Below are 72,089 nucleotides of genomic sequence, written 5' to 3'. Positions count from 1 at the left end.
GTAGACTGTGTGATGAATGTATATTTTAATGATAATTTTAAAATACGTTCTTTGCAGAGGTGAGGGAGGATATCTGGGGGGCAGATTACCCAGTGCAGGCAGAATAGATGTAACCTGAAAGATGCTGCAGCATCTTTCAGTGGGTGGGGGACCCACATTGGAGCAGCTCTGGAAGAGTTGCACCGCATGGAAGACCCTTGTTGAGGAAGTTCATGGAGTATTGCATCCCATGGGAGGGACCCCACAATGGAGCAGGGAAAGGGCATGAGGAGGAAACAGGAGCAGACCTGAAGCATTATGAACTGACCACAACCCCATTCCCTATCCCCATGTCCCACTCAAGAGTTCGGGGGGCAGAGGTGCAGGAGTCAGGAGAATCTGAGCCTGGAAAGAAGTAGCAGTGGTGAGAAGGTGTGTTTAGTTTTGCCTTTTCTTCTCACTATCCTACTCTGTTTCCAATTGGAAATAAACTAAATTGTTCTTCCTCAATTTTAATCTCTTTTGCCTGTGACAGTAATTGGTGAGAGGTCTCCCTCATTCAACCCATCGGTTTTTAATCTTACATTGTTCCCTTGTCCTGCTGAGGAGCAGAAGCAGCAAAGTGGCTGGGTGGGCACCTGACAGCCAGCCAAGGTCAACACACTGCAGTACTGAACAATGAAAGGGTAGTTTCTTACCAGTATCCCTGTTCTCTGCAAAGTCTGTGCAGTTAAAAATAAAGTCAATAAGCTACACAAAACTGGAGGGCAACTTTTAAAAGCTGTGACTAAGAAAAAGGTACTGAGAAAACCAGATGAAAGATAATTGATTGAAATTGCTTTCTGCTAAGTGCAATTTTTGGGAATATAATGGTGAATTTATTATGTGTAAGCAGAGCATAAGGATTGGAAGATGCAAGTGTAGGTACTGTGATTTCCTACTGCTTTTCTCTGTGTGGCATTTGTGAAATAATTTTCTGATGATGCCCACTTCTATTTATTCAAGAGAATATCTTGTTATCTTGTTTATTCAAGATAAGAATAAGGTGATTGCATTCCTTTCTGTAGATATGTGTGGAATAAATTTCTTAAAGTACAGACATCTGTAACAGGCAGAAATTTCACAGTGTACAGTGGCTGGAGGCTTATATAAGACTAATCCAGACTAATATTGAGGAATTTCTTTTTAACACAGAGCAGCTAGCCATTGAAATAGCTTTCCTATGAAGCACTGAACATTATATCATATGTATATGTCATCTGAAGTCTTTAAATAAAGGCTAGATCATTTTTCTAAAATGTCTCTAGCTCAGAAGTTGCAGAGTGGATGTATCACCAGTTCAAAGCCTACAGCTTCTGCAAGCAGGTCAAGCTATGATGATTCCTTATAGACTTGGAATCTGTTAATTCTTAAGAAGTACATTAAATGTGAGTGGTAGGTTGGAAAAGTAATTGCCAAGAACAAGGAAACTTGGACACAAATTTAGTGAAGTGCATGTAGAGGTGAAAAAGCCAAACACAGACTTGTTTTAAAAACACAAAGGTCTGCATCCAAAAAAATATGTGGATTCAGTGCGTGACAAGTGATTTCATTTTAATACATCTTAATATGGATTTCGTCTTGTAAGATGAACTGGAGAGATTTTTAAGAAAATCAACAATTCTGTTGGAGAGAATTTCTTTTTTATTGTGGTATTTGCATTTAATTATGTACATTTTTTGTCTGAATTGTAACATTTTAGTCAATAGTTGCAAATGGCAAAGAGAATGTGGTGCAGGACACTCATCTTTCTGAAATTCAGCTCTAGAATAGGGTGAAGCCAGGTGCTTATCACAAACTATATTGTATATATAGTTGCAGATCATTTGTTATGACTTCAGCCATGTGCCTCCATTCAGGCTGAAACTTTCACTCTTTTTTGGAGGTGTTTAGAGAATGCTTAAAGATGAAGAAATTTCCTCATAAATTTATTCAGATTGGAACAACTACCATAGCATTTCTCCCTGGACTTTTCAACAACAAGAAGCTGACTTTATGCAGCTGCTGACAGCAGAAGGAGAAATCAGCAAGGATAAGGTGTCTACCATTAAACCTGGAGCAAGCTTACAATTAAGCAAATAGTGAAAAAACTCTTATGGCTGAAACCATACAAATATTTTGGTTTTGGTTTTTCTTTTTTTTTGGTTTCCAGCCTGTGGATTCTATCAGAGTAACCATATTTTTTTATTATATTAACAATAGTGCATTGCTTCAGAAAATAAAAGTGATTAATGATTGTTTTGCCATTGCTCTGTACTTTACCATGTGGTTTTTGCTATGCTTCAATTTAAATGCAAGCTTTATTGCGAACAGCTTTGTTCTACATCCCTCCAAGATTGCTTTTACACAGTAGGAATAGCAAGGAAAACTGCCAGAGGAAGGCCAAACTTTTCACATAGCACCTGTGCACACAAGAGCTGCACATCCTTAGTTTGTCAGAGGGCAGACCAAGTTGATCAGTATGGTTCCCTTTTCTTTTAAGGACAGTGTGTCTTTTGGGGAAACAATGTCTAAAGTTTGACATCCTGTTATGAACTTCCTCATCTGAAAAATAGAAATTAGGGTTTTTCCGGTTCAAATGAGGGCTATTCAGATTTGGGAGTCAGGTACAGACAAAGTTACTTATTAATAAGTCCATTTTCCTTTCTGATTTGATTCTTCCCCCTGGCTTTAGCAGCCTACCTGGTCTAGCCAACTGTGTTCTCTCCTTTTCTGGATGGCATTCACAGGCAGATCATTTTTTACCTCCACACTGGAACAGAGTTTTCCTGGAGTAGTTCTTCTTTCTCCGAGTGGAGGATGACAGTTCAAATGTTCTTAGAGCCTTTGCTAAATGGATTTTGGATGGTCTCTTAAGAAGAGGCAGAGCTGGATACTGATCAGGATGTCTTGCTGTACTAAACCAAGATGCATGGGTGCAGCAGCCTTAACCTTTTTTTCATTTTCTCCTTGACTGCAGGGAAAAGCATTGTATTAAACCACAGCAGTGTAGATTCAAATACAGTTTGGAATTTCAAAGGCAGAGTTTGGAATAATTTTATGATAAGTATCCTTTGATTCTTTCTCTTCTTGTGGGGCCCACTAGTTCACTACCTACCTGCATGCCTAACTAACTAATTAACTAACTGGCCAACTCTTAACTAAACTGGCACTAAACCCCCATCCCTGCATCTCTTAGAATCTAGGAATTTCAACAAGTGGAGCTGATGCTTTCCTTGTGCAGTAGGTGAAGTGGCAGCCACTGACACATTCCAATATTATATCCTGCTTCTAAACAATGTTTTTCCTGTAAAGCACATTTACAGTAATCCTACATCATTGAATCTTTTAGTATTCATATTATTCATATCAGCTGATTTCTACTATCTTTTACCCTTCAAAAAAAGTTAGAAATCTCTTCCACATGTGATTACCCAGAAAGCTGGTTGTTGACTATGTGTGAGTCACTGGGGGAAAGTATATCACTACTTGTGAAATTTTAGAAGATACACCACAGTTCTCATTGTGTGGTTTTATGAAGTTATGATGCATTCAGTTGGTTTGCTTCAAGCTATCTATTATCTGGTTCTGTTTTACATGAGGATAGAGTACTTTCCAAGTACAAACCCAGACCATTTATTATATCAAATAATTGACTCTTATCCACAAAAAAAAAAAAAAAAAAAAAAAAAAAAAAGCAAAGCTAATTCCATAGAAAAGTTGTAAAACAGATCATGCAGTTGATTTAGGAAAATAGCTTTGCTTATAGTAAAATACAACTAGAAGGTAAGTGGGTATTTCTTTTCAGTAGCAGAGGTAGTGAAATTTCTTCCTGGCTCATATTTGTGGATTGAAACAAATAGGTGCAAAGTTCTCAAGCAAGGGGTTTTTCACCTTTGGAAATATTCTCCCTTCATATTTTAAAACTAAATTTATTTTCTGTATGTAGAGAAAAGAAACTGAAGATCTAGTGATAAACTTTTTCTGAATTTTGGGGGGGTTTCTGTAGTCCCTTGTTACTAGCCAGAATGAGACACTACAGCACCTCATGTAATTTTTTTCTGTTTATTTGGCTGGCAGTACTGTAAACCTTCAGCAGCTACATGGCTATGCTGCACTGTGTCTTTTTGTGTCCATGAGTATGTTTCCAAGGCTCAGAAGTCTGATTCAAAGAAACCATGAAAATGCACAGGCAGCAGAAATGACAACCTACAATATCTTCTGTGGTTCACGATGGATGGGAGCCATGACTCCTGACTCCCCTTATTTTGTGTGGGTGGTCACTTGACAAGCTATCTGCAGGAATATTACTAACACACTGATACTTTTATTTGAAGTCCAAGCCTATCAGTTAGAATGAAATCATGCTGAAGAACAAACACATTTTATGAGGACAGTGAAAACTTTCTTTGAAATTAAACTTCGCCTCATGAAATCCACAGCTCTGGCAAATGTCTCCAAGTGGATGACCTATTCATCACCAGCAGTCTCTGTAGCTGGTTGAGGAAAACTATCAGCAAAACACCTCATTCCCATGAGCATCAGAACATCCCTGCTGCCAAAAATAGTCTCATTTTTATGACTGCATAACCTGCCAGCTTCTAAATATGACTATTATCCACAACACTGTGGAGAAAAACTGCTTTGATTTTGTGAGCTGAGTACTCGCAGATCCCCGTTACGCAACAGTCCTAATAAGAAATCCAGGTCTCATACGGCCGCATTTCTAGGAAGAGCTGCATGTACATTAGTCACAGAGGTGTTTTAGTTCATGTAAAAGCCACCAAAACTTCTTGTACCAGTCTACACATGGTAGAGTTTTTCTGAAAAAGCTAAATATATTCTCCCATTACAAATAAAATCGGGCATTAATAAAAGGTTTCAACATCTGCTGTTCTCACCCTGTTTCTTTGATTTTTTTTGATTTTTTTTTTTACTGGAAATAACTGGGGAAAATGTGGTATTTTCAAGAAAATGTCAGTACCAAATAAGCATCTTTCTACCTCAAAGAATTTCTAAGCAGCTATCAACTACAGCTTGTCAACTTCACAAAATGATAACAAAATCCCAAACCTTCCTTGAAACCTGCACATAAACCATGATTTCTGTCCTGCAGTTCTCTGAGTGGAAACAGCCTTGCCTGCATTCCCCTGTATGTGGTGTGACTGAATTAACAGTGCCAAATTATGATACTGAACTTCTTGAGAAGAGCTCCAGCTGATGTCCCTGCTGGATGCTTTTTTGAGTTCCATTCTGCGTGGGGGCAGCCTTATGTATCACGCTGTCTAACCCATTCATAATTGATTACCTCAAGCCTCTGTCCATAAAGCTGAAATATTATGCACAACACTGTATTGAATGGGCTGGATGCACACTTATGACTACACTTGAAAATGAAATGGGTAGACACTCTGCCCTGAATATAGTGCTCTATACTGCCATAATGGAGGAAACATAATAGAGTGTCACAGAAAACTCTCAGGCATTTCTGTCATTGAGAATAATGGTTTTCATGAGGATTGACCAATCTATCTATCTCTGTACCAATCCATATTTCTGTCTTCATTAATCTATTTCACAAGAGATATGCAATGTTTCTCCAAATATGTTGCACAGATTGAAATCTGTGTTCTTATCAGCAAATCTTTTGACCCAAAGCACTTCTGCAGTGTAAATTGAAGGACTCACAAGAAATTAAAATCTTCATTTGCCTACCAATCTGTTAATCTGAGATGTTATTTTACTATTTGGTTTGAATTTGTGGGCAAACTTCTGACTGAAAGGCTAAAAATCAACTTGAATCTCATTCTGCCTTGGGAGTGGCAGAGTTTTATTATTTCGCAGATCAGGTAATTGTTATTGTTGTTACAATGATCAGATTCACAGTTTTACTACTTCACTCCCAGTGTAGTCATATACTGGTAGAAAATTGTATCAGTAGATCAATGACTCTTGCATTTACAAAGATAATTTCTGACCTGACCAGCCACAGCCTAACTAAAAAGAAAAGTGAAGTTACTTATGAACCTAACTATGAAAGTGCTAAGCCAGCTTCCTTCAGAGGAAGTGGGAGCAGATATTTATGTCTCAAAGTGGCACAGTATATCTGGCTTAAAATACAAGCAACCTCACCTGAGATCCCAGGCTATGAAAAATATATGCTTTAGCTAAGTTAGATGGTGGCGATTGTTTTTGGCAGAAAGGAAAAGTGAAGGGATTCTCCACTGCCAGTGGAGCTGGCTGAGTCTAATACTGACTGCAAGAGACCTAGAACTTTATCACTGCTAATCTGATATACCTTTCCTTCACTTGAGTGTACCTAGAATTTCTTATACCTTCTTGAAATGAAACTCAATATAAAAACAGAATATTGATTATTAACTGAAAAAGAATACTCACTCTGCTATTTTGACTGTCTTTAACCTAACAGTGAAAAATTCATTATTATTGTTATTGTTATTATTATTATGGGAATATTAAGATATGGGTGGCAATATATTCAGAATTTATGCAGAAAATGACAGGTAGTAGAGAGATGAATTAAACAAAATCACACAAGAAATCTCTGTCGAAGTTAGGTTTAGAACTAGTATTCCCTGATGTATAACTCTGTTCTTGGACCTTAAATTCTCTCCTGTCAGATACTTGTTGCATATGCAAAACATGTTTCAAGCTTACATTTTATACCTGTCCTGACATTCTTGGTGCTCAGCTGTTTGGCCATTTGTGCACCCTGTGTCACAGCTCCACATGTGCTGTCCAGAGCTCCACAGCACCTGCTGCCAGGCAGTCTCATTGTCCCAAGGCACAGTCATGTGCTATATATGACTGCACATCATCAGGAAATGTCAACATCCATTTGAATTTTCTACTTTTAAAGCAAAAATACCCAATTAATTTTTTTTCCACCTTAAAAAAAAATGTAATAGGAGAAAAAGATAGCTAAACCCCTCAATTAAACTAGGGAACTGCCTGTTCCCTCTCTTAGATGAAGAAAAGCTATATAAAGCCCCCTACGGTAAACACGTTTCCAAAGGGTTATAGGGCTAGTCAGCTCTGCACTAGGTATGTGAAATTGTATCAGTATCCAGTGTCTCCTAATCCCACAAAATACATTTCAAAGTAAGGACACATTTCTTTCTTTGTCTTCATAAGGAAAGTGTCAGCTTCTTTCTCTGCTTTCCAGTGACCATGATGTGATCTTTGTTTCAAGCACATCTGTCCCAAACTTCATTTGTTTCCTTTCTAGTTTTTTTTCTTCCCTGCACAATGGAGATCAAACATCCTATTTCCTGGGATATTTGTGTAAATACAGATTTAAAGTAAAAAAAAAAAAAAAAAAAAATTAAAAAATAGAAAGCATTCATCATGGATCTCACAGTGATGGGAAGGGGCTAAAATGATCCAAATTATTTTTGCTTTCTCATAGGCTTAGAACTGTTGGAGAATTAGTGTTATTGAAACATCAGCAAAGAGGGAAATCCTGTGTATGTTGTGCACACCCCGTGCACTGCCTGCTGTTTTGAGCAGCAATGACAACCCAACCCATTCCCAATTGCTGACAGCATCCTGCCTGCTGTAGATTGGTACCTGCCCCTCTCCAGGCATAGTGCAGTGCCTGGGAAGGGGGAGTATCCCATGGAAATTGCACACAGTTCTACCTGCACAAGAAGAATCCTCCCACTTGATGATTTGGAGGTTTTTACAAGGTTACCAAACATTATTCATGACAAAGATGACAATCTCTCAGGTTTTGTAACAAACCTATCTCACTGGAATCAATTCCCAAATCTGTAATCTGTTTTTATTCTTATCTTCTTCTTCTAAGTCTCTTTTTTCTTTTTTTTTTTTTTTAATTTATTTTATTTCATTTCTATTTTTTATGAAAAGAGATGAAAAGTTAGAGATGGGGAAACACCAAGTTACACAACCACCTACAAGCATACTCTTCCCTCCCATGAACAATACTGTCTTGGGAAAGGATTTTTTTACAACTCAAATAATTATTTTTAATGGCACCTATCAATGAGTAGAACAGTCTCCTTCATGTAGAAAGGAACTAGCATTTGCCAGCAGAGATGGATCTTTCTAATGCTGGTGATGATGCAGCTATATTAGTTCAAGGCTAGACTGTCAACATAAATTAGAAGCCAGAGCACTGTAAATCAAAAAGATACTGGCACACACTACACAGTTTGGCACAATTTTGTGACATGTGAGTCAGGATGTGTAGCACATGAAATATTCAAAAACCAAAATCTTCATTCCTGATGGTTGCACAGGGATGTCTTCAAAGAGTTAAGCGGTGTGACACCCATTAAAGCAAACAGAGGTTTAAAGCTTAAATCTTCTGTCCCACTTTCAAGACTTTCCACATTGTAGTGTGACTTTCTTCATACAGAACATGAAATATCATATTTTCCTTTTAAAACCTGAAGTCAACAAAATGAGGGGTTAATCCCTTCAGTTTATGATGCACTACCTCACCTCCTAAATATCGTATACACAAAAAATAATAAAAAATATGAAGAGAGGCATTATTTTCTCAGTTTTGGAGTGGTTTACTTGTTATTTTTTTCTTTTAAGAAGGGCAAGTGAAGAGGAATATGTGAGCATCACAGTTATGGTCTCATTTTGTTGCTGCTGCATTTTTCTCCCCATTTTAACAATTGCAATAAATCTGGGTTTAGGGAGATGCAGACTGGGGAAACAATGATGCTACCCCACAGGTTGCTTCTGTCCAAAAGGGAAACTGTAAGACTGTTAAAGATCTCTGAACTTGGCTCTTGTTCTGTTTGCATTAAAGAATTATATCCACATCTTGCTAAAAATCAGAATTCATTTGTCCTTTCTCAGTAAAACACTCTCTTGAGGGAACAGTAAGTATCTCTCACTGGGTATGTTTATCTATACTAGTGTCTGTCAGTACCTTGCCTGAACCAAACCCCAGTTTTCTTCATTTCTAGGCACAGTCTTAAAATCTGTTACACCACATGCTGAATTTCTGAAATATTTTGCCTGGGCAGCACTCAAAACTTCATATGTCTGTAAATGTCCTAGGAGTCAAACCTCAGATCTGACTTTGGACAAATTTGAAGTCTTTAAATAAATGGTTTGCCATACATTGTTAAATAAAATTAGATGTTCAGTATTGTGACTTATGATGATGAAAGATCAACAGCACACTCAATCCCACTTCAAGACAGGGAAACTTCCTGAGTTAGTTCAGCAGTAGTAGCAAGCAAGCAGGGTTAAAAACTAAAGGAGTGGCAAATTATTATATTCACTTTGAAGACAGGATATGGCTCTAATATTCCCCTCACAGTTTTTTCCAGACATTACTAACGTGCTTGAATAAGAATGTGCTTTATGAATTTAACACATATTGTGAAAGTTCATGTACACATAAGATAGGCTTTCTATTGATACAGGGGATTTGAGAACTGCTCCTTCTAGGGCAAAATTTAGATTATCATCATTGTCATACATCTCTGTCTTGGTGTAATGCTGCGTGATTGAGCAGATATAATAATTTCATTACTAATAAATGAGAGCTGTCCATTCCCTATCCCACTCCAGCAGTCTATTCCTTTCCTGACTGTACAGCGCCTCCTCCCTCCTGCACCTGTGCTTGCACTCATTTCTTCCTGTGATTAATCAGTTTGATTCACAACTTAAGAAAAAAAAAATAATTGGAATAACAGGAAAAACAGTTTTCTGAGCTAATGTAATGGATCTGTCCATGAAGGTGTGATGAATATGAAAGTGGGCAGGAGTGAGAGTAGGAAAATTAAAAGAATCTCTTCCTCCTCCCCTTCACCAAATTGCTAGATTTGTTCAGTTGCTTGTTCAGCACATCCCATAACAGGTGCTTCAGCTAAGAGTGGTTTGAAGTGTTGCAGAGAATGAGAATTAGATGTCTGTGTCCTTCACACAGACAATACAAAGAGATGCAGGATGTGTACGCAGCCAGGGTGTGCTCTGGACCAGACTCCTTCTGACATGTGCAATACTGGCACAAATGTTTTCTGTCCAGCACAGCAGCACAGGCTCGGCTTCTCTGCGTTCAAACTGCAAAGGCGATTAAGAAAACAAATGTAGATGATTCAACAATGATTTTTCTTGTGTGTGTGAAGCTGCTTCTGTGATCTCCAAATACTTCAACAAACTGTTGAGTCCTGAAGATTGCCAGTTCTGTAAGGGGTATGGAAGGGTATGGATGTGGAAGGAATATAAAATAAAATATATTGACATGGAAGGATACAAAATGTAATCCTGAAAACAGAAGAAAAAGGCCGTGTAACAAAGCTTAAGATTTCTGATTCAGTTTTGGTTTTAATGATTGCTATAAAGTCATTATTTAGTGCCACCAGCATTTCTTACATGGGTGTATGGCCATATATTTGTACTCCATGTGTTGTCTAATTTTCAGCTACCTGATAAATGTAAATTATATAAGACTCTTATGAGGCTGGATACTTTTGCAATTGTTTATTTGTTCATAAGATAGTTTTCATAGAGAGTACTGAATATTTCTAAAGCTGAAAGCAAAATTCTATGTTTCTTTCCTTGGTGGCAGTGCAGGTTTGAGCAATTTCTGCTCTCAGCTCTTCCTTCCTGTCTCCACACCACCACATCCATTGTGCCAGCACAGCTGTTTGTGCAGATTGTGGTGAAAATGGGAACCATCTGAGAAATCCCAGGGCAGCAGAGAGGAATCAAAATCAAAAGGAAGCTTATAACAATGTGTGAATTAAGATGTATGAGAGGCTAACCTTGCATTGTGACATCTATGGGGTCTATGGAGGCCTTGTTAAGTTGACCCTAAAGGATCTGAGGTCTAGGGAAACTTTTAGAGTCTCTTATGAAATTTCAAAATATGTCTAAAGAACCCTCTTATTTATCTGATTCAAAACCTTTTTCTCTATCTAGGGACCTTACTTTTTAGCTGTTTGCTGCTTTGAAGATTCTTTATGGAGCAATATTAAACTTACTCAAAAATAAACCTTCCTGAAGAGTTAAGACAGACCCTTAAGTGCCAAGTGTTCCATCTCCTTTTTGCTCTTTCAGAAAGTAAGACAAATTGTAGCTAGATATATGTTAATGTAAACATTAGGTAAAGGGACTGTGTTCCTATAATCTTTGCAACATATTTGAAAGCCACTCTTTTTTTGTGTCAGGTAAGCAGTTTGTCTGGTTTTGCTGCCTGTGGGAGAGAAGAATATTCATGACAGCTTTCTTAAATGCAATATCCATATAATTAAACACAGTTTTATTCAAAATATTTTACACTTGGACAAAGCCAAACATTTAATTTCTGCAGTGACCCACAGACATTGATGTCTCACCGGTCTGTTGGGCAGTTTTTCCAGAGTGCCTCAGTTCCTTCTTTTGTTGATAACAAGGGGTTCTGTCACACTTAAGTCTCACACCAAATGCTGCCCATTTATAGGCATATAATTTTGGAGCACTTCACTGTCCAGATGCTTTGCATATGGGAGGCTGGGTATCTGGTTTTCATTCCAGGGACCAGGCAGTAAAATGCATATCTTTTAGGTGCTTTGAGATTTTGGTTAATTTCAAGTCTATGAATAATGGTTGGAACTATTCATACTCATTTTGCTAGGCAAATGCCCAAGAGATTTACTGAAATGTTAAATCACAGTAACACAGTGATCTCCAACTCAGAGCTTTTAGTCACAAACTCATTTTTGTTCACCTCATATTCTCATACATTGAGTTTTCTGTGTTTTTAAGTAATTATTTTTCTCCATAAACCTTAAATACATAGCAAAATTTCACTGCTATTTTACCCTGATAATTTTGTCTTCAGATCAGACAGCTAAAATGAAGTCATTTTGGAAAGCTGCATTTCCTTAACATCTTTCCCTAGAACATCTCAAAATGCATTATGAAAGATAATCAAGCTCTTTGGTATGTCAGAAATGCTTGAAGGGAACTTAATTCTGCTCAAGACTTTCTTCCCAGCCCAGTGTTCTCCTGTCCTGATTCATTCCTCCTCTCTCCTTCTCCTCCTATGCTAACAAAACTTCACCTACCCTTGATTCATACCTGTTAAACAGCTATATCTTACTGCAGACTATTTCTTCTAAAGGTTTGATTACACCACACTTCACCAGCCATCAAAACCTGTTTTCCTTCTGAAGTCCTTTTTTTCCCTCCCCATACCCGTTTATTTATCTTTCTTGATCAACTAGTACCTGTCAATTTACACTTTGTCATTTATTGAATGAGTCTTATTTCCTCAGTATCTTTTTCCTTCCTCTTTTAGTGTAGTCCATTTCAGTTTCACCCCCTTTCATCAATCTTTTGACATGTTTCTTAATTCTTTCTTAATTCTTTATTTGCAGGACTGCAAGCATGACTCTTTCTTTGTATGTGTTTCCTTTTTGCTTGAATCAAAAATCTGAAAATCAACTAGACTTGCTTTGAAGGAAATTTGTTTTGCCTTTTCACAGCATTCTTCTCTTCACTAATCAGTTCAACTCCTTTCAGTTAAGAGAGTATGTCATATCTTTGAACTTCTAGTGTTTGAAAACATATTTTTCTTTTTTCACCTGTTGAATTTGGTTTGGACATGAAAGATTCAGAGAGCATCATAAAACCAGAAAATTACATGGGACTGAATAAAAAAGGGATAATGTCTATATCTGTTTTTTCACTGAATGTTTTCTTTATCTTAACACCCTATTTTAAAGACTATGTCATGGGAGCTCTCATTGCAGTTCCGTGTACTTTGCTGGATAAAAATCACTAAAGACATGTACTGACGCTGATTTCAGACAAGGTTGTCTTGGTTAGTCTTCCTCACTCATTTAGTTGTCAGTAATGATGAATACAGTATAAATGGAAGGTACAGTGGTTTTGTCAGAGCTAGTGAGAAACACTTTATACCTTCCTTACCAAAAGAGTTAAACAGATGCCCAAGGCACATTTACTAGCTGTACTGCTCTTAAAAAGGTACCATATATCCCGGTAGCTGCTTTCCTCAGAAGCAATGGTGCAGGCCAGAGTCACTCCTTCAGCTGCTGCCTCTTCTCAGTGTTCCTTGCTACCTCCCCAACACCTTTCATCTACCTCCTGGCAATTTTAATCACTTACTGATGATAGCAGTGAGAAGCATTAAAGTTTTTAATATCATTATCAGTGTTAGTAGTAATATTTGAGTCAGAGGTTCTCTTATTCCACTAATTGGTCGACTATATTACTTTGCTAATTTAAGAAATAAAAATAGCAAGTAATAATATATTTTAAAAATAATAACTAAATAATAAATAGTAATAATAAAAAAGCATGTTAGAAAGTACTGATTCTAAATACTGACTCAAGAACCTGCTGCCTGCTGTCAAGACCCAAAAGTGTACTACTTGGCAATGGGATACTGACAGCTTGGTTTTGCTTTTGATAGCATTAAAAATCTGTGAGTCTTGAAAATAAAAACCCAAATATATATGAAAGCTGCTGAAGCAACACATTATTAAAGTTCTGAGCTTCAGCAACATCGTGGTCATTCAGAAATCTTGTCTTGATAGATAATAAAAATACATTATTCTGCCCTTTTCAAAACTCCCGAGCATTCCGTTTCACCAACAGACATGACACATGAGCACCATCAAGTGGCGAGGCACGTAAATTACAGCTAGTATTTAGACCCTCCTTTTTTCCTCAAACCACGGAATCTAACTAGGCATTTAGATGTTTATATTAAAGTTTCTGCATTTTTAAAAAATTCACGTAACTGTCTGTCTGCTAACTTCTCAGAGATGTGGTAGAAGTAGAAAGATTCTTTGGAATACTCTGCATGTCACCTAAACAGGGCATTTGAGTGGTTAATACAGGCATTTTCACAGTATCTAAAATTCTTTTGCAAAAACATCTTTTTTTTTTTTCTCTGCTCTATTATCACAATCATAACCGATTTCTCCCTTGTGTGACAAGACTACTGTTCCCCTCATGGAAAGATAGGGATTCACCAACTAAACTGTATGTGCTGCTTCCTGAGAACAGGGTTACAATTGTTCAACTCTTCTTTCCCCATTTTCATGTTTACTTATTTTTTTTTTCTTGCCCCCATTCTTTTTCTTTTCTACACTGCATGATACTCTTTAAGATATCAATAAAACTTTGATCCATCAAAACACATCCACTAAAAATAGGTATTGTATGTTTATCCTGCACGTCACTGAATTTGGGAACCTCTGCTGAAGAGTATAGAGGTAATTATGTGGCCTTCATTTGTGCCACTTTAATGATGACTGGTTCTTTTAAATTTCTGTAGCAAAATCAGATCCCAAAAATCACATTGGTTAAAGAACCCTTATGCCTTCTGCAATAATGATATTGGAAATCTATTTTCACTTTCCACACAAATGATTCTGCTCTTAGGCCATTTCCTAATATCAAAATTGTGTAAGACTCAATTTGAATTTTCTTTCATTTTAAGCATGACTGACTTTTGCAATGATCTCTTCCTTAAACCACCCCCCTTACCCCCCAGATTAATTGTAGCTATGACTGACAGGACACACAGACATTCTGGCTTTTAAGCAGGTAAGTATGAAATCTCTCTTTTCAGCCCTCTTCTTTTACTACTTCGCTCCCAAAGTTGAAGTACCAAGGCAGTCTAAAATTCCCTTGCCTTTAACAGCAATTGTACGTACAATTTCTTTCTTTGCTTCAGTAGTTCTTTCATTAATATGTAAGAACCTGGATGTCACACTTTATAGCAATTAGTTTTAGATTTTTTAAATCTTCACATCTGGCTATTTTTTTTTGACCAGTACTGCTTCTTTAGGCTGGACAGACTGTGCCTTTTTAAGAGGCATAGACCATCATACTAAACCAGAGCTAAAGAACTTCTGCACTTGAGTGTGTTCAGTCACAGCTATTATCAAATTATGAATTGAACACCTGACAGTCGACAGGACATACATTTTGGGTTTTCTCAAGCCTGAAACATTTCATGAAGCCGAGGTGTTGTGCTAACTGGAGTTAATAGAAAGCAACCAATAGAGAACTAGTGGTTTAAATGAGTGGAAAATCTTAGTACTCATTAAAAGTGTTGAAGTAAAGAGCAAAAGGGCAGATATATATTCCCCAGCAGAATAATCTCCAGCAGTTGCTAAAGCAGCATTAGTCCCCTTTGTGATGCATTAAACAGAAGTGGCTGTTGCACTTCAATAGTAAGATCTTGCTCGCACTCATTTTAACAACTCTTTTGTAGCAGCAAACATTTGACCGTGACTGTACACTGAAAAAAACTAGAGTTTATGTAAGTAAAAGCATGTGCCAGTACAGGTAACTCATCTGTAAGAACAGAATTCTGCACTCTGTGGACTGGGCACAGAGGTGTGCATGGGAGCAGTCACTTTAGAAGCCTGATGTATGATGTTGGAAATTTGCTGTTGCTCTGCCACATCAGGAACATTTTGTACATGGTGAGCCATTACATAAATACCAATATTGCCAATACATCAGTTATAAAAGAACAAGCTGCTTAAATTATGCCAGCTCTACCCCGTACATTGCCATACATGCACTTTAGAGGACTTCTTTAAATGCTTTTTGAGGTGCAGTTTCACATGTAATATAAGCCTGATAATTAAATATAGATTTTTGTCAACTAATGCTACTAGTTCAACTTTCTGACGATTGGAAATGATTTCAAAAGCTCTCAGGTTAAAAGTGGGAAATTATCTGAGATTACTCTCCTGTGACAAAACAGTTATCCATAAGAAATTTTGTCAAGTTGCTAAAGTGCTTTGGTTTAAGATTCTGCTCCTTTCCATTTATTTGACATACCTTTTCCATCCTGACATGGTTAAAACTGTAGTCTCAAGACACACAGCTGCAGAGACCTGCATTTACATCAAATAAATTAATCTGGTTCTTTGATGCCAGGACAATGCAAACCAATTCTGCCTTTTGCTTATTAGAGGTAGAAAATGTCAGACTTTATGCCTAACTTTAAAACACTTAAGGTAAGGAGCAGATCACGCACCAGCTTCCAGAGTATCCTGCCAGTTTACAATGCTGCGTCACCTCCTGTATTCACAGTAAATGGCCTTGTCCAATAGTTTATTAAGATGACTGATTTTTTGCTTTGTTCAAGTTCTTTTAGCATCTTTATTTATCTAGCAAATACCATTCTTTCAGGTAGTCCAGATGAGGAAAAAGCAGGCTGTGTTATAATAAGTGTATTATGGTACCACAGAGAAATACTTTATCAATCTCTTTATTTGTAGGTTAAAATGTAATGCCATACAGTTCTTAACAATTACTGACTGAAAAAAATTATCTGCATAAAACAGAAGCAAAACTGAAGGAGACTAATTAAAAAAGCCATCTTGCTTCAACTTTTGAAACGATTACATACAGAATAATATACATATTTACATTACAAGTATATTATATAAATATAATATATATGTAATCTTGTAACCACAATAAATATCAAGGTCTTTTTTAGGCACACAGCATAGAAAAAAATGCAGAATCTGCACAATCCTTAAGATTCTTGGAGTGACTCACTCTAACATTGTTTTCACACTGAAAAAGCAAATATTTTACACAAAATATACAGGCACAGTTTATGCAGTCCCCAGTGAACAGGGAATTTTTGATCGCCTTCCTATAAGTCTACTCCTTGATTTTCTAATACTATTGCTCTATACAGCTATTATATAAGAAAATAGTTTGCAGGTTTGTTTTTTACTCAGCTAATAGCCTAAGTAATTATCAGTGCTAATAAAATAAGTACAGCATATCTACATAAGGTATATACAGGTGTTTACACAAACAGACTTGGTGAACTAATACTGAGCTCACCATTAATACTTGGGAGTTAACCTGAAATTCAGCAGAAAAAAAAAGGTTTTTCAATGATATAACCTCAGAAATATTTTATCATTTGAGAGACCTGGGATTCAGAAATAGAAAGCTTGAAATTTAGAAGTTAATTAAAAAATCAAATTCTTGGCTATGCTGGCAGCTGTAGGCTGCCACTGAATCTGAATGTTTCTTTCAGTGCAAATAAAAACTCAGAATTAATCCAAAGGGAGTTTTCTCACCCAGTACATACAGTCATGGCATTTTACAGACTGTCACTATGGAGCACCTGAGATCGCACCCTAGTAAGTGACGCTGACCACTTCTCATAGCAGGGCTGTGGTCAGTGGGAGGAGAAACAAACAGCACTTTTTTTCCTGTGGTTACAAATCAGACTCTGGCATGTCAGGCATATCTGCCATCAGGTAGCCAATACCATAGCGTCCATTTGGAGCCGTGTCCAGAGTCGGTGACCCAGTCTGTTTTCGATAGATGTTTTTGCCGAAATTTGGAGACGGCACTTCACTCGGACTCTTCCCATGAATCAGACTCGTATTATCTCCCTCCAGATTAACAGGTTCCTTTATTATCCGACCTCTTTTGTAGGAGACAGACGCCAAACTGCCAGAAGTGTCGTCAATAAGGTTGCAACGGCGTACCAGGAAGACTATTGGGACTGGCAGTATGGCCAACACCATCAAAGATATACAGACAATCATTCCCCATGTTGGATAGCTGTGGAACTCTTCCATAGCCTGAGAAACACAATAGAAAAACTATTAATACATCTTTCCCAGAAAAATAACAAAATGCCCCAGTCCTCACTGAGGTCTGTCGTTTTGAAAACTATACATTCTCCACTGCACTCACAGCGTGGGCACCACTACAGATCTCAAATTGGTAGAGTCATGGAGATGTAGGACTGCTATCTTTCAGCCAGTGAGAAGGACTAAAACACCACTGAACAGTTTCTGAGAGCACTTCCGCAGCACACAACTCAAGATTTTCACTTTAGGCTTTCTGTTACATTTCTCTGTAGTTGTTCCCTGATCCTTTAAAGGGTGCCCAGAACAGACAAGTGTGCAGTGGTATCTGTAACTAGGCCTGGAAAATTAGCCCTTGTTCTGTAAGCTAATAGCTGTTCTAGACAGGAACCATCTCAGTTGTTGCACTTTGCATAAACTTTAGATAAACTATAATGCTGGAGCACTGACTACACCCCACACCTCTGCTGCATTCGTGCACCAACAGCCAACAGGCTCCGCTTGCCTGATTTTGTACAGGGAAAGGCACGGCATGTTTGGTATTCTAAGGTATTTCTCTTTCTAGTTTTTGAGGGCAAGAATCAAAAGTAACAAAAGCATTTTTCTGAGAATCATGTAGCTGGATAGAGGCAGGCATACTATCTAGCTATAGTAATGCTGACCTCTTACATTTATCCTTTACCTGTCTTTGCTGTGACTTCCCCCCTGGCTAATTTGGGAAAGTTTCTTTAGATAATTTTTCTGACATTTTCTCTCTCTCCATTTTGCAGAAAAAGCCTGTAGAAATAGCTCAGGGCTCGTGAGCCTACAACCAGCTGAAGTCTTCAGAGTTACCTTGACTGAGTATCTCTTTGAAGTCAAAACTCAGAACTGTCTTGCTGCTCACCCTGAAAAGTTCTTATCAGAGACAGGTTTTAATACATACAGCTGCTACCTACATTGTCATGTGTTCCCAAAAGGAAAAATTACGACATGGCTAAATCTTAATTCCACAGAAGATACCTGATGTGGTATTTAAAATGATTTATGTAGTTGTCACCTCTTTTCTGCAGCAAAGTAAGACTTCATGAATGTGAACAACCTCTTCATCATACATTACAAAATAAAAGTCACCCAGAGGATAAAGGTTTGAGTCAATCAGCTATATTTTAATGCAGAACTACCCTAAAATTTAAAAAACTGTTGGTTTTCCATTGAAGTTACTTAAGATAAAAGCAACTATCATGTCATTATTTATACTGATTTTGTAATTTTTTTGTCTGTTCTTGTGTTTCTCAAACGCTCCCGACACGATCACTATGATGATGGTAACGGTATCACATATACATCCAAACCCTACATATACACCTACACGCTATATACGTACCGTATCTTCAATCCAAGCATTGTAACCAGGAGGACTCAATCCCATTTGGACAATGCTAGCTACCAGCAAACATAACAACACGAATGGTGAAACATACTTCCACATGTAGTAATAATACTGGCTTGGAGAAAACCCCAGCATATCCTTCAGGTCCTCCATAAATCTGTGAAGGGATTAAAATGTCATTGTTAGTGTAGGCATTGAGATTTTGAAAGCTGTAATTGATACATAGCACCTAACCTGAGGGAAACAACACACTAGGAAAAATACATATATAGAAATAGCTGTAGTTTAAATTACTTGATGGGCTGAAAAATAGAGCTTATACTGTTCATTTGTTCAGACTAGATGAACAAAAGGAATCCCTGCACAGTGCAGTGACTTAGTAAGCTGCTTGCTGGACTGTGCTGGAAGATACTTAAAATCATTTTGGTTTTTAAGATATTTTTTTACATTTTCTTGTATTGTCTACTACGTTGTTTACCAGCACATCTTACAGATTGTGCAATATTAGTTTTGAACCAACACATGTGCTGCAGTCTAAAAAAACAACCTTATGCAAAAGCTATGGTTTGCATTGTATAAACTGCTGAAACAAACCTTTGCCAAACTATAAAACTGCCTCCTTTCTCCTCAAAATTCTAAGTTAAGATGTGAACAAAACTCCTATTTTTGTACTCATGATGGAGTATATGGTTCCAGAGCCAGTACACACAGAGAATGCTTTCAGAAATAATTCTTTTGGAGTGTGAGTAAGCAATGATTGTTTTACTTCCCTTGTAGTCCTACTCCCTTTCAAAATGTGTATCTCAAAAAAGCTCTTATAGAAGGATGTTTTCCAAGCAGTTACACATGTGAAGCTTCTGTCATGTAAACGCTCAGAAAAAAATTTTACCTGCACAGCTTGAGGCATTCTATTGTTTATTTACACTGAAATAAAACACGTCATTAAAAAGAAGTCGAATTTACAAATGGATTGTGCCCTCTGTAGATAGCCTTCTCTTCCTGAAATCTCTAGTTCTTCTTCCAGCTGAACATGAATCTGTTATCTTTAAAATAAAGTCTTCCATTTTCTCCACCCTACTTACCCTCTTCTAAAAATCTCCTTTACCTCAAGCTCCTCATAGCACTTGATTCCAGCATGGGAAATTTTCCCTCTTGGTTACAGAGATTCACACATTCTCTCTCTCCTGTAGCACCCTTTGTATGCTATGCCTTGCTTTTCTACTATCTGATCAAAGACTTTATGTCTAATAAGACATTTATACGGAACTTCATCTACAAGGAACCCTTGGTACTAATCACAGCCAATGGCAACCTGGGGCTGTTGGTACTGACAGTTTTTGCAAACTGAATTGCTCGGTTCCTGAAGGATGATCTGGAGGAACATACATCAGAAGAAATACTAGGAATACTCCAGAGGGTCATTTCAAAGGAGAAACTTGGCTGTTAACTTTTCACTGTATTCCATCAGAACCCCTTCTGAAAACCCCTTATGAATCACCTGCACTGTGAGTCATAAGCAAAGGATTACCATATTTTAGCTATGCCTAAACATCAACTTCCTCACAGGTAAGCTGCTGACTTTTGACACGTTCACCTCCATTCACAGTGGAGCTTGGACATTACCAACCTTATAACCAGGTCATCTGTTTTATCTTTTGGTTGCATGTGTAAAATAATCTACATGGTGTTTTTATATCTAAATGATCAATTATAGAATTATACATGTGGCCCAAGTTGGAATTCTCCCTTAATGAGTAAGCAGACCATGTACTACTTGCATAGACTAGAAACAATGTCTGGAAACCATTAAAATTGAATTTTCTTCTTATAGTTTTGTTTCTTTATGACAAAGGATTGTCTGATTACTCAGATCAAACAAGTGAAAAGTCAAATGAAACTCCACCCATTCTATGTCACACTTTTTCTTCATGAAAAATTAGACACTTTACTACTTCAACAGCATTCTCTGTTTGACGTGTGCACGGCACAAGTTATTTTTGTGACAAACTCTTCTATTCCTTAAGTGTGGCACATATTGATCTCACTTTCTGAACACATTCTGCTGATTTTGCATATAAAAGGAATTAAACAAAAAGAAGAAAAAAAATAAGAGGGATTTATGGTCATTCCTCTTCACCCATCCCCAACAGGTCACTTTACTGTCGTCAACTGTGCTGCTTCCAAGAAAGCTTTGACCCTGTTTTTGCTATCATCTCCTTTCTCACAACTATAATTAAAATAGGAATAATTATTGTAAAGAATGGCGTTGATATGGACAGGGAGATACATTTCCTTCACTTACTTGTCTATTCCATAAATTCGGATGACTGCAATATTCTCCAAAATGACCACGATAAGCAGCGGCAGAGTAGCTGAGTAGTCATCAAACATCGTCACAAAATAATTTCCAGAGCGCTGCACAAATATCAGGCCAATAAAAAATGCTACCAAGCAGCAGATGACTGGAATGAAGGACAGAAATGTGAGCTACAGCTGCAACAAAGTTCCATCAACAAAGAGGAACTAACACATTGTTTCATAAAAGTAAATTCGGTAACATTTTATTGTTTCGGGAGGGTCTCAATTTTAAGAATATTAATAATCCTACCTCTTTCCTAAAAATGGAGAAGTTATAAAATTAGAATTACTAGAATCACTGTATCACAGCAGTCCTGATTAAGCAGCAGTGATTAATCAAGTGATTATTTCTTACTAAACATAATGGAAATGCAGAGGTAAATCATTCAGTAGGCAAAACATCATACATTCGTGTTAATTGGTCACCAGCTCACTTTTTGAAATTCAGAAGTGGAAAGAACTTAGAAGTGAAAATATGGGGAAAAAAAATAATATGAAAAATTTTCTATGATTCTAAAAAGACAATGATTCTAAAAAACAAAAAGTCTGAGTAGACTTCCCCTAAAAGATCATTCACAGCATAAAATTCTATTAGGATCTGTCTAAATGTATTTGTACGTTAAGCAACATTTCTGTTCCTTCCTTAGGGACACCCCAAAATATACTTCTTGAAAGGCTGATCCTGCATAATGGATCTCAATATCATTTTCTCCAACTAAAATTGTCAGTAACAGGACTTAATTATTAATTAAGTCAAATATCAATAAATCATGACATCAGTTGTAGGCTGAGCATCAGTAAGACTGATTCTTAAAGTGCTCTTCTTTTTTCTCACAGGGAACTTAGGCTAAGGATGCACCTAAGTAGTCCGAAATTATGTGAAATTAATCTGGGTCAAAATATAAAATATCTTTACAGAATACAGCCACTTCAAGATAATCAAATATTATTGATTACAATACTGAAAGTAAGACAATGACACTGTTTCAAATACTGTGCTAGAAGTCTAATCACTTTCTTGAACCTTGTAGAACTATTACTATAAAGACTTTATGAACTTTCCACTGCTCAGCGTGAGGCACAACATTGTTGAATGCAACGTGAATTTAAGCATTTGAGTTGGTTTCCTTGAACTCAAAGAGTTGCAAATGTGCTAACCATTCTGTAAAAGTTGAAAGCTTTTGTCTTGTAAGCATGAAATCTATTGCAGACATAATCCTTCTTAAATGCCACCAATACTGCATGAAAAATAATCCAGATATTTCATTTTTTTCAGTAAATTAACAAAACACCACATCAAGTTGTAATCTTTTGAGTACAACTGAGTTTAACTAAAATCATGCATGCACACCACTTAAAAAAGTTACAAGAAAAGGGCAGTTCTTGAATATTTCTTTATCTTTTTTTTTTTTTTTGTGAAACCGAGTTAACAAATACTGTAAAATGCTCCATTACTCCAGTGTAATGACTTTATATCACGATACTTGCACACATACTTAGGAAGAACAGCTAATTTCTAATTGTTGCACTGGTTATTCAGCATGAAGTTAAGACCTAATTCAAGAAAACAAACAGACCAAAAATAACTTACAACTTCTGAAAAATCAATTTATTCCTTTTTTTGAAGGATTTGATTTTTTTATCTATTAAATATTACTTATTATCTCAGTAAAGTAAGGAAAGCAATTGGGAAAAAAACAGTGCTCTGCTGTATCAAGGGTTAACTATTATATGTCATTATTTCTCTCACAGTTTATTGTTTTCTTCATAGAGTTAGATAATGTTAAAGCACCTTTTTTTAAAATTTATTTTCTATCCCACCTTTTACAGGCATTGATATGAAAGCTGAATTTGTGCATAACACACCAAGTCCGTTGCAGCTGTCCTGAAGGTTTTCAGGAATCTAACTTCACACCTCTGCTGGTCTTTTATATAAAAAAGAGAAATCCCTACTAGTCAAAGCTACATGAATATGCTACACCTCAAACAACTTTGGGCATTTAAGTAATAAAAAAACCGCAAACAAAACAATGCGACTTCTTGTTTAAGACTTTATAAATGTTTAACAGAGAAAAATATGTTTCTCTAGAGAGTAATTGTACCGATTTTAGCATAATAAAAACTTCCTCATAAATTATGATTTCATCTGGCCTACTCAGGAGTAATTTGTAGTAATTTGCAATGTATTTTCACTCTTTCCTTGTCCTTTGTTTCTCCAATGTGCAACACAGGCTGGAATGGAAAGTATTCTGAAAGAAGCCAAAAGGACTGACCATACAGAAACTTGTAACAGACATTAAATTAAAATTTAAGGGTGTTTATGCTACTGTAACATTCAGGAAAAGGTTTTACTGGCAGATATTAATGTGCCTGTGCAGGGAAGTACATTCTGGAATACAGTGATTTACTGCTCTGTAAAATGCTCTGTAAACTTTCATGTCAAAAAACAAAGAAAACAAAAAAGAGAATTCATAGTCTCAAAAAAATTTTGGCTTACTGCTTTATGGAGAAAAGAAAGTTTGTGTAACTCACCAGTAAGAATTTCTTTCCTGACCTTGAAGGTATCAACAATGGGCGTGATAATGCCTTCAATGGTTCCAAACATACTTCCAAGTCCCAAATTTACTAACATGAGAAAGAACATGACTGACCAGAAGGGAGAAGCAGGGAAGTGGGTCATTGCTTCTGTAAATGCAATAAAAGCTAAACCAGTTCCCTGGACTGCCTGTCAGTGAGGAAAAAAAATTAAAAATTGTATCGTTATTCATGATTTTTTTTTTTTGTAGTTTGATAGCCTGAAAAGTCTGATTTTGTGTTCATACAGTGTCATTGATAACACCTTGAAGGCAAAGAGGGAAGTAGCTATCTAATATGTAATTCTTCCAGTTAATACTAGTTACTGAAACATAAGAATTTTTAAGTTGATGGGCATTAACCCAATTCTTTCATAGAATCATAGATTACTTGGTTTGAAGGTGTCTCATGAATCATCTGGTCCAAACTTTCTTGGCAAAAGCAGTCTCAAGAAGATGGCCCAGCACCCTGTCCAGCTGAATCTTAAGTGTCCAATGATATGGAACCCACCACCTCCACTGAGAGATTTGTCCAATGGCTGATTGAACTCATTATGGAGAATTTTCCTCTCATGTCCAATAAGAACAACTTCTTTCTACCTTTCACTGATAATTTTGCGTGACAGCTACTATATAGGACACTATATAAATACACTGTTTTCTCCAGTAAGCACATGAAGGATTGAATTTCTATACTTAGAAATTTAAATCAAATTTAAACAGCAGCCATATTATAGAAACTTTAAATGTCTAAATCACCAATTTTATATTTTATCGTCAGATGCTGGTGCAACTATATAGAAGTCAGTGTTTCAATCTGCAATTGCATCTCTAAAGCTAGAAAACTATAATTTCTGTTACAGATTTGGCTTACTATAAGATTTCAAAATAGGATTATACTCATTAAACAACTACCTAGTAAGTAGATGATAATTTTTTTAGATTTAGTGAAGTAGTATTTATATCTAATAATTATATCTTAACATTAGATTGTCTTACAGTCTAAGACATTGAGTAAGTAAAATCTCTGTTTAGTCTCTGGAAAAACCCTCAAGCTCAATTTTTCTGAAAAACAGAGCTTTCTCTCTGAGAAGAATGATATCATGATCAAAATATATTCTAAAGCAGTGAAGACCATACTAAGACGTCAGACCCAAAAGTCCTCAAGTGAGCTGGAATGCAGCCGTGTTTTCATCCAGGTCTTTACAGGTGCATGGCTCACAGGTACACTGTACTGGTACTTATGTGCAGGTACACTTCACAGCTCACTTCAGGCTTATAAATGTTCATCTGTTCATAATCTCTGTACTCAAGATGTAATCTCACCTTGTCAAGTTCATCTTCAATTTGACAAGATTTCAGACCAAGAGAATCAAACTGTTCTTCTTTGACTTTCTGTATAATGTCATAAACTAAATTGTAATCTTCTGCTGTAATACTTGAGAAATTGATATGATGTGGGATCATATCTTGGCTGAGATTGCCCATTTTCAAAAGTTTTAAAATCTTCTCTGAATTTCTGTAAAACACAATAGAAGAGAGAGAACAAACTCAGTGGTCTGTGTTAGTTCATAAACGAAATAAACCGTAAAAATAATTTTAAAAAATAAATGGATATTCATACTGGGTAACACATTTTTCATTTATGATATTGGCTTTGAAGCCCAGAACTGCAAACACCACCAAAGTTGCCAGCACAGAAGTGAAAAAATTGATGAAGGACACCAGTACAGCATCAAAATGGCAGTTGTTGTCTCTCTTGTTGTAGCTTGAAAAGGCAATGACTCCACCAAATCCAAGCCCTAAGGCAAAGAACACCTGAGTAGCAGCTTCTCTCCAGACCTTGGGCTCCAGCATTATTTCAAGCTGTTTGAAATTAGATATAATATATGTCAGCTATAAAAGGCATTTCTATTATATGTAAAAAACAACAGAATAAACCCTACATCATAAAATGCTAATACTCCACTACAACTGTATTTTAACTATGATAAAATTAAAGCTGAATGTGACCCCTGAAGTTGGCAAACTTATAGGCCAGAATTTCTGTTTATTTTATATTATCGAAACATTGTAGAGAAACATGCTGTAGAGGATGTTCCCAACAATGAGACACTATTGGAGCTATGTAACTGAAACAGCAGCTAGTTATACTGAGAAATAAGAGAGAACTTTTTTTTACAGTATTAACTGTCTTTTATTTATAGTATATGTACTGACTTCTGTTAGACTTAAGATGTACTTTAGAATGATCAACCCTCTTAATAAATGCAGTGAGTATGATTAAAGTTGCTTTCTTGTTACTTTTCAAACTAACAAAAAAAAAGGTGAACATGAGATACGCATGCTTTTATGGAATTCTATTACATGCAAGTACGTAAAGCAAAATGAAATACATGAAATGAACACTTGACACCACAAGCTGTATAGTGCAGAAATCAAATATCCTAAGTCAGATGCCTTGAACTTAACCCTGTGTTAAATGGGTCGGGTATTTCAGGGGCAACTAAGCCTGTTACCAAAAATTTAACAATATGGCTCACTGAGATCAACTGCGCTGCTCCTTAAAAAAATAACTTTGTTACAAATTTATGAGTCATCATCTGTCTATCTCAAATTCTTCTAGATACTGAATCAAAAAAAAGAAGTAAAGAAGTTCATGTCAAATTTAAAACATCAGATTTGCTTACACTGATTCAGAACCTCCATTTATGCAAGTGACTTATTTTCTTTAAGCCCTAGGTTTATTCATAAAAGTAGAACTAAAATGCATCAGCATAGATGCCAGCATTGTTAGACTGACTGTCTTAACCCTGAGGAGAAATAAATCTGCTATTGTTACAACATTTTGAATAAAAGGTCAGTTTCTCGTGGAGATAAAATATTTATTACAGATAGGCAGCAGAAAGCTCTTTATTCACTTATATGTAGCTGAAATACAGTATAATTGAGAAAAAGTGTTTTTGACGATAAACATATTCCTGTTTCATAATCTATTTATTTAGATTATAATTACAATGCACAAGTGGCTATTGCACGTGGTTCTCTGTCACACTGTCATGCCAGAGCTGTCCCACCAGAGGGAGCGTGAGGAACATTCTTATCTGCACCAAATTCGCCATCAGCTGAAATATCAGAACGCTTCTCACTTCCTAAAATACATCCTTTGGTACCACCAAAAGTAGTGTGTTTCAAAATAACTCTACATTGATTTGCTATTAAGTGTTGCCTGTGTCTCTGTACTTCATATAATCCTATAGTTTAACTGCAGTAGGTGATTTAAGTGGGTTTTTCACATACCTTTCTTTAGGTTTTCCATTAAGTTGCTTATTTAGAACTTTTGCTTTGTTTAACAGCCATGCCAAACAGAGAAATTCTCCCCTACTACATTAGTCTGGAACTCTCACACCTGCAGCAATGTGTGCCAGTCCTCTACCAAGCTGGCATAACTGATGGGAATTTGCACAGAATTCATCTGTGCTCAAAATGTGGCCATTTGCTCAGCTGATTGGGCTGAAAAGATGCTTCTCTCTCCCCTCTCACATCTATCTACCTGGATAATTTTCATTCTAGATAGGTTTAGCACTCATTTTTATAGCCTGGATGTACAAATACAGATGTACAAATTTGTACATACAAATATAGCCAAATAAAGTGTTAGCACAGCGGAGTGAATGAAACAACAGGTGGGGGCGTCTGGATTTCTCCAGGTAGTCTCATATGAACCTACAGTCCAAATCAGTGCTCAAGTACAAAAAACTGTAATGTAAATATTTTGTAAGGTTTATATTCACATATAATACATGTGACATACAGGCCTCCTAACTTCAAATTTAAACCACAGCTTAAATTTTGATACAGAACTGGAAATAGTCAGAATAAAATAAGAACCATTTTTCTTTTGATATCATTTATATGAACAGTTGAAACAATTGTATAATTAAGTATAACATAACTGTAAAGGAAGCACCAGCTGCAACTTATTTAAGTCTAACTCATGGAATAGTGAATACTGAAGAGGTGTTGGTATCCAAGGGGAGTTTTTATATTTATTTTCCTTCAGTATCTAGTGGTAATTCTCCAGCCAAAAAACACCATCACTGAGAAACCAAATTATATCTTATAGAGGTCTGTATTTCACCTCTGCTTTAGACTTATTTTTGTTAATAGGCATTACATTTCTCTCTTCCTCAGGTTTCCCAAATTTGCCTGAGCAGCCTGCAAGTTCCTGCACAAGTGTAACTCTCTAAAGTGGTGACAATGAGTGAACTGGAACATGACTGCCATCACTGTGAGAGCTGACAAAGGTCATTTTTACAGGATGACAGCTCTCTAGAGTGAAAACACCTGGAATCAAAACAACCGACAACACCCTGTCATCTGGCATTAGCCACTATGTGCATTGACTTTGATTATCTTATTATTTTAGCTTTCGTTTTTGAAAAAATAGTCCTGTTCTTGTCAACTGTATTGTGAAGTGGACTTGCAGGAAAGGCCATTTCACAATACAATATGAAGCCCAGACTTTTACATTCCTGAGTAGGGTGCTGACTGTTCAAACATGCTGTTCCTATAGTATAGATGTAGTTGCAAGCATTTGAGATAGGTGTGAACAGAATTTAGAACTTCAAGCTAAACAATGATTCATAACATCCCTTATCACCTCCGTAGTTAGACAATCTTAGCACAGCTTTCTGTGTAAGGCACGTTCCTGGCAAAAATATCAGCAGTAAAAAATACATGCTTAGAACTGCTGCTGTCTTGGGATGTCATTGGAAAATTGATAAGGAATGCTGAGTGGCGAGTACTTACACAACTTTACTATTAAATACAGGTCTCCTGTACTTTGGGCTACTAAAAAAGCTTTACTTTTTTTCTAAAAAGGAGGAAAATAAATGCTCTTTTTCAAAAGGGACAAGTTAATTATGCATGCCACGATAGTTCCAAGTAAAGCACTGAAAACCCAGAACTAGACATTTGTTTTTACAAATTTGTTTTTTACTAGACATTTAGTAAATGGCAAACTTCTCTTTTCAGTATTTAGAGCTCTCTAAACTTCCTGAATCCTCTCAACTGCACTCTCAGCTGTTTATCTTTGTAGAGGCATATAACTATGGGAACCCTCACCTAAGAGAGGTAACTCTACAGACCCTTGGAACACCTTGAGCCTTTGGACTTTAGGGCTTGGTATTGTGCCACTGAGATAAACAAAAATATTGCAATTTAAATGAACAGAAATACAGCCAAATGTTCTATGAAAACAATAAGCTTAAATGAGAGCATTCATAAATGGTCGAATTGCCAATTGAAACTTTAATACCCTGCAAACAGAAATTAAGTGCATACCTTAGGGGTGAACATGTGACGAATTCCATCCACTGACCCATTAAGGAGCAGTCCTCTGATCAGAAAGCATAAAAGTACCACATATGGGAAAAGGGAACTAAAATACATGATCTGAAATACAAGAAGGAAAGAAAAAATGTAACATGACATTTAACACGGACTTCCTTTTCAATAGGTTCATTCACTACATAGTATCCTTTGGATGTATGAGTGAATTGATAATCATATGCTTTAAAAATATGCAGAACACTTCCCACTCCCCTTGTCTCTGCAGAAGAAAACATAATCACATGACTGCAAAATAAATTAAATTCTGTACCGTACAAAAACAATACAACTGCAACCAACTGTATTTATCACTAATTGATAAAGAGCCACTGGACTCCTAGGGAAATTCAGTATTAATTGAGACAAAAAAAGACAAAAGTAAATTTGCAAAAATGCTTCTCTTCACAAAAGCTCTCTGACTGTGTATGGCAAAGGTATGTAGCATGAATAGAAACTAATTTTGCCTTTGGAAGGAAAGGGGACAACAATCAATAGAAAGTACATAACCAATTTATTCAATCACTAAATAATGCTTACTGTCAAAACAACAAAAAATAGTAATCAAATCTGATCTTTCATTACCCATCACTGAAAAGAAAATTCATTCTGTAAAGTTTAGTAAAATGATTAGCTAGTTAAACTTGCTACTTATTTCTTTAACTGAAATACCCCAAGGAGATCACAGAAATTGCCCTGTCAGTGCCAAACTTTTTAATAGCAAAGAATTTTGCTACTGGGACAAATTATTTTACCTCTGAAACCCCCCCCAAGATAAACAGAACTAGAAAATCTTTAACCAGCAAATCCAGCTGGCTGGAAAGAAGACAAGGTAACAGTACTCAGATGCGAAGGGATGATGGCAAGCCATTAGTCAAAAGAAACAATCCAGAATCCTGGAAATCAGCTGTGTTAATGCCAGAAGCATGCAAATGTGAGTACACATGGAAACTTATTTCCTTAGACACTCAGAACACAGAGACTTATGCTGCACAATAAAGCTGAGATACAGTTACATGCAACAATTAGGCGGATGAGAAGCAAAATGATTCTTCTTCAGATCTCAATTCCCTCTAAATTACTGCCATTTCCAATAAAACTGATGGAGTTTTAATGCTTAACTATTAATATTCCTCTACTTGAGATTACACAAATGGAGGGGTGAGTCAAAGCACTTAACCTGCTCCTACAGATTTCATGAGTAAACAGAGGGTTTGGTGACCAGAAATGTTCTGAAATGCTTCAAAATATAGTAATATCATGCAGGTAAACAGTATACTCACTTTGCCTGAAGACTGAATGCCTTTGATCATGGCTAAGCATACCATGACCCAGGCAGCCAGCAAGCAGATAGTCATCTTCCAATTTAAACCCCCACTCTCTGACAGAGAGCTGGAAATATTCAGTGCTTCTCTGTACCAGTAGTAAGTGGTTGCAGAACTTTTTTCACACTCTGGCTCCACAACTGTCAAAGAGACGTTAGCAAGTAAAGAATGGGTTCAGGAGAGATATTTCATAACAGTGTTCTCCCACTTCTCAAAATTTCTAATTGTGCCATCATCACTCATAAGGAAACCAAAATCACATAACAGTCTTAAGACATTGTTTAAAAGAAAAAGTGACTGCTATCAGTGAAAACTTCTGCGTATATCTCTTAAAACACCCTTTTGGGATAATGTATGCCTCTGCATTATGGTTAATCCTACTCCAAGGTAGAATTTATTTCTCACTTCAGAACTAAATAGTAGGCAGGTTTATATGAGGATATACATTACATTTATCACACATAAAATTACATTATATGTATGTGATCCTATGAATTACATACCATGAAAAGTATCTCCGCAATGAACACAAATTTGAAGACAGAAAACAAATCGTTGATTGTGTCTGCTTTGACATGACACTCAAATTAACAAGGACTTAATTACCATTATAAGCAATAAAATAATAATGATACCAAAGTGATGAGGAAAGCAAATAAATGGTTCCTACATGGATACATATTCCAAAAGCGAATCTACAGTTTTTCTAACTGTAATTCTGTTATAGTCATGTTACCAAAGAGTTTAAGAAACTGTGTGCATCTAGGCATGTCACATATAAATAGAAAGATTTCTCTGGAGAAAATATTTACTTAAGTTCTTTATGAATTATTTATGCCTGACAATCAACCATACATGTAAGCATGTCCTGAGTCAAGATAATTAATGGGAAAAAGGGGAAAATACACTATTTTTAAGAAACCTAACAAAGATAATAGATCTTCACTGAAATAACCTATTAAAAATTTTCTCCTTTGTTAGTGAACCAACAACATTTTGCTAGGAAGTATCCTACCAGTTGAAATATAAAATTATCCTTCTTTCACTTTTCTTTTTCATCCAGTATAAAAAGTAGTATCAACATCAGAAAAAGAGAAACAAGATTTTTTTTTTCTGCAACTCACTAAATAGCATTCTCCTAATTTAATTACTCTTTAAAGTGCTGTTGACAGTGACGTTTCTTTCCAAATACACTGTATCTGTCTTAGATTAAGCTTTTGTTGCATCTTTTCAAGCATTATAATGTGATATCTTAATTAGATAGAAAACCACTTTCACATAGAACACTTTTGCACACAAATATCTTCTTGGACTTTTCTCCTTTTTCCTTCAAAATCTCAAATTTTATATACTTTACATGATTTTTAAGAACATTATGTTAACACAGACTTACAGGTATGAGATGCATTTTTGACTAAAGGACATTGGTCCCATGGTAACGGATGCTGAAAAGACTGGGAAAAATAAAACAGGCTCCATCCAATAATGACATTGTAGTACAGGGCCACAAAGAAGCATACCTAGTAAAAAGGAAAAAAAAACCAACCAAAAAGTTACATTTATTAAGTGAATAAAAAAATCCCTGCTGAACTTCTGCATATTTCTGTACATCAGTCAATGAACCTAAATTTAATTCAACTAAATCAGAAGAAAAAAAGAGAACAACTTGTCCCATTAAAGTACCTGACATTTTCTAAATTTTCACTTTTCTCCATATTCATCATGTTACACCTCTACTTTTAGAGGCATTTTTCCTCCAGAAGACTACTCTGTTCCACAGTTCCTAATTTCAAAAGAATCACAAAAGTGTCTGACTTAACAGACACGTATACACCAACAGTTGTAATGGTGCAATTCAAGTTCTAAGATCTTTGAAAACACTGTAAACTGACCTTGATGCCCACCTATAAACCCATGGTCTTTCCCTGCAGTAAAACAGGAAGTCTAAATCATAGCATCTGAAAGCAAATGGCACAATGTTAAAAAACTTACTACACAGCTTGCAAATCCAATTCCTCCAAGTTTGGGGCTGATATAATTCCACACACCAATACTCCCTCGACGGATCCTCTGCCCGACAGCAAGCTCCAAGAAAAAGAGTGGAATCCCTATTATCAGTAGCAAGATTAAGTATGGCACAAGATAGGCACCTATGAGGGGAACAAAGTATAAATCAGAGTAAATGGAAGAAGAGTCAGAACTTGACAGAACAAATGTGAAAATTTCTAATAGCTTCAGATTTGAATTAGTGTCCTTCACTGCAAAGCTCTTCTGATCCCATGCAAGAATAATTATAGCTGAACCTTGGTCAAAAGTCTTGTAAGATAACAAAAACCCAAAGACACTTAATTTATAAAGCACTGTAACATGTTTGAGGCAAGCCTTACTGCAAGTGAGATATTACTGAAATGAGTTATTTGTTTGAAATTTTGGACATTCAATCAAGCTTTTTAGAAATACAGAATCATCAGGAGCTGAATCAGTATTTCTTATAAAACTTTACAGCCTGACTTGTAACAGAGCAGCAAGACTGAATATAAAAGAAATACAGAAAACACTGTACACAACATTCTGAGTGAGCATCAATCATAAGAAGTTTCAGAAGATTACTCCATGTCTCAGATGCTCAAAAAGGGGATTTCATGCTGTACATAATAATGATGCTACCCAGCTAAGCAAGGAAACTGTATCAGTCTGTTGTTACAGACAGAAAACAGAAACATAATGTGGAAGCAAAATGAAGTATTGTAGGTCTGCATCTTGCAGTACTCACCAACTCTCTTCTTCAAGACATATTTGAAAATGCAACTGCAACTTCACTTTTGCATAAACATATATATAAAAAGCAATTCCTCTTTTTAAACATCTTATTCCCAGGAACTGATCATATACAATTCTAACTTAAGGATGCATCTCCATTTATTTCAGGAAGTTTGATTGCAAGCAAGTATATCCAAACACTAAGCGCACTGAGAAGTTCCAAGCCTAACTTCCTCCTTGGTGTTGTGGAGTATTTAGTACCAGAGCTAAGAAACCATGCAGGCATCAGCAATAAGCATCATGGCACCTGACTTTGTGTGGCTCTTATGCTGCAATACAAACCACTGTGCTGGAAAACTAACTCAAAGGCCTTGGAACTCCTGTTAGAAACTATCATAAGGCTAAGGAAAAACATTTGAGAGATGCAGACTGCAGCATGTTGAAGCAAGCTACAAAGCAAAGACCTAAAGACCTAAAAAGCTTAGATTCAGATTTACTAACCCTTATAATCAATGTCTTCATCCTGTGATGAAAGAGATGAGCGAAGTTCAGAAACCAATTTGGCATTTATCCTCAACTCCCACTATGTCCTACTTCAAGTCCCCTCATCCACAGTCAACCTTCTAGGGCTTTTTTAGGCATCTATCAAAATGCACTGGCATTTTCCTATCCTTAGTGGGCAATTTATCTTATGGAATACAGTTTTTGTCAGAAAAGCTAAACTTTCCTAGGCTGTGCAGGAGGTCTCAGACATTCTGGTAGCATTAGTTTGTGTTCAAGTCCACTTGCTATTTCACTCCTCATGAAGTACACACTAATTGGACATCCCTTTCCATTACAAAGATCTTAAAAAGATATTAATCATGGAGTAATTGCAGTCTTGAGTTCAAGACTAGGGGGACAAAATGAAGAAATAAAATTGGAAAATGTGGGAGCTCCAACACAAGATGTTGTCCTTCTGAAATGAGTCGAGACATCAAGTTGGCCACAGGACTGGAAGACAGACCTGGGAAAGTTCAGTTTCTCAGTCTGGAGAAGAAAAGGTTCTGGAGAGACCTTATAGAACCTTATAGCAGTACCTAAAGGGGACCTGCAGGAGACCTTTAATAAGGGCATGTAGTGACAGGACAAGGGGGAATGGACATTAGATGATGGAAGGTATATTTACATTAGATATTAGGAAGAAATTCTTTACTATAAGGTTGATTAGGCACTGAAACAGGCTGCCCAGGAAGGTTTTGGACTCCCCATCCCTAGAACTGTTCAAGGCCAATTGGATGGGATTCTGGGTAACCTGGTTTAGTGGAAGGTGCCTTGCCTATGGCAGGGCAGTTTAAACTAGATGATTTTTAAAGTCCCTTCCAAACCAAACCTTTCTGTGAAAAAGTACTGGAACACCAGACAAAGAATATTAATCTCATCTACCTCACAGTCTATAGGCTATGTTATCAATGAAGTAGCTCCTATGCTTTATTTTCATGACCTGCTAATATGCTATGCAATGATACTGTCTGACAGCATTGTTTTTACTGAGGTAGCAGCTACCTTCCTATTCAGTACTTTGGTGTCTCTCACAGTTCATTTTCTATGTGCACATAATAGAAAGAATGCAAAGGATTTACCTTCTATTATGAAAAAAACCAGAAATAAATAAATGTGAGGCAAACAGGGGAACAGAGCAACAACCACATTCAAAAATGAGGGGGACTATCTATCTTAAAAACATGTAACACAGAAACCATTAAATATCCCAGACTGACTCTCAAAATTTCTGTAAGACAGAATTTACATTGCAAGTGAGAAGCTTTGGCATCACTATCTTTAAAAGATCTGCTCATACAATTCATTGAAAGCCAACAGTACACAGGTGTTATATCATTTAATGCTACTGTAAATGATACCTTAGATCTTAATTAGACAGATGTGGCATAGCTGAGCAGAGACAAACCTATACAGCTCCAAAAAATTGGGGCCTAGTGACTTACCCTGGATCCCACTGGATGACTGTACTAGAGCAGGAACTGAACCCAGCTCTTCAGTGTCCCAGTCCACAACCTTAATCACAAGGCTGCAAAGTTAAGCACACGTTTAAAGACTGGGCTGATGTGTGTGTTTTATGCTGCAGTATCAACGCAAATTTCAAGATTTATCAGTTAGATTCTACTGAATAAGTTAAATAAATGTGGTGTTAAATCCACATTACATTAGACTTGACAACCCTGTAATTCAGTGGGTAGCCAGACAGCAGAGTTCACCTCTACACTGCTAGGTTTGTGCAAAGCACCTGAAGTGCTGGTTCTTCAGATTATTCAAACCTCCTGAGCTTCCTTCTGATCTTGTTCCTGTCACCAAAACGGACACGGAATGGAAAACTGTGTGTGTGTGAGTTTCAGTGTGATAGAGCTTGGACTAGATTATACAACTGTATCACACCTGCCATGGGCTTCTGTGCCCCACAGTCAACATGAAACCATAGCATCTCTGGGCAAGTATTTTGCTGAAGTCTTCCCATGAAGCTAGGCATACTTTGATGAACTCTAAGACATCCTATCCTCACTTCATCCTAAAAAAGGATCACTATGGAAACATCTCAGCATGTCTCTTCTTTGCCTGCACATGAAAACATGGGTCCTTGCAGTTACAACATTAGATAAGGACCATTCTAATTTGAATTTGAATAATAAATTGGCCTTGAATAACATCCTACAATAGTTGTTTGCTACACCTATCAGCTAAGCTGCCTTCTGAATATTACCATTCTGTGCAGTTCAGGATCCCCACGTCTCCTTTCTACATTTACAAAATTATTTGGCTGTGAAGTTGCTTTTTTTTTTTTTTTTGCCTATTTTGGTTTTAAACATTGGCTTTCATATTAAAAACCCAACAAGAAAAAAAAAAAAACCTTCACCCTTCTTCATTAGAATGAATGACAAAGATATAAGAGATTTCATGATAGTTAAAACTGTGCACAGCACTGCTTTGATTTCCTAATTTTTTTATTTAATCAAGCATTAGAATGGGATATCTGGTAAACTGCCCTTCTTGAGATTACCATAAGCACTGCATTTGGCAACATTATTGACAGAAGTGGAATAACGACATTGGTTTTGATTTAAGCTCATATAAATGCTTCAGTAAAAAACAAATTCATAAAATTACATGATTCATTAGTGATTAAAGAGTTGGAAAACATTTTCAAAAGCAGTAGAACAAGGCAATATAACCATTATCACCTTGATACTACAGAAGAATTTTCTTCTTTTAGCAATTCTTGATGTAACCTGAAAAACGTATTAACTTTCCACATTGGTTTCATCTGCTACTGTGCTAGATTTTAATTGTCTGGTGTCTGATTTAATTCTTTTTCAATCATGGTGAAGTTTACTACTGTCTTGAAGAGGGATCCCAGCTCTTACTGCTTGCTAGATGCTTACTAAATGAATGCAAGCAAGAAGCTGACAATCAGATGAAGATAAACTTATTTTCAATGACAAATGCTAAAATTTTCTAAGTTATGACAAGTGAGCAATGAAACACTGTTAACAGTATACTAAGCTTCAGAAAAAAAATTATTTACCACTACAAAATTGAAACTGCTTTTTTCAGGAAAACTCTGATAAATTGTTTTATGTTTTATCTGTAGGTTTATAGTCTATCCTGATAGGATAGTCTTCTTGTCACTAGTCTTAGTTCAGTATGTGCAGGTGTGCCTGTTTACAAAACTGTGCTCAAAGGGTGAATATCACCTTAGCCAATTAGCTGCAATGAAGAATTACACTTGCAAAATAGAAACAGGAAATTTCTGTACGCTAAAGTACAACTAAATTTTGAGTCTGATAATACCAAACTCAGAAAATTATACTGTAGTCATCAGTGAACTCCAGGCATTAAATATAAATTCTTGATCCAAAGCTACATAATAAAGCCTCTGAATCCATAGTCAAGTGTTGGAATACTAGGAAATACTTGTTTTGCTCCTATTTCTCTTGTATTAGTTGTAGCTTCTAACAGAGCACTACAGAGGAAAAAGCAAAACTGCCATGCTTTTTCATTAGACCGCGGAACTTTAATGTCAATCAACTGGTATTTCAGTAAAAAATTCAGACTACTTAACTGTAAAAACTCTCAATGTGACTCTACCTAGGTCAGTCTTTTCAAAACATAATGACACTATCATCTGCTACAATTTTTCCTATTTTGCTCACAGCTTTTATCTATAATTGTAAAGTAATACTTTGCACTTTTTACATCACAGAGATATTAAGAAAGACTTACCTTTTTAAAAAAAAAAAAAGAAAAAGAAAAATCAGGAAAATTAAGTTAACACCCACAAAAATGCAACACAAAATCTTTGGGCATGTAGCACCTTGCAGACTCCTTGCTTCTCTTCAAAGTAACACTCAGTCTATTTTAACTAGTACCACTCAGCTAATTTAATTTTCCTTTGTTACTTCTAATTATGTAACAGTATCATTATACTTCTGCTAATCCTAAAGGGAAATGACAAGCAAACAGAATAAACTTTAAGCATTTTCTTTGTTTGAAAATAGTGAAAGGTGTGCAAGCTGGCCTCCAGATGACAGTTATAAACAGCAGGAAATTATAAATCTAGTTTGTCACTATTTAAGAGCATCTTGGCAATACTGGATAGACCTGAGCAGTTCATTTTTAAGGCTATCAACCACAGGAAGCTGAGGCAGCTCTGAACCATAACAGAGGTTATGAAATTGTTATACAGGAACTGTGCTTATCTGAACAAACACACATATTCACCTGCATGTAGTAAAGGAGGAATAAACAAATCCTACAGTGCAAAAATGAAATCGAGCATATTCAGCTCTAGCACAAATCACCTTTATCAAGGATCAAGGATGAAACAACTTTTTTTATCTGTTAAGCTGGAAAGAGTGGAAGAGGTGCCTTAAGTGCCAGATGAGGTCGAGGCATTGCCTGCCAGGGATAAGAAGGGCCTGTGGTGAGGACAGTCAGTTCATCACAACTTTGCTGACACATCTTCGGCCCCTCTTTCACAGAGCCTAAAACTCCTTTGTGCCCTCCCTCTCAAGTCAAGAAAACCAGCACCCTAGAGTGCTCTCAGTCTGCTACCAGACTCTTTTCCATCAATACATTTGGCATTACAGCTACATCCCCAATGTGGATCCAAGTACATCCCAACTGCATAACAGCCTTTTCTCTCACCTCTCCCAACAAACATTTTTCTGGGAATAAGGTAAGTGAGAAAGTCAGCAGAAAGCTACCCTGTCTAGCTGGTTAGTTAACTATAAAAAATACCAGATACTACTCTAAATATTTTTGAGTTGCTATGAATTAAAGCAGCAGGAGTACGTGTTAAATAATCACAAGAAATAAATTGAAGGATGTTGGTTTGGTGGAACAGACTAGACTCAGAAACAGAGATTGCAAAGATATCTAGATATCCAAATTCTCACTGCAGCATAGTGCAACTCAAGTTACTTTTAAAGATGGTATCACAGGTATTTCACTGAAGCAGTAGAGAGCCCTGACATTAGGAGGGTCAATATACCACAGGCCACAGTCATAAACAAACTAAATCTCTTACTGAAAACAGGGTGGGAAACACACAAATTTTTCTGCACAAAATTCTCAAATAACATATATATATTTGGGCTAGCCTTGCTGTGTCTTATCTGTTTATTTTGTTGCTCTTGTCACAACACAGGATATGCCTTTTCTTTTACTGGTGGTTTTAGAATTGTCTTAGTTTAGGGTAAATTAGGGAGGAAAACTCTGGATGGGGATTTCCCCAGGGAAATGCCCCTCTCCACCAACCGGTCCGGGAAAGGGAAAAAATTTCTTTGGAGAGAAGTGGAAAAAGCTGTTTATTTAACAGAAAATTGAATAATATTAAATAATAAAACCTCTTGCTGTTCGATGGAATGGCAAATCTAGGAAGAAAAGTCCTTTTCATGTGGTGTGTAGCTCGGCTTGCTCAGTTTCTTATCAGTCCCTCCAGCGCTGGAAAAGTGCCGAGGCCCAGGCCCTGGTGAGCCACAGGCGTGGGCTCCCGGAGTTTAGCTGGGTGTTCAGTCCAGAGCAGGCTTGCACAGATCCAAGAAAAAGGAAAAAAAACCAAAGGTCCGGAGAATTCTTCTGCCTCAGCTAGCTAAAACTAACTAAAAGCCAGGGAGAAGCTCTGTCCCGCCGTCTGTCTGTGCTGCAGACAACACAGTCCAGGAGCGAGATGTGTGGGAGTTATATTTTCTTTAACACAAACTGCGGCTTTTTTTTCCCCCTCTTTTGCTCTCAGAGCCAGTCTTAAAGGTACAGAACTTAATATATAACATAAACCAGACAATTGAGGATACCAGTATCATAAAGTCACCCCAAGACAAGAATACAGGGTATGAAGGCTGTGAAGGAAACTAATGAGTATCTATGTTTTTTATTTCTTTTTGGTTTAAATTGGAACTGGATTTATTATTTATTTAACTATTATTTATTATTACTTTTTAATATACTCCCCTCACATGGTATTTTCCAGATATAAGTTCCTTAAACACAGGGAAGAAAATGAAAGTCTAAATGGAAGGTAGAGACCTAGTCATACACTTCACTGAAACAATTCTAGTGAGAAATTCAGAGAAAGTTTACAATACATCAAGAGATATCAATAGGTATTTATAGTAAAGCTTTATCAGAAGATTACAGAACAGTTCTGACACTGATATTTCCATGGGTTACACAAAACTACTCTAATTTTACCTAGAATACTTATTAGAAAAAATAAGTGTAGCAGAAAACAGAACCTCCTATAAAATGTGTGTAGGTTTTCTTACCATGTGTTTGAAGTTTTCACTCCCTCCCCCTATTCTTCTATGCACTTGTGAGAATTATTTGTCCATCTGCATACACATACAGGCACCAAGGTACTTTACATATTTCAAAGTTTTGCGTCACCTTCTCCATCTTGCATTAGGATTAACTTGAAAACCAAGCAAGCTTCAGCTCTAATGATCAATTTCTTTTCCCTGTTGTTCAGAAGGCTGCCATTTGCTAAAATGGTGTAAAATTATTGTTAAAAGCCAAGTACACTCTTGTCTCAGCAGGTGCAGGAAACACTGTATCTCCACAGACTATGTTATACATCCAATTTCCTGCAATCACAGCACAGGAGAAAACTACAATCTCAAGTGACACCATAGCTACTTTTTCAAGTCTGATGAATAAAGTGTCATAATCCTTGAAGATTGGATGGTTTACTGTTTTGTGGGTTTTGTTGGGTTTTTTTCTGAGATGTGAAATGATTAACTAACTTAATTCATTTATATTTGACCAGAATTAAACTAACCCTCACTGACAGTAATTTTGGAAGCACCTGAGGGCATGAAACCAACAGCCCAAGAAGCACACCAATGGATCCCTTCCTTTGGTTCAAAGGAGAATCCAAGTGGCTTGCAAAATTCCTAACGACATTAGACACAGACTTTCAAAGGGACACAACTACACAAAATAAACTGTTATAGTCCATTATCCTTGAGACTACATCTTGACACCATACTTTAAATCAATCATGTAATGCCTTTCTCTCCAGAATAAAAGAGAAAAAAAAAAAAACTTAAATGAAAGTAAAAAAAAAAAATCAGTAACTAGACATAAAAGAATAACTTTATCCTAAAGATAGAATATTTGAAAGCATAAACTTAATTTTTTAGTGCTTGAATTGAGAGAAAACAAATAAAGAATTACACTTTTATCATATTCTAGCCTCATTTCTGTACTCTTCAGTTACATCAGTTGTATCATTCAGTTTTTAAAAAAGCAGCAAAAGTGGAATGTTATTCTTCATTTTCTGTACACATTCACTTTTTGTATCATAAAAAGTGACAGGTTTGTTTTGAATTCAGCTTAGTAATTAGCTACAATAGAGTGTGCATTATTGTTGTATATTTGGATGTAACATTGGATGAAATTCTAATCTTGCATTCATAGAGGAAGGAAAGTCTCCAGCCTCACACTTCAAACTGACCACAGGTGGTCAACTAACAAACAACTTGATGTTATTGTTTTAAGTGAAAGGTACCTTGTTATTTAGGGAAATAATAAACCCTATAACAGCACAAAAACAGATGCTGTCTCTTAATGTAATGATTTAAATTATTTATCATCAGTAATGATTTAAATTATTTATCATCAGACAGAAAAAACAAAACAAACAAATAAACAAACAACAACAAAAAACCCCACAACTTTTTCCCTCCCAGAGTATTTTGAAGTTCTTGCCAGAAGTAAATCATGAAAATCATGATCAAATGGCCAGGAGCTAAAAGCAATTAGAAAGTAAAGGTGTAAAACTTAGTACCACTAAATACTAAATACACTAAATACTAAGTACTACTAGTACACTAAATACAAAATGCTGCTTTAGTCTTTAAAGTGGATATAGTTTTAATGCCTTGTACTATAAAGAACACTTAAGCACAATAACCAGGTCCTAAACAATGCAACCCTCCATAATTATGTGTTACGGGTAGCCACTGAATTGAGCAGTAGCTAGGGTTGTATAAAGAGCTTTCTACCCTAAAATGAGGAAATGGCATCTTAGAAGAATCTGCTACTTACTTTAACAAATGTATTTTTCTAAATAAAGAAAATGTGGGCTTTTCCTCATAGGTTCTGGCAAAAACTAAAAGAAAAACCTGACATGTTGGAGCAAGTTTGACTGTGGCTCTCTCTGCTACCTTTGAAACCTGAAGAGTTAGCACCATCATCTAGGTACAACTAGCTGTATCACAAAACTTACCTCCACCATTCTTCTGACACAGATAGGGGAATCGCCACACATTCCCCAATCCCACAGAAAATCCAACTTGTGCCAGAATATACTGGAGTTTGCTGTTCCAAGCAGGTCTTTCATCTTCTACATCTGAGCCTTCCTCAACATCTACATCCTTTTCCTCCTGATCATCAACCATAAGTTCACTCTTCTTGAAGGCATCATCTGAAGAGTCCTCATTAGAGAGCAGGTCCTTAACTGACTCAATGACCTCATCATCTAGTTCTCTTTTCACTACCTTGCTGTTCTTAGGCATTTGTAATTTGCAACAAACAGCAAGATGACGTTCAGCTGAGACAGATGGACACTGAAGCAGACTCTCCCTCGGCTTGGGAAAAATACTGAATAAAAAGACTGAAGATTGTGCCTGATGAGTCCTTGATATCAGGGAATCAGTAAGGACTTCTGCTTCTGAACGTTTGTTCTACTGAAAGTATCTGTGGAAAAAAAAAATTAAAAGGATATTATATTATTGTGCAGAAGAAACTTAATTTTGAAATGGTGTGCTTTTTTTTCACCCATTTCTGAATATCTCAATGGTTTGGTAAGAGGAGAAAACAAGAAAGGGATGTTAAACCACTTTCAAGTTGTAGGGAATAAGCCCACTGTTTGGTCCAAAAGATGTTATAAAATACATTTCATTCACTTGTTAAGGGTTGTTGGTTTGGGTTGTTTTGTTTTTTTTGTTTAGTTCCTACGGACTGATAGACTGATTGTTCTTATTTTGATACCATAACAAGATTCTTTTCATCAGGCATAAAAGGGTATGCTCTTTACATAAAATGGAGGACTTCAGCTCCATTACTTCCTGACTTAATAGCTGTACTTGAATTTATTAAAAGTGTATTTTAACCAAAGTAAATTAAGTTTTTCAGACCATTTCAGAAAGTCATGCAGCCATTAAAATTTTGATGGAGTGGATGTACGTAGTAGTTCAAAAGCAATGGTGACTTATTTTCTTGTTATTCTTCATCCTGGAATATATAATCACAGTCACAGTGTGAAAGGAGAGATACTCATCTTTTATAAGCTTTGATACTTCAGATATTTCCTAAGAAACTATCTGAAATATTTGAAATGCCGAATCCATTTTAAAAGCCTACTGTTTTAAATGTGTATGTACAGAAACAAAAATGCTTGCGTTTGAATGCTTGTTTTTCTTAAACACAGTAATTTAAAAAGACAGACAGACTTTCTTGCAGCTGCCATACAAAAGGTAACCATAACTGTAAGATTTTGGGGAGGAATGTTTTTCAATAAATTCTTCACTAATCACATAGGATAAAACTAGTGTGTGCAAAGCCATCTGCACAATTAAGAGTCTTAAAAAGGATTTCGATTATGTGTTAAGCTTCATGAAAGCTCTAAAGAGGGCTTCTGTAACAAATACACAAGAAGTCTAATCAAGAACTGCTAACAGATGAGAATCAGAAATTACTTCAGGAAACGTGAGACCTTACAGCTTTTGCTTATGGGCTTGCTGCAACATCTGGTCCATAGTATGAAGGCTGCATCAGGTCCTGACAAAATCGCACGCAGTGGAGAACTGCAAAGAACTGTTCACACAGTCACTGAAAGACCAAGCACCTCGCGGCTGCTTTGCGCCAGACCCAAAGCAAAGATGTTACGCCACTGGAACACAGCCCACAGCTTATCAAGATGAGACTTCACAGCACCAGAAATAAAACATCTGCCACCACAAGTACTATCACCAGCCTCCTAGCCAAAAGGGCAATTACTTTTTCCAATAATTTCCAAGGATTTAGAAGTTGAATTTCACTCCAGTTGCCTACTGAACTCCGTCGTAACCTCTTTTCACTGACTCCCTAGACTCCGGTCACTGTCTTCTCACTTTCCCTTCTGTTACTGCCTACTCTAGCTCTGGCAGTCAGCCCAATTTTTTTAAGCATAGTAGAACCTACTCAGCTTGTGATCTGCTTCATGTTCACCACTGTCATTGAAGGGTTCAGGGTCCTATAAACCTTCCTTCTGACATGCAGCAGGATTAGCACCAGGTTTTGCTTTGACTGATACCAATACTTAAAAAAATAAAAAAACCTTATGTGTATGAGCTATACAGAGAACATCAGCATAGGGAAGAAGTTGCTTATACAAGAGAGAAATCTTAATGTTCTATCCTGTATATCTGGGCTAAATGAATGTCTGTGTGGGCCTCTTTTCATCTGTTCTGTCTTTTGCACTGCAGTCTTCAAAGGACTACACCCTCTTCTAGTTCATACATGATTCAGTGGCTCTTAGTTCTGACTGAGATACCTATGTAGAACCAAAATGCAAACTTAATACATTAAGTTGAAGCATTTAAGCAGTCTTAATGGAGCTTTGGGACCATAAGCCACAGCATCTGGTACTTCAAACATTACTTTTAGTCACACTGGTCACATTTCAAACTTTTTTTTCCCTTTGTTCCACTGATGTAAATTAGAGAGCATCTTCTCGGTTCCAGTAATTAGTAATAAGTTCAGGGATTACATTAAAATGAAACAGCTGCACATGTGAAACTACATCAGTATTTGTCTGTAAGTCTGAAATCCTTCTCTAACTGTAATAACAAAAAGATTTTCAGTCAAAAAGACACAAGTCATCCATCAGTATTTCCTGAAACGTTTTAAAAGGTCATACCTGTTTTAATTATTTTAGATAGAGTAACTTGCAGGGAAGCAATATGATTTATCTGGAGCTCTCACTGATGAGTCAATTCCAACAAAAATTGCATCACTCTGTCCTGTCATGCATTAAACATTGCAATGCTACACTTCAGGATAAACTGGGCTTGAGACTTTTACTCCTAGCACAGTATCATAGTAATTTCCCTTTCGTTAACCTGCCATTAAGCAGAATGTTATCCACAGAACTATCACTGTATAGACCTGTAATATTTGCAGGGCTTGAGAAAATGTGGGAGGCATGCTCAGCAGACTGGTGCATGGTTCTAATAGTACTGCTTTCCTAATTCAATACCTTATCACTGGCCAGACTGCACCAAGGATGGAGGACAGTCCTTCTGGACACATCACAAATCAAGGCACTCTCCAACTGTCAGATTTAACAACTTCTCTCTGTATTAAAGGAGCTGGTACTACTGAAAATAAGGAGTCCTCTCTCAAGAGATACTACCATCAGGTACAAATGTTTGAAGCGTGGTCCCAGCTGGTTTGTGCAAGGAGTCTACTGCTGTGTGCTTGGCACTCCCAGAACGCAGTCAGTGACAGGCACAGAAGCCTCTCTTTGATCCACAACAAACCTGCACAGAAGACTGATATCAAACTACTGAGCTCAAGCTAGGTCTAGATATGAACGCTCCTGCATGAAGTCTGAACAGAGAGAAAGAGTAGAGTTACTCACCAGCACTATTTAGCTAAACATGGACCACTGAACAGGCATTTTCTTTTACTCTCTCCTCATCAGAGTACTGAACTTGAGCATTTCACCATATAAAGTGCTATTCTATGTTCCCATAACATTTGGATGTAGTCCAGTATTCACCAGCATTAAACTAGGAAATATCACAGCAAATTGTTAAATGTCTTCAGTTAGTTCCAGTACTTGTTACCTTCTACACTGCCTTGCACAGAAATACAGCACTATGTGATGAGACATATAAATTTTATAAATCCTTACTAAAATGGAGATTTGCTGTATAGATTTTTAAATGATACTTAGGAGAAACTATCATTTTATCAGGACTCCAAGTCCTAAACCTTGTCAGGTATTTTAAAACGTTACTATGATATTACCAGTACCTTGGATTAAAAGTAAAATGTCAAAAATACAATTTAGCCTTATTAAATGTTTGTTTGTAGGTTGCATTTTTTTTTTTCTGTCTTGGATCTAGATCATGGAATTTGATAAATTGATCTAGTTCTCAGCTTCTTATCTTTTTCATGACTCAAATGATGTAACCTGTCAGATGAAAATACTGAAAGAAAATTTTTATTATCACATTTATTGGAAAATGTAATATTTTTCTGGACTTCTCCATGACTGAAATGAGCAAAAAAGAATGGTTTTCCTCTTTTTACGTAAAATTTATGTAAAATTTATAAAGAAATCTAAAATTATTCTTAAACTGACCTGACAAGCGTCTGTATTGTCTGATGGAATTTAACAGAATGGAAATTGATGAACAGTACACAGTTCAGTTAAAAGAACATTTAGAAAATTGTTCTGTCACTGAAATAAGAGCAAATGATAATCTGAGTTGGCATAAACAAACTTTTGCAAAAAAACCTTACTAAATCAAATATGTGAGCTAGATTTTAATTATGTCTTACTAGCATTGTCCTTGATATGCTAAAATCTATTTCTTTCACATACTGCAAGATAAAACCATGAGTCTTTTCTGACTTTTTTGATATCAAGCAAACTGCAGACCTCAACTTTCTCTCTCAGAACACAGTGGGAATTTTGTCATTTTTTTCCATGGAAAAAGAATCAACTCAATGCACCAGCATGCAGAAGTAAAGTAACCTGATTAGACCTCCACATTACTAGCAGATTAAGCAATAATAATCCCTTGCAACGGGGAATTCAGACCCAAATTAGCTCTCTGGGAGATTCAGGCTTGCTATAGAATTTTTACTTTAGCTTCAGGCCTGCATTCAGAAATGCTGGCACAGGGAGATAAGACTTGCAATGCCCCCACTGACCAAACTTGCAAGCGTTTGCAGTAAGACCCAAAGGAACTTCATTAGTCAAATCACCAAACAACACATTGAAAAACTTCACTGCACGTCCTTTTCTCACAGTATTTTTTGTATGGAATGGCTAGTAAGGGAGTTGTCCTGCTTCTGTTCAACACTGCTGCTCCTCTTCACCATTACACTGGAAATGAATTTTATGTCGGGCTCCTTCCGATGCACCTCTATCAGACAGATCTGCATGCCAATCCACATATAAATACCTTCTAGAAGAACACTGTAGAATTACACTCTTGGCAGTGTAATACCAACAAACAATTACAAGTTACAAGGCTGGAGATTTTCCCAACATGCAGAGAAAAACAGGCACCAAAAAAACCCCCTCACTAACGGATTTGAAAGTATAATGAGTACAGCTGCCCCATGTTCTTGGAAATTCATCACAAACCTCTATAAAAAGCCATTTGTAAGGCAATTTGATGTTTAAAACATCCCACAATACTATTGCAACGACTGATATAACTAAGTATTAACATACTTCTATCTGTTTTACCAACATAAATTGGAACACAATAATTCTTACATTGCGTTTCTTCTTAAAACCAGCACTACCCTCTGAAAAGGAAAGCAATAAATATTCTTTTGCAACACAGTGTACTTTTTTCTTTTGTAATCTTCTTTCTACTTCTGATGGAAACACAGCAATTTGACAAAATTATTTACTTTTCATTTTTAATGCATTACAAATAAACCTCAGTATGTTTTTAGGTTCAATGTTTGCCTTTGAAGGGATTAAAGAGATCAATGTTCTGTTCTTCAGAGCACTGCGTTCTTCCCTGAGGAAGCAGTTACATACCAACGTGCTGCTATGAGGGCGGCAAAATGCAATAAAAAACTCCAGCCAGTTCACATCACTATAATAATCTCAGCTTTGGAAGTAGATTGTGCCAGTGCAGTGTACCAGCCCAGTCCCACAAGCTATGTTCCTGCTCACCAGATCTTCCCTTTGACTCCCAGTGAAGAAAGCAGTGTGGTTAAGCAGAGGACATGGAACTAAAAGTCAGGATTCTCACCGTGACACACGTCCATAAGAGATCTTTATTGAAATTCATGCCAAATGTTTCAGTCTGTATGAAATCACTGGAGGAAAATCACATGCAAAAGTGAAGAAGAGGAGCCTTTTGCACCAAAAGGAAATGTACAAAATGCAACTCAAATACAAGTCTACAAGCTGGGAAGAAGAAGCATGATGGGAACAACCAATACAGAAAATGAAAACTGACGTTTTAGGAGCAACGGACTGCTGTAACTCTGCAAAAAAGGAATCTGTGCAGACAGGATGAGGGGAATATCTAGTGACCATCATACTTGAGTGAAAAAGAGAGGAAGAAGACTGCAGGAGCACACCAGTCTTCGTGTGAGTACTGTGACTGTGAAGAATGGCTATCGCTGCGGGAATCTGTGTACAGATAATTATTTCAGGAAGAGTTACAGTGTGTTACAGTACTCATTGCACAGGCTGAATTACTGCTGCAATGCAGCATTGTGTTCTTTGGCAGAAATACACACCATAACCTTTTTGCCTAGTCAAGCCCATCTCTATCTATGAACTGAAGGAAGCATTACACTGCTCTTCAGCGTGAGCTACATGATCTAGCATTTTCCCTACCTAGTTTAATACAGCCTGTCAGTAAGATATAGATTCAATAGGTGCTGAACTCAATTGCAATTAAAGATAATTATATTTTATACAATTATACTTGCATTACCATGTCTCTGGAAACATCACTGAAGAATGTAAAAAAATCCATTACACATTCATGAATGACACTAAAAAAATAAGAGCTCTGTGAGCTATGGAAGACTTAAACACATTAGAAAAATGATTTTATTCTGGTGTCTACAACAGCATCATTTATACTACAGCAAAACTATTTCAAAATGCAAGACTAAATTCAGACCTGCTGCAGATACAGGTAGTTATACAGACTTCAATGACATTGCATCACTTTCATATTGCTGGGGAATTCGTTCTCCATTCCTACAAAATTTTGTTCATGGCTTTATCCTACAACAAAACCCTGCTCCTTAAGTTTTAGCTACAGGAGAACACTTCCTGCTATTACAGAACAAACACAATAAATGGACAGAACCCGCCAAGTTTCTTTCTCAGGATTGTTCATTATCAGTAGACTTGATCTTAACAGCCTGTATGACTACTGCCAGATCACTGGCCCTACAGAAACATCTACAGACAGAATGTTACAACCTAGAGCTCTTAAATGTCAGTTTTTCTTTCCACTGCACATAATTTCTAAAGAATTAATTTGCCTTACTGTAGTTTCTCACTTCTGCTTTCACAGAAGCGAATTTTTTTTCTCAATATTTTCTCCTCACAAATCAACCTCAGTGAAATACTTCAGAGACTTAAAGGACGAGCTAACTTTAACCTATTAAAATGGAGAAAATGCATCACTTATTCAGCAGTCTTTTCTTATATGTACTTTTTATATGTTGAAGGAACAAATTCAGTAGTTACCACTCCTTCAAGTGAAGTAATCTCAGCAATTATGAAGAAACTCTACCTCTGGTTGGTCAAACTCAAAAGGTACAACTGCAGACAACTTGAAACAAAATCTCCATATTTTAAGCTCACCATATATAAGATACAAGAGAGGCCTGAGTTTATTGTACAATTTTATCACACTTCTCAAAAGAGAGAGGCTATAAAAGTATATTTAATATTTCAATAATGTATTAAAAGTTATTTATTTGAGTTGCAAAAATCAATTGCTGAAAATTAGGCATTACCGGATACATAGCTGCCCCAAGACCCTAATTCCCTGACCTCTGTGCTTTAGAATGGATCAATAAGTAAATCATGTTGTCCTTGGGAAGAATTTATGTGATTACTTCTTCCTCTGTGTTTTTTATATACAAGCAAAAAGCCAGACTGGACACATGGGTTAGCAGAAATCTTACTTCTCATCGCATCTGACGATTTGATTTCATTACATGAATCATGCTTTCAAGTTATGTTACAATAAATGCCCATGTCTTTAGAAAGATAACTATTAATACCAATTCCACTACTGAAAATCAAACAAATGTAAATGCGTATTACAGTTTTCATCCCTTCTCCATTTTGGCTTAAGGAGAACATGCTGAATTATTATTATTGCAGTACACACTTCTGACACTTGAAATGCAGAACTATCATTAGCCAGCAGCAAGAAACTCTTTTCCCAAAATGGGAAATACACTACTGACACCATGACTCAAGGCACTGTTGTCCACAGCATTCCACAAACTTTTTTTTTGCTTTCTCCCATTCAAAGAAGGAATCCCTAGCCTTAGGAGTGAAGCGTAAGAATGCAGAGCTCTTTTTCAATGTAGGCTTATGGGAAACTCAGTCCACTTACTGCCACTGCCTAATGCAACTGTTCTGGCAGTTAACACTGCATTTTCACACCACTTTTTACTGTCTTGCCAGGATTTCTGGCCCTTCAGTACAATAGTATTTGGTTGTTCTTTGTCAATGACACTTTTTTTCCTAAATTATTTAAATATGTTTCCTGAGTAATGGCAAGGTTGCTTTGAATCAATTTTCAAGGACAAATGGAGTTGCCAAAGTTTTAATTGGCCACCTGCTGATATGTCAAAGTTATTCTGCAACTGAGAATGCAGAGATATCTAAAGTCATATGGAAAAGCAGCTACCATTGCTATGCTGATCTACAAAATTTGGGAGCAAAAACTGTTCTTCCAAAATCAACAGCTATTCTGTCTTTTAATTAAGAATATTACTCATGGAGATGAGTGAAATGGTCAAAACAATGGAAAGTAGTTGTGAAAAGAGATAAAAATGTCCTTAATGTTGTGTGCACTTCTGGTACACTACTCTACAGAATTACCAAAAAAAATCTTCCCAAAAAGATTCTAACACAAATACTTCAAGTGGTAATCCCATACCACTTGACCAGTGACTATTCCTTAACAATGTAATCTAAATCAAAAGGAATAGCTGCCATGAGTAGATTGTGTTTCTGAATAATCTGTGATTTTCTGACTAATTAAGCATGTGAAAATTTTTGTGCACGTGGGTTTTTGCAACATGGAAAAAAGACAACTGTAGGAATGACATGAAAGGTCAACAGGAAAAAGATTATGCTACAAAACTAGTTTTGAGATGCCTTGGCAGTTTCACACACCCAGTTTTCTGTATTGGTGATACATCTGAACAGCTATGAAATGGTTTGGTTTTTTCATGCACAGATCAAAACCAATGGGATTTTTTGTTCTTGAATCAGAAGTGCAGAGCTGATCCTAAAGGGAGTGTCTGATACGCACTGCATGAAGGCTGTGATTCTATGGTTATCTTAATATGGAGTGTGGGTAGACAAAAAAAAACTTGTATATTAGCCAAACCAAAATTAAGCAATCTTTCCTAATTATTTCTCATAGTTCCCTTTCTAATGTGATGCTGATAATGGGAAATATACTGCTAAATAGAAAGAAACTGATTACGTTGCCATCGGTTTTTAAACAGATGGAGAAAACTGCCTGTGTAAGACATCCAGCGTACATTTATATGACATCAGATAACAAAATCTTTACTATATTTACACTTTTCTTTGTAGGGAGAAAATTGGGTCCATATCCTATGGTATGCCACAGTGACACACAGATGGTAACATACTATTTAAATTTATTAGGCTTATCTTAGAAAGCAACACTACAGCAGTAAGCTTGTTACGTAGCAGTATCACAGGGAAAGTAAAATAGTTGATGATAATGTGGTCTTTAACAAGTAAAAGAAAGTGTAATTTACTGAAATGTTTGAAATCCATCACAGCTCTCATGCGTGCCAGGTCAGTGTGACTGTGCAGACATATTACAATCATCTCATTTACTTCCACAACAAAAGCAATGCCTTGCTAAGAAATTCCAGTTCGCTGCAACACCAGCAAAACGAGACCAAAACCAGGCAATATGGGCACAGAAAATTAGAAGGATTAATAAGCAAATCGAAGAGAAAAAGAATTAATAAGAGAACACTGTAGGTATGAATCTACCCTGTGGACACGTCGTAGTAGACGGCGGGCTGCAACCATCAAAACCCCGCACAGAAAATAAACCCAAGTGGCACAGAGGTTGGGAGAAGGTGCTCATTACCATACCCACCCAAACATGGCTGACACCGGGGCGCCCCAGCCCCCGGCCCCCGGCGGGGCGAGAGACGCGAGCGGCGCTGGGAGGCACCGAGCGGCCCCGCCGGGCGACGCCCACGCTCCGCAGCAACAATGCAGCGGCCGGGCCCGGCCCTGGCCCCGCGGCACATGGTGCGGATGGAGCCCGCGGGCCGCTGCCGCTGGTAGCCGGCTCCCTCAGCAGCCGGCCCGCCCTGCTCTCCCCGGGCTCGGCCGTGTGGCGAGGCACATCACCGCGGATGCTCCCGGGGGGAGGCAGCCCGCGCCCCCGCTCCTCCCGGAACACGCGCCACACAGGCATCTGGCATGTTTTACGCAACACACGGGAGATGAATGAAATTTCTTTCACTCGGAAAAAGACAGAAGTTCCTCGCCCTTACCAACACATACATACCAATAATAATAAAAACGCTGATTAAAAGAGCCCCGTACATCCTTTTAACCTACCGCCGAGTTAGAAGGCACGGGCGGCTTCTAACCGGCGCTCGCTATTGTTTCCCGAGGGGCCGGCTCTCTCCCCGCCAGCCAGAGGCTGGCGCCAGGGCGAAAGGGTGGGCTGGGGGGACCCCGACCCGCAGGAAGGCGGACACCGGGCGGACAGGAACCCCCCGCACATGCTGCCTTCTCCCGCCCGGCGACACACGCGAGGCGGCCACGCTCCCCCCGCCGCCCCAGCCGCACGGCAGGGCTGGGAAAGCGCGGGCCGCCCCGCGCACCCACGCTCAGCGCCGAGCCGAGCCGAGCCGTGCCATGCCGTGCCGTGCCGAGCAATGCCGAGCCGTGCCGAGCCGAGCCTTACCTCCGCCCGCCGGGCGCCAGCTGCGGAAAGGGGGGGCCGGGTGCCCCCGCGGGCGCGGATGGCGAGCGGGGCCGTGCGGGCGTGGGGCTCAGCGGCGGGCAGGCGGTGGCAGCCACATGTGCCCAACCCTCACTGCGGCGGCGTTTAAAGACAGACATAAAAGCGGCGGGGGGAGAGGAAAGGGGAGGGCAGCGCCGGGCCGGGGGAGCCGCACCTCCTGACGCAGGGAGGAGCGCCCACCCACCCGCCTGCAGCAGCATCTCTCTGCTGGAGGCGGGCGGGAAGGCAGACGCGGCAGCGAGAGGACAGGGAGGGAGGGTGCCTCGTCCCCGCCACCGTGCCAAAATCCCCGCGGCCACGCTTAAGCACTGCGGGGGCACCATTTCTATCTTCATCTTCATGCCATGCCGCCTCTGTGCCCAGAGTCGTGACGGTGCCCAGGTGCCTGGTGCACGGCTGCGAGCGGCCCGCCCTGGCCTTCCTGCCGCTGGGTAGCGGCGTGCGGGCGGGGGGGACCTCCGGGGCGGCCTGGAGGCGGGAAACAGGCACACAGGTGGGAGCTTCCTTGGGGAACACGAAGGTTTTGAAAAGAAGGATTAGTGGGAATGAGGGCTGTGGGACCCAGGAAGGAAGAGAGGTCGGTCGGAGGCAGGGGGGCGGCCGCAGCGAGTACACCTGTGCGCTGGAGGCCGGCAGGCGGCTGGGAGAGAGCTCGGGCGCTCAAGGGATGGAGAGGGACGGTGAGAAGAGCGGAAGGCAGCGAGCAGCCCCGTGGTGATGGTGCACGGGTCTTGTAGCCCTGACTCCAATAGTTGCTTCAGTTGCAGGAAGGTGATGATTCGCTTCAGCGCTTCCCCTAAAGTGTCATTCAGTGTTCCCTACCCTTCCGTCAGTTTTTTCTCCGCTTGCATTTCTCTTTGGGGAAAAAAAAAAAAAAAAAAAAAAAAAAAAAAAAAGAGAGAGGAAAAAGCAGATCGACCCTGCCTAGCGAGGAAGACTTGTAGCAAAGAGGAGGAAATGAGCTGTTCAAAGGCGCGGCAGGCAGGTGGGAGAGGCACATTGGCTCTGCTGAGCACAGGCACGACCGAGTGGAGAATGGACTGGTTCTGATGTTCGCTGTGTGAACAATTCCTGCAACAGCTTCACTTAACATGCTAACATGTAACCTTGTTACACCTCGTGAATCAAGGAGAAATTTTCCTTCCGAGTAGGGAAGATAGTCTGCCTAGACGTTTTGCATTCATCTTTCACTTGGAAGCCTGTGATACAAACTTATTTTCGTTTCAGCTTCGTTATTAAAAGTAATTAATCACAGCATTGTGCATTTCTTGCTAATGGTGCTAGTTCACTTAACTAATAATTTCCACAATGTATTTCAATTATGTATCAAAACAGCCCTGTAGACAATAGATTTTATACTCACTGATCGAATATTGTTTGCAGCTCAGGAGAAATGAGCTTGCCTTGAGTAAGTTTCTAACTGTGAATTCAGTTTCTTTTATACTAAGTACTAAGAGGAGGAATTTGTGCTTTCATTTGCCAGATCATGAGTGATACTTTTATTTAGTAAATTAACTAGTTGTGTTATCAGTTGATTGCGTAGTTAATTGAAACAGGAAGAGGCAATTTCTTGATCCCTTTAAATTCTGTGTACCGTTAATGATGACTTTAGATCTGAGGTAGGGAGCTACACACACAGACACAGAGAAAGCCTCATTTGCTTGTCAGACTCTCCAAGTGTCTGCTTGTGACTCAGGAGATATGAGGATAGAGAAAAAAAATCTAAGTGGAAAGCAAGAAATACCAGCAAGACAAAAATCGTTATCCTAAAAAGCAAAGCCCAAATGCTGATGTATAAAAGTTCTACACCATCAAACCTTTAGAGAAAACAAAAATGCAGAAGGAGAGAAAATGACTGGAAGAAAAGCAGTTATGCCAATTTTATTTTTCTGCTAGGTTTTGCTATCTTGTAACTTGTGTTGAGATTTTAAATACCATGAGTTGGAAGAGACCCACAAGGTTCATCGAAGTCCAAAGTCCTGGCTCTGCACAGGACAGCCCCTCACACATGTGCCTGAGGGCATTGTTTGAACACTTCTCAAACTCTGTCAGGTTTGGTGCTGTGACCACTTTCCCAGGGAGCCTGTTCCAGTCCCCAGCCACCCTCTGGCTGAAGAGCTTTTCCTGTATCCAACCTAAACCTCCCCTGACACAACTCCAGGCCATTCCCTCAGGTCCTGTCACTGGACATCACAGAGATCAGTGCCTGCCCCTCCTCTTCCCCTCATGAGGGAGTTGCAGACTGCAGTGAGGTCTCTCCTCAGTCTCCTCCAGGCTGAACAGACCAAGTGATCTCAGCTGCTCCTCATACGGCTTAACCTCAAGGCCCTTCACCATCCTCATGTCCTTGCTCTGGACACTCTCTGAGAGCTTAATGTCTTTCCTATATTGTGGTGCCCAGAACTGCACAGAGCACTGTGCCGCAGAGCAGAGCAGGACAATGCCCTCCCTTGCCCAGCTGGCCATGCTGTGCCTGATGCCCCTCAGGACAGGGTTGGCCCTCCTGGCTGCCAGGGCACCACTGGCTCCTGTGTAACTTGCCATCCACCAGGACCCCCAGGTCCTTTTCTGTGGGGCTGCTCTCCAGTATCTCATTTCCCAGTCTGTCCATGCTTCCAAGGTTGTCCCAGCCCAGGTGCAGAATCTGGCACTTGGGCCTTTTGCGTGCAAGTATCGTTAATATTCTCAGTGCATAGAAGTGACACTTTTTAACATGCTGGGTAAATGGGGAATTAGTATTGCATTTTGCACCTTTTGAATCTGTCACTGTTGTTAATATTCTCTCTTTGTCTTAATGTTAGCTCATTGAGTTTTACCTTAAGATATTGCACTCCAGAATATATAAACTGAGTGATATCAGTAATTACTAACTATACTAGTTCATGTAAGAAACAGCCATTTCTATTTTTTCCATATTTTTCAAAAAGCTTAATGATCTAGTAATTTTAAATCACTTATGATCCTTTTCAACATAATTTTTTTTTTTATATTTTATGAAATATAGCCTCTTTGGTTAAGAACTGTAGTAATCTATTCAATAAAACAAAAATATGCTTTGCTTCCAACAGTAGCACTAGGATTAATTTAAAAAGCAGAGTAAAGATGTTTTATAAAAGTTGCCTATTGTCACTGATTTTATGATAATGAAGATGTTGAGGAACTTCAGCTGAACAGAACAAGTCTGCACCGACAAGTCACTGTGACTTCTTATTGCTGCATCATTCTGGCTGCTCTTAGTTCTCTAGGAGATGGCATCTGGTCAAGATTCTGAAGGAGATTTTGCCTCATTGCTCAAGACACAAATTATCCTTTTGGACATAGCAAGCATAGTAAGCATGGATTTCCTGACTGCAGTGCCTGTTTTTGTCTTCTGGAAACACTGAGAAAAACACCTTATTCTTCTCAGACTGAGGCAAATCAGAGTACATTGCAAGCATTGGACCAGTACAGAGATTAAAATATTCAGTTCCAGGAACAGTGTCAATTGTGGGTACGGCTTGTTAGGGTTTGAGGTATGTGTTTGAAATTTAATTTTCACTAAATTGAAAGTTTAGTTGTAATTAATGGAATAGTATAGTGACAATAATTTCTTTAGCAGAATAAATTAAATAACTACCTTATTTTATTTACAGAAGAAAGAATTACCATTAAAAATATTCAGAGAGATACAGAGTATCATGTAAAGTATAAGTGTAGCCATAAATGTATGAATTTTGGTTTTGAAGATAATACAGAAACTACTGCTTACTAAGGAATACTTCCATGTTATGTTCATCTATTTTGAGAACCTCAAAATCTATATTCTCCTTTGAAATCCAGTGCTTACCATAAAGTCATAGCAATAAAATCATACCCAGGGGAAGTTCTAAACCCCAAAATTCACTGAAGAAAAAGATTATAGGAACTCAAAACTCTGCATGAGTTAAAAATAATTTCCTCTTATGATGTGTTCCATCTGAGATGATGATTTTTCAGAAAAGTGTTGGGAATTTATTTTTTAAATAAATTAATACTTCTAAGATAGGATGAAACAAGTAGGAGCTATTATTTCAATTACTACTATTCAGAATACCATGTAAATAACAGAATCTAATATTAAGACAAAAGAAGAGCAGTTATTTTCAGAAATCCCCAAAAGACTTTTACAGATTTAATTAATGATTTCTGTGACAGCAAGGAATAAAAAGAATAGGATGTTCAATTGCAAGCCATCCATGAGAGATACTTAAAGTGTATTTAGGCAATTGTAGACCACTGTGTCACATTTTGAATATTATACTGAGGTCTCAGTTCAGAATGGCCTTCATGTTAAGTTCCTACCTAAAAGTGCACATGATACTCAGAATTGTTCCTTATATTTGAGCTAGGTAATTATTTATTTTTTTTTAATATAAAGTTTTGCTATGCTTTGGGGTTTTTTATCATTGCATGAAGAGGTGAGCCAGAATGGAATCCTAGTCTCCTCAAAATAAATTCTAAAATTCATGGATCTAGGATAACGGGAGATGTGATAATCTGTACATTGCATGAAGAAAAGTGGTTTAAAGAAAAGTTGCAAAATGTCTCTAACTGGTGTCTCATGAGATTTCAGAGCCAGCCAGTTTGCCAGTATATTTTAACATATGTCCTGTGATGACAGGATTCTGGGCTGAGAAAATCCAAGCATATTTCTTAATCCCAGGACTGGCAAGGGCAAATGCAAGGCTCCACTAATGTATGCAATCCTGTGAGTCATCACTGCCCACAGAAGCTATCGTTCTCTACTTGTAGCTTAATAACTGGGTTAGTCTATAATAATATGAAATCTATGTTAGATTCTGCCCATGTCTTACACACACTGTGTCATTTTTAGTTATTGATGGGCAAGGGTGGAAATTTTTTTCTCCTGCGTGGAATTTCCTTTAAAATCTGTGTACAAGGGACTTCCATATGCTTCAAGGTGAAGCCTTTATGAATCAACCATAACTTGGCCTTTCTGTCAAAAGACACAAGCAATTCATGTGAAATAATTTTATTTTAATATATTGCAGCCATAAAGCAATGAGGATATGTAAGTAATAAGATATATAAGATTATAGTACATTAATAGAATTAGAATTTAATTGTTGGCTATCAGTTAAGGCCAGGGAATGAGGATCAGGATGTGTGTTTCATACATGGGACTAAAAGACTGGAGGGGACAACTGGCATTAGCCAATCTAGTTCTGTGATATCCTAGTTAACCTGCCTGTATAAACCTGTCCCTATATTTATCATGTTCATTCTTAAAACTACTTAGGTTTCACCACAGCATCTTGCTGAAGTTTCCCTAGAACTTCTCTCCTGCAATTGTTTGAAACTCTCTTTGAACAGTCACAGCCGATTCATCACTATTTTTTTCTTGTGTCAAAAGGTTTTTAAACTTATTTCTGCCTTTCTATTTTATGTATCATGCATTTTTGGAGGGTAGCTCAGTTGTTCCCTCCCTTTGTTTTAGTAGGATATAAAACTGAGGGTTTTTAGAGCAATGAAAGATGATACAAAACTAACCTCACGCATATTAGTCATGTATATCATGAAATGATACTAGCTTGAGTCTAAAAAGGAGCAGGCGTGTAATAGTTTACTCCAGTATCATGACAAGAAGTGTTATTCCTGAGTTAATCTATTACATCTGTGTGAAACAACAAGTGTAGCACAACATAGCACAGTACAGTGCCCATGTAGTACAAGTTGTTTCCAGTTACATAAGGACCAGAACAAAGGTCCACCTGGTCTGTCTTCAGCAGTGCAATATGCTAGGTGTTTACACAAAAGCATGAGGAACAGTGCAAGTATGACTGCTGATATTATAGCAGATGTTAATAAGTTTCCAACAACATTTTCATATAATTAAAAGAGAATACTAGTTTATTCAATAAAAATATGAATCTAGTATGCATGAATTATCCTTAGCAAATCCATACAGGGCTTACCAATTTTTATTTCTCTTTGACTACTTTTCTTTCAATTTGATTGAAAAATCAGCATATGATTGAAGTCAAATGAGTAGTCTGTTTATCTTAAATATACTTATTTCCAGACATATTTATAATTCTTAACTTTTTCATTGTCAAAAATTACTAAGGAAAGTCTTAGAAACATGTATTAGAATCTATCATGCATAGTATTTCTTGGTATTCTGGGATGGAAATAATTTGGCTTTTTCCTCCCTTAAATGTCTCTGGCTATACTTCCAGAAATGGAAGTTTTATTGTTGAGAATTGCTCAATTTTAATCATTCTCATTAGTGAAGCTGCCTTTGCCACGAGGAGTTACACCACCAATTTTGCTTGAAGATTCTAGCAAGCTCTCTAAAATTTTGCATATTTTAGTTAAGGACACTGTACTTACTGCGTGTCCCAAACTTCTGTAATAAGTTTCCGAAGTTCTTCCTCTTGGCTCCTCTGAAAACAAAAATGTTAGTTATAGAATTACTTAACCTCTATGCTTATGTAGGCCAAGTTCAAATTTGCAATGGTGTCTTTAGTTTGGACTAGAAAAATTAATAATTCCTTCAAATATCAAACTAGCTCACTCATGAAATTCTGCTGTTGTTTTGGGGTTTTTTTGTTAGGTTTGGTTTTAGGAGATCTGGTTGGTTGGTTGGTTTTTCTATACTAAATACAAAAGTACATATTGGTGTATCACAATAACTTCACAGACATGATTTACCTTTAGATTCCTCTGGGAGGATGTGATAAGTTTGTTTGTGAATTCCTGTTCTGTCCAGCATCTGAAAAGAAGAACCTTAGTTTAGACCAGACTCCTAATTTTGAGGAAGGTGAAAAAGTTCCATTTCTCACCCAGGCATTTTACATAGGTAGAGATATGAGATCCCAAGTTGTTAAATTGGTCTCATTATGACAGAAATATTTTGACATGAGTTTAAGATTCAAGGTAACTAGTTGTACACTTTGACTGAATCCATATTATTAGAATTTGTGATGAAGAAAGGTTTGAAAATGACAGTGTTTGAATCACAATTTACTTCTAGGCTATATAAAAATGCTAGTTTAAAAATAGCAAGCTGTGGAAAATTGACTTTGGATTCTAGCTATTATTTTGCATCCTATGTATTATATTAATATGGCTATTAGAAAGAGACTATTATGATTCAATTTGGGCATAAAACTTTCTCAAATTATATTTTTCTGAATATGCATTTACAAATGCTAGAAATTTTTAATTCTTATTTGCCTGAAAATAAGCACTGTTTTCTGTACACAGGAATCAACATAAGCAATATTTACACTGATGATATTGTAGGATGTTTCTTTACAGAATAATCTAATTTGGTTTCCCCTTACTGTTAGACAAATGATGTATCAAGGAATTTATGTTGTTTTGCTAAGAATTTTCTTTGAAATGATACCTAGACCTTGAAGAGTCATTTTAGCAATGTAGTTTAAACTTTCAAAATGAGAGACATTCAGCTCTACAGGGCTTGTGAGTCAAAAGAAAGCCTTAAAAGCAATTTTCAGAGGTGATGGTGAAATTTGTAGGGACTGGGGTGCCAGACCAAGGTTTGGAGTCTGTGGAGACCTAGTTAGATCAGTTCTTTTTTCCATGCTGTTGCTTGAGCTTGGACATTACTCTGCACCTGAGAGCAGCATGGGGTGTTCTACTGGGGAAATGAAATCACAAACTGATGAGTAGACTGTTAACTTAATTCTCTGCACATATGCTTTTATGATACTGTCTGTTTTACACTGTTCAGGCCTATGACAGCTGGGATTGATCCTATTCTTAGTAAAGTCAATGGCAAAATTTCCATGGTAAGTAACAATTAGTTTCCCAATCACTGACAGTGTTAAAATACACATGAACAAAAGCTTTACTTTGCTGCAGGTATGAACTAGCAAGAAATAACTCCCCAGAGTAAGAGAAGTAGGCAGGAATGTGCTCCACAGCCATGAGTGCCTCTGGGCAGACAGACACAGTACTTGTAAATTCTGCTGCTTTGTGCACCAGACTTGCTTTAAGCCAAAAGTTCTCTGGAAGTCAGCACATAACCAGCATTTCAAGTGGTAACTGATTGAGAAAGTTTGTCAAGATTGATGTCTGTATAATCATATACTAAGTGAAGTTTGTGATTAAAAAGACAGAAAGCTTCCTCATATTTACACATTTTATTCACAAAATAGTATGTTCAAAGTAATGAATCTCTTGCAAATATGTACAAAGAGACGATAAATGCTGGATGCATTTCATGAAAGCACCGGTTAGAAAGCTGATTTTCCTGGTCTCTTATCTTTAAAATGCAGTGTCCCTATTTAAGCATGATGAATGAGGACAAGACCCTGCAAAACAAGCCTTGTCTAGTTCGTAGTTCTGATATCATTGTTTAATCAATGAAAAGGGTGGATTTTGTTTTAAAAGGTGAAAATACATAGTGGATTTCTTAAGGGATCCCAGCGAAAAAGCATGCAGGTAGTATTATTTAACCTGTAAAAGTAAACTGAATACGAACAATTAAACTTTAGATTTTAATTATGAGAAATGCCTATTCATATTGAGGGCAGACAGTTACAATCATGTTTACCCAATAGAACAGATAAATGCTACTAAATTCAACTAGTATTTTTCTAGCTGTTTTACAGAGGATTATGTGTTTTCAAAAGCTTTTCAGAAATCTGTCAAAATCTGGAAAAAAAATTGAGGACAGAGTGTCTTGCTAAACAAATAAACTCATTAATATGCCAAAAGTTGAGAGGATGAGGCTGGGTACATCAAGGTGGCAACTTGAGTGTTGTGTAATTTTGGCAGCCAGATTCATATATGTGTAAGAGCTCTGGTGCTTGCTGGAGGATTAGCACAAATCATGGATTTGGAGAAGCAGCAGCAACAAGAGTCCAGCTGGGAATTTAGTGAACGAGTCAAGAGTGGAGTATGTTGAAGAAGGTGATATAATTTAGCAAGTAAAGTTCTTCAAATATATGTTTCCATGTTTCCACTGTTGTGTAAGTATAAGGTCACTACTCAGACCCCACTTTTATTCTCTTCTGTGACAATATTGGGGAAAAAGCACCAAGAAAGTGGATACATCATCCTTTAGACCAGAAAGGAGGTCCAGAATTTAATTTTCAGCTGCCAGGTTCAAGGTCCTGAACAAGGACTCTGGCAGGGTACACCCGTTCTGCATGCCATGGTAGCAAGTACAATGTTTCCCTTTGTGGTACCAAAGAAGGTAGTCACCTTCCTCACCTGTTTCCTCACTACTGACTCATAACATGTCTTTAGTGATCAGAAAAAAGTGGGGAAATGTTCAGTTTTTATTCAATAGAAATGGCATGCTCATTTTTTGAAAACAGAGAATTGTTAAAAACAAAAATTTAGAGACAAAGCTTTAAAAATCTTAGATCATTTAAAGCTGTTATTATTTCAGCCTAATTATTTTCTGAACCAGGAGAATATTTATGTATTTGACAATTTAAGGTTGTATTTAAAAGAGTAAATTATCTGTTGTCTAACTTCATTAAGCCAGCTCTCTTGTTCATGCGGTTTGAATTTGGCTAGGGTTGCAGTACAGTACATACTTGAGGGATTGGCATTAGAAACTAACTTGGGGTTGGAGGAGGGAATGGATGGCTTCAGACATTTTAGCTTTGCATATTTGTTTGCATATTAGTTTATAAAAAGAACTAAAGACAAATAAACAGATAATCTTGTTTTCGCTTTGCAGTGATTTAGCAGATTTTATGTTTCGGTTCTTTAAAAATTTCTCTCTTATACCTGAGCCAAGACACTGGAATCTCTTCTATGTCATCTCCTTTGATGTGAGAAATAGAAGGATTATAAATCATAAAATCCCAGCAAACAGAATCTGCTAAGTCCCTTGGAAAAATTGTGTAAATTAATTTGGATACACCACTGTGAAACCCAAACTGAAACAGCATTTGTTGTAGGAAGGAAAAAGAGAGAGCTCTCAGTACCTCACACCAGCCAAAGGAGGATAGCTATTTTGTGCAGAATGCTTGGTGGGAAAGTTAGCCAAAGTTTTTACACAGATCAGCAGGTAAAGGGAAAAGTGGAAGGAAAGTGTTGCTACTAAGTGCTTCTGTATAAAATAAAACACCTGTGGCTCATATTCAAGTTCAAGGAAAACAAATGAACTAGTAAACGTGTAGTGTTTTAATTTAGCAAAAGGACTTTGTTTTACCATGGGGGAAGAAAGAGTGTGACTCTACATTCGCACTACTTAGATGGATAGTGCTTATATTACTCATCATCATACCATGTGCTTTTTTATTACAAGTCTGGCAGGAATAAGATCAATCATTCTACAAATAATGGACTAACATGAAAACAGCTTCGAAATGCAGTTCTTTTTGACCACCAGGTGTTCTTATCAGATAGTACTTATAAAAATACACATTTTTTTGCTGGAGCTGACATATATTCTCTTTCTGTAAGAATGTATTCATAATGTGTTCATCCACATGTGCATGTGCATTTTCAGATATATACACATGGATATCTGAGGCGAGGGGTGGGGTATACATGCATACACTAACCTATGGATAAATCATATATTAGAAAGAGAGAATGAGAGAAAGGGGGTAGGGGGGAGGCAGAGACAGATGCATATCCATCTGTCAGGTCCACCAACTCCCACAGCTCAGTATTGTTTGCTTGTGAAGACTGGGGCTGACAAGCTACTGTTTCTAAGCACAGAATGGATTTGCTTCAGGAATTATGCGCTGATACTCAGTGGTGACAGGAGACCAGCCAGGCCTGAAAGTGTGATCAGTAGAGAGAGTTAGTCTAAGGGTGGCATCAAATTTGGAAATCTGTGTCTTCTGGATGAACACCTTTCCATCCACAGGGATCCTGGAGAGACTGTGCCTCCTAAAAAGTGCATCAGGATTAAGTAGTGCATGGTAGAAACGCTGTATGCTTTCCATATCTCTTTGAGTGAACTCTTGTGGGAATTACTTTGAAATGGGTCAAAGGAGGGTGATGGTAAAACAGCATGCAGAAAATCTACTTAATTTATATATTTGCTTATTTTATTTGATTGACTTAATTCAGAAGCTAATGCCAGTTTCTAGACCATATATTGGATGACATTATGTCTGTTGCATATCATCAAAAGAACGATATCCTGCCAGCTTCCCAGTTGCAAGCTGTAAATTTTGTCCTCTGGCTACACAAATATCAAATTTAAAATGTTGCCCTAACTTGCAAATATGCAGAAATTATTTACTCTTTGCATCTTGTTAGACTAAATATAAACTGTACCATTTATTGTTCATTATCTAGTTATTTCTTTTCCTGAGGAGTAGAAGGAAGTCATTCTGAAAGCTATTGGGGGTGAAGATCAGAGCCAAATGAAATCTGAAATAAAATCATCTGAAACAAGCAGCAAAGTTGTACATTCTTCTGCCATATTTTGGTATACAGATAATAATCCTTTCCCTTAGGATATAACCTATTCTCCTGACAGAAGGTATTTGCTTCTGGCTATGATTTCTAAAATCATAAGTAAGTTACTTCAAAGTATGATTTTTATCAGTCTAAAATGGAAGCATGCTTCTGAATTATATCTATACTTTAAAATTTATTTCCTTTCAACTTAGTGACATGCACTTAGACTCTCTAGTATATGGACACAGACTGCTTTTTAGCTTTTTACCATTTCTTCATATAAGAAATTATATCCTGTCTTTTGTTTGTTTGTTTTGGTACTACATATTCCTTGCTTTATTATCTGAGAAACAATATTTTTGGGTGGTATTTCATTTAGATGATAGCATAGAGAATATTCCAACTCACCCATAGGATAAAATATATTTTTTGTCACATCTCAGATAAAACACTCATAACAGTAAAATGAAAATATTACTCAACATCTTGTTTACATGACTGAATTGTCCAATAACCTAAAAGCAGGTTCCATATATGATTTAAAACAGACATAGGTTTCTGACCACAGAAACTTCTAAAGTTGCTTTTATTATAACATTCAATTTCAAAATTAATTCAGCATTCAGGGTATGCGGAGTAGGAAACATATTTTATGTCAGCTTGAATATACTATATTCTATTCTTATATAATTCAATCTTTTTTCTTCTCTCTTATTTTTAAGTTGACCACTGGGCTATGAAATGGAAAATACTACAAATACATGCTGAAAAAATGGGCAGTGAGGGACTGTCATAGGGTTACAACTCTGTGGGATGAATAAGGCAATCCACAACAGGTTGGGAAACCTTGGAAGCATAGAATAGTCAAAGCAGTTTGTCTCCCTGATGATTTCACATATACTCTACAATAAAACAGTTACCCAGAGCTCAGTTTTATTCTCTTCTGTAAGTGACAATATTGGGGGAATATTGGTGTGAAAGCACCAACAAAGTGGATACTTTGTGAATAAAAAGGTTGTCATCCTTTAGACATAAGATAACCAGAAAGGAGGTCCAGAACTTAATTTTGAGCTGCCAGGCTCAAGATCCTGAGCAAGGACTCTGGCAGGCTATACCCGTTCTGCAGTAATAGCAAGAACAAGGCTCCCTTTGTGGTACTAAAGAAGGTAGTCACCTTCCTCACCTGTTTGCTCACCCACCACTGGCTCATCACACGTCTTTAAGGATCAGTTAAGAACGGGAAAATTCACAAGTGCTTTGTGTTTTAGTTGGTTGGGGTTTTTTCCTGCTTTAACATCTTGTTAAGAATATTTCATCATGTTCAAAGCTCTGGGCAATATCACATGTTACTCTGCATGTCTTAGCCTGGCTGAAAGAGCTTTTTGTCTACATTTTTTCCCTCCCAGCTAAGGGAAATTGCCCTTGCTCCTCTTTTTCATAATTGAAAGTTTGTTTATGTTTGGCTGGTGCTATGCATTTTGGTAGCAGGAGTAAACTGGTTTATTTTGCATCTCTATTAGTAGTGGTACAATACCAGATGGATGTGTGTTCCTCCTGTCTCATCCTCCTCTCTTTCATTCTCTTTTCTCTGCTTATTGCACAATTTGTTTTTTGAAGACCTATCTTGATGTTCAACCTCTGATGTTCAAATCAAAATGAGTGCTTAGAGCACTTTCACTGTGTGATACTAAGTGTGTATTGAGAAATTATGTCCAAAATGTTACTAGAATAAAATTTTGCAAGTTTAGGGGGTTTATAGAGAGGGAGAGATCTGAGGTCTAGAAATAAAACCAAGCCATGTCACCCTGAATTTTGGACACTGGTTTTATAGTATAGAAATTCTATTTTTAAAATTTCACTTTAAAAAACATTATAAAATACCAAAGAGATCAACTGGCTAAACAGTTGCTACATACACACAGGTATAGAGTGCTCCTAGAAAACTAGAGTTTCACATTAGTAAAAGAATTTTGGGATCAAGAAAAATGTTGTTTAGACATCTACTTCAAGCTGTTTCAAGCACTGAAGGACATTCAATTATTGCCGTCATTTAATAAAATTTCATGAATTGTAAGGTCTTTGTCGAGAGAGATGGATATATAAGGTCAAAGTACAGCTAAATTCATACCCTAAATTGCCTTTTGCGTGGACAAGAGCACGTGGAGAGTGTGGAGAGGCAGCACACTGTCGTTCCGAGAGACTCTGCTCTGCTGCTGCACTCAGGGCACCACCTGTGTGACCGCCAGCCTGGCCACGGCCACCCGTGGCACGGTGCCTGCAGACAGACAGACGGACCTAGGGCAGGTGGAGCAGCTGCTGTGACTCCCCTGCCTCCAGCAGTGAGCTTGCTGCTGTGCTCTGTTCCTCTGCACACACATTTGTACACACGCGCACACGTGCACCCCTTTCCTTACTCAGAGAGGTTTCCCTACCAAGGTGATGAGAGTAAATATGAAAAACAAACCTCAGCTGTACAACCTAAAGTCTGCTACTTCTAGCTCATTTACGACATGCCAGTACTCACTCTGAGTGATATTGCTTAGCAGTGAAGAGAAACAATTGAAGTATAACCTCAGAGGAAAATTAAGAAATAAAATAGCTTTTTCTTTTGCTTTCCTTGACATATTTTCTTTACAAGACTCCATTCAACTTTAATTAAGTTTTGCTTTGAGGCTCTGAACCTGGAACAGTGCATTTTCTTTTTTCCTTTATAATATAACCTTTACCTTGCAGGTAAAAAAAAAAATTAAGTCATGAAACTATAATCATCAGATCATAGAATAAAAGGATTATAAGTTTTATACAGACTAAAAAATAAAACCTTTGAATTAATTAGCATTTTACGAGTTTCAGGTACATGTGAAATATCAAATTAATAGGGCCTTATTCTATTCTTATTAGGTGTTAGAAGAGTATTAAATGAGAAAATGTAACTCACGTTCAATTTAAGAGCTCTTCAGACTAGGGAAATGTTGGAAAGTGATTAAAGGCTAGGCCCTGAAAGCTTCACCAGCTTTAATAGTTTAAATTAATATAAGCCATAGATTTGGGGGGTTTAACCTGAATAAGATGAATAAAATTCTACATCAAACAAAACACCCTTTTAAACTGAAATATCTTGTCTTCAAAGTTACTTTTATATCTCTGATATGAGCACTATCATTTCTAATCTTTCCTTTGAATATAGGATTACAAAGTTTATACTATTGCTCATTATCCTGTGTTAGAGATGCAATAGAAACAAGTGAACAAATCAGTCAAAGGTAGATGCAGTTGCAGCTCTGAAAGATCACAAAGGATGAAAAATTAGTAATAAAGCACACATTTTTTGTATATTAAACAGGAAAATCATTCTCATTTATACTGTAGATGCATGTCAAGCATTTTAAATACAATATCTAAATTGTAATCTAATTTTGATCATGAAATATGTTAAGCATTTCTACAGTTTTATTTTTTTTTGAGTCACAACAATATTAACCTCTTTCATTGTTCCAACAAGTAAATATGAGTTTCCAACAATCAGAGAGATTTATCTCAATCTAGGTGTGAGGATCAGAGCTAAAGGTTTCACTGTCCAAAGCATAATCTATTATAAATTCCTGTGCTGAAAATGCAAATAAGAAAGTATTTCACTGTACACAGTCAGAAACTCAAATTATTTTTATAGTTTTTCTACTATGGGTATTATAGATGGCTTTGTCATGTGATTTCTGGAACATTTAATATTCCATTAGCATCCTATTACTAAAATGAAAAATGTGAACAGATATTGATCATGGCAAAAAATAAAAAGCCAAACTACAAAATAGTCACTTGAAGGGGTGCAGAAATGTCAAAATCAACATCAGTTTCAGAGAACAACTTGAAACATTCCAAAGAATCTATTTTTCTGATGTGTAGCTATGCCTTACGTCATGTGCCCTAATAACTACAGCAAGAAAGGCAGAGAGAAATTCTGATTTGAGATCAACTTATTTTTGGAACTCTGCTCTTCAAGGTAAAAGTTGCTAAGAGAAAGGAATGAGCACAATACAAACATAGACAGTATTACTTCTTCAATGTAGTTTTGATTTCATGCTGAAAACCTTAAGTCTGAGACAGAAATGTTGTCAGAAATAATGACAATAACTTTGTGCCCTTGTGCTCTGTTGCTCATGAACTCATCTCCAGATCCACAATCCAAACTTCTCTTTTAGTGAAGCAGCTTGCTACAGCTTCTTTTGTGAGGGGAAACACAAAAAGATTGTGGAACAAGGTAAGTGTTTGGAAAAAATGGCAAGCTCACAGAAACAGAAGAATCCTTCAATATTTCAGTGTTTTATCTTGTCAGCTACAGAAATTTCAGAATCTTGCTGACAGGTTAAAGAGGCCTATTTCAATATGCATACAAGACTGCAGGCTATTTTTTGAACTGTTAAAATATTCCACAGTTGAATGCAGGTAAATATTCATCGGTAACTTACAGATGAACTTACACTTTTTTCCTCTGTGAAGATCAGCAGCTATGCTAGTGCTGACTTTGTTTAAAAGTTAATGTCATCCTCCTCTTTGTTCACTCCTCCAATCTTATTTGACTTCCTTGTGTGACTGCCGAAACTTACTCTGGCCTGAACATTACAATAACATTAGAGTAAGACATATTTTGAGTCAGGATTTAGTATTCTTCTGATCAAACATCAGGATGTGATAAATAAGCAACTTTTAATGCAGATTTCTTCAGTGTAGTCCATGCTTCTTGACTTTCTCCTTTACTAAATCACGAGGCACTATACACTCTGCTACATGTTGTTTGCTTGGCAAACAGGGGATCCTGTGCAGCTGGGAGGACAGCACCGTACATAGCTCCAAACACGTCCTTGACCTCTTTCAGGGTGCTACTGATCAGGTCCATCTGGACCACAGGAGTGCAAAAGTACTGAATCTTGAAAAGTCCAGGACAACATCCACATTGGCATCTGAAGAAGGCTAACCTGTATTTCCCCTGTATAGCTACAAAGGGCAGTCAACACAATCCATGCATTTGTTCAGCAGCCCTGCTATCCTTTTATCAAAGTGCTTTTCAGTTTACAGCTTCCTCTCCAATTTGCTGCAAAGGTGGCATGTGCATAAAATGGGAGTGGAAATTTGGAGACACATGGTGGGGAAAGGATCATGATAAAGCAGTATGCTCTTCCACAGCATAAAGCAGCATGAGCACAAATTGCAGGACATTTTATAAAAAGGCAGCAGATGTTTATCTTCACTACACAGACTAAGGTGGCTTTTTCCATATAAAAATTACGGCTTTCTAGCCATATAAAATTAATATTAATCAGCAGAATGTGACATCAAATTGTACAAATTAATATGACCTTCCACACAGGATTGAAGAAAAAGGACTATCTTTCAAAGCATTCAAGCAAAGAGAAGATCGGTTATTTTAACAGTATCATGCAGGTTCTTGTCCTGTTAAAATATTTTTATTACTACTAATTACTTATTTTCTAAGGGGAAGACAATGGTTTCTCTGTTCATTCTTAGACTATTTCACAGCCAGAGTGCACATGAGCCGGCTTGTATTTCTTAAACCAAGTAAGTGCAAGCTGCAGTCTTGATGATATTTAAGGTGCAAGGCAGAGTAAAAATTCGACTATGTCTCTGTAAGAAATTTGTACTTTAACATTTTAAATTTGTTATTTATCATTTCACATAGTCTTAATAACAGATTCATATTTTTAAAAATTTTATATATATTCCTATAGGCTCATAAAGATAAATTTAGAAGTACTTAGTTTTATCAACAAGAACCTAAGAATTTCTGAGATCAGTTTTATTTGGTTAAAGTCACAATAGAAATTCCATTTTGAAACTAGATGTGCAGCTTTCAATTGGAGAAAATAGGAATTAGGGGCTTTCACACTCTTTCTGCCATCCGTGTTCTTGAAGGTCAGACCTTGCTCTTGGTCCCTCAGAGATTTTTATTGAATGTTAGTGACTTTCTCAGTGGCACCACCTCTGGCTGGTCCCATGGATTGAAGCACAATCTGGCAAGGTTGAAGTCTGTCTGTCCTTACTGCCCACTGCACTCTCTTTAGTGTCTAAGTGAGACTAAGTGAGCAGCTCTTAATGTTGCCATTTCCCCTCTGTGGTTTCCATAGGAAGGATGCAACATCCCTCCAGACATCCCACCTTATCTTATCTTGTCAGCTATAAATAAGGCCTCTTCAAGACAGAGAAGCCAATGTTTTTCACTACTACTATTATTATTATTATTATTATTATTATTATTATTATTATTATTATCCAATCATTTTTACTTTGTTACTACTTAAAAACAAGTCTTGGTCTCATTGTGTGAAACGTTGCATGACCATAACTGATGAGAAAGTCTGTGTCCCTAAAATCTTTCAGTCTGAAGGATAGGACGTAAATAGCAGATGAAACAATCAAATCAACTGGACAAAACTGAGGGAAACGTATTAAAAAAAAACCTCCCAACAATCCACAGTTTAATGCATTCTGCATCACAGCCACAATTTTCCCATCTGTTTCTGACTGATAACAGACTGAGAGATTCCATTTCCCCTGTTACTGCTTACTTTAGTAAAACATTATGTTAAAAAGATGTTGCTTCTCTGAGGGACATTAGTGAAATGAATACAAGTGAATACAAAGCTGAAGAGGTTTTAGCCTCCCAATTATTCCAAAGGAAAATAAATGCAGTAAGCATCATTGTGATTCTTTGCTGCCCTATACTGTCAACATAACTGGTAGTTCTAATAACAGGCAAGTCAAAGAAGCAAGTACTTCTGTCTTTCAGCCTTTCTGTGTGTAATCCCACCAAAAGTCAAAAGCTGTACAGGACAGGATTCAGCCATAGGAGGTTGAAAATTAGTTTCAGTTCAGGAAATAGATATAAATAAACCAAATCAAAGTGTAAAGAAGACCGAGATTTCTTTTTCCTTTAACTTTTCAGAAGAAGGAAAAATATTTTAAAAGGTACCATCCATCAAAAGTAAATCTAAGCAACTTCTGCTTAGAATAGCTAAATGCATGTTATATTTGAAACCCTTTTACCAGTCTCTTAACATATTCCCATAATTTTTTCATCAGTGGAAGCCAGCAATTTATGTCCATTACAATTATGATTCATGGTAATTTGTTTTCTTAAAGAATTTCGGCAAAATTTGCAAAGGATAGAAAGCTAATAGGAAACTTAAAGGCATATTTCTATATGTATTCACCCTAGAAAAAAGATTAATTTTGATATGGTAACGACATCTAGACAATTTTCCTTTTAAGATAAATCTTAAATTTTAGGTTTATATTCCAGTGTAAAGGCTGGGATGTGGAGAATTTATTGAGTCTTGTTTAGCTTCATAAGCAATATTTAAAGGTTCAGTTGTATTTATCAAACTGATTCTTCATTGATTTATTCTTTTGCCATGCAGCTTATTTATTTGCTCTACTGAAAATTGTCTGTCAGCTCTTCGATTTGGCCACCTGACTTTTCAAAAACTTAATTAGGAAGCAAGCACTTCATGCTGGGTTATGGATGTGAGAACGTCAGGCAGAGGCAGAGGCAGACACATCTGGGGCAACTGCTGTTTGCTAAGGGAACCCGTGTCCAAGCCCAGGTGCACTCTGTCCCTGTGCTGCCACTGAAATTCCTCCCTTCCCTCACCCAGTCATGTGAAGATAATTCAAGCTCCTCTGTCTTATACTGTGAACCATAACATGATAGTTACAATATACTGCACAATAATTAAATACATTGCACAATAATTTAC

The 72,089-nt window shown here is 37.3% G+C and overlaps 1 protein-coding gene across 1 annotated transcript; it reads right to left on the bottom strand.

Annotated features, from left to right (window-relative positions):
- Positions 1-16,258: 16,258 nt before the first annotated feature.
- Positions 16,259-42,463, bottom strand: LOC131591832 (sodium-dependent neutral amino acid transporter B(0)AT2). The gene is made up of 11 exons (XM_058862914.1): positions 42,171-42,463; positions 32,621-32,778; positions 32,022-32,148; positions 30,587-30,768; positions 29,259-29,369; positions 25,537-25,778; positions 25,239-25,431; positions 23,872-24,064; positions 21,284-21,443; positions 18,976-19,138; positions 16,259-17,600 (listed from the first exon to the last, which is right to left on the bottom strand). Exons 1-11 carry the CDS (start codon positions 42,457-42,459, stop codon positions 17,229-17,231), a joined length of 2,190 nt encoding a protein of 729 aa, XP_058718897.1. The 5' UTR covers positions 42,460-42,463; the 3' UTR covers positions 16,259-17,228.
- Between the last annotated feature and the right edge of the window lie 29,626 nt (positions 42,464-72,089).

Source organism: Poecile atricapillus, chromosome W (genome assembly GCF_030490865.1).
Source record: "Poecile atricapillus isolate bPoeAtr1 chromosome W, bPoeAtr1.hap1, whole genome shotgun sequence".
Classification (NCBI taxonomy): domain Eukaryota; kingdom Metazoa; phylum Chordata; class Aves; order Passeriformes; family Paridae; genus Poecile; species Poecile atricapillus.
This window is presented reverse-complemented; position numbering and strand designations above follow the sequence as displayed.

Excerpts from the sequence above, each read along its gene's own strand:
- LOC131591832 (XM_058862914.1), bottom strand. The coding sequence starts at position 42,459 with ATGCCTAAGAACAGCAAGGTAGTGAAAAGAGAACTAGATGATGAGGTC. Across the intron at positions 21,444-23,871 it reads CAGGAAAGAAATTCTTACTG|TCATCTGCTGCTTGGTAGCA; the intron begins GTGAGTTACACA and ends CCTTCATTCCAG. Across the intron at positions 19,139-21,283 it reads CGAATTTATGGAATAGACAA|ATTTATGGAGGACCTGAAGG; the intron begins GTAAGTGAAGGA and ends ATCCCTTCACAG.